The following is a 51230-nucleotide window of genomic DNA, read 5'->3' as shown; positions in this document are numbered from 1 at the left end:
CTTGGCTTTAAGCTGAGGAGAGGCATGGAGGATGTTGCTTGTCCATGGGGATTCTCTGGTGTCTATTAGGAGGTTGTGCTATTGCAACTATTACTACTGGGAAGCTCTCTGTCTGACCTGGGATGATTTTCATTAGATCCCTGGAGCTGAGGGGACGTGGGGCAGATCAGGGGCTGCCCTCCAGCCATTCCCCATCTGTTCTATGGCAGGCAGAGGGGGCAGGCAGTGAAAATGAAAGTGTCAACCGCATTTCAAAGGAAATCCTTTGTGCCCAACACTCCTTTGGCCTGTGCAATCCTTCACCGCAGGATGTCGTGAAGGCCAAGACTCTGGCAATGACTAAAGAGGGATTTCCAGGACCGTGGGACGAACAGGAACATCCAGTGCTTAAGAAAGACTTACTTTGTGTTTTCGGTGTTTCACGGGACACTGCTCAGGAACAATCACCCTCTGGAGCCGCTCGGGAGGTGGATCCAGCTGCGGTGCTTGGTCCTGCCAGCGCCCCAGAGAAGGTCACAGTGTGTCAGGGGGGTGTCCTGCGTGCACTGAGGGTGCCATTGGTGGATCAGCCATTGGTGGCACATTGGAGTGGTCCTGAACCCACACTGGAGTGGACATCCACATGTGCATCATGCCCGGAGCGAGCCACACGCGCTGCTGGGATGCTCCGTGAGTTTTGTCCCAGGAAAAGAGCCGGGGCTGCCGTTTGGGATGGGGAAACCCCTTGGGAGCTCCCCTTCCCGAGGGCAGGACGCTGCGGGGGTCCCCGGGGCTCCCCGCTCCTCCTGGCACGCAGTAACCTCCAGCTTGGCGGCAGTCCCGGCGCTGGCAGCGCCCCGAGCCCGGCACAAGCAGCGCTTGAGGAGAAGTGCGGGGAGAGGGGAACAATATTTAGAGAGGCAGGAGCAGTGGCAAAGCAGCCGCTGCGGGAGGAGCCGGCACCGGCTGAATGCGCGCTCTCAGCGGGCTTTTGTTGGCCCCGGACGTGCCCAGCGGTGCTGCCAGCACGGAGGGGCTATACCGGCGCCAGCGGCTCCCAGCGTGGGGCGGCAGCTTGCCCAGTGCCCTGGCTCAGCACCGTGCCCATCAGCAGGATGCGAAGCCTCCGTCGCGAAGCTCCATCGCCCCGGCCGGGCCGGCCTCCGGGTGGGCAGCGCAGTGGGAGCAGCGACACGCTGGCTGCAGGAATTGCTTCTGACAGATCCATTTGTTCCGCAAGGTTCAGGCTTAATTTTATAATGGTATCGGTAGCTATGGCAACGTGTAAAAATAACGGATCCCCGAGCCCGGCAAATTCCCCATAAACAGCTCCGGTCTCTGGGAACCACAGCATCCCTCCTGCCTGCAGCATCCCTCTGCCCGCAGCATCCCCCCTGCCTACAGCATCCCCCTGCCTGCAGCATCCCCCCTGCCTGCAGCATCCCTCTGCCCGCAGCATCCTCTGCCCGCAGCATCCTCTGCCTGCAGCATCCCTCTGCCCGCAGCATCCTCTGCCTGCAGCATCCCTTTGCCCGCAGCATCCCCTGCCCGCAGCATCCCTTTGCCCCCAACGCTGCCTCGGCCGCTGCCTGCGCCGGGGTTAGTGTTTGGGTGAGGATTCACACAGTGAGTAATTAGCGGTGTTAACTGCTTACGCCTTGGGATGATGATTTCGGCTGCTAATCCTTCGGGCTAGGCAGAGCTCGCAGCGGCTAATTGGGTGGATGTCATTAATGCTGGCGGTCAGGAGCTGCTGTTCAAGAGCCGGAGCATCCCTCATGCGTGTTGCAGGGCAGATGCTTTGCCGGCAGCTCTCCTAGTACCCAAGACCCAGTATGGGGCTGGTGGCCAGGATCCCCCTTCGCACCTACAACCCATCCTGGAGCTGTCGCTGCATGCACAGGCATGCACGTGTGTGCACACATACATGCATGCATGTACATGAACGAATATGCAAACACATGCACAGGCAGAACAAGTTTTCCACATGCGTGAACCCCCCTCAGCAGACATCAGCTGGTGCCAACGTGTGTCTTGGCTCCGAGGTTTCTGGTCACTGCTGCTAATAGATAATCCCAGGCAATATTTTCTAACCCTGTTAGACATCGCACAGACCTTCTAAATCCCTGATCCCATCCGCGGCTCCGGCAGGCTGAGCTCCGGGGCAGGATGGCAGCATTTCACAGCTCTGATTTGCAGCTCCTTATCGGGGCCAGGCCAGACCCTTGGGACTGATGCAGTCACCAGAAGCACGGTGGATCTTGCACAGACAGAACTAATCCTCGTGCTTTGTGTTGCCCTCCAGCTTCAGCACAAAACCACAAAGCAAAGCAGCACAGACCCCTGGCAGAAGCAGTTTCCTCCAGCTCCCAGCAGCAGGACCAGCACGGAGCTGGGAGCGCCGGGTTGTGCCTGGTCTCAATGGGACCAAAGCAAAGGGCCCCAGCTCTGGCACATGGAGGTTGTGAGGCTGCGGTGGGGACGGTGTGGGGACAGCACCCCAGGGACAGCCGGGGTCAGGGCTGGGGTGGCACTGGTGGTGCTGGGGACTGGTCAAGACAGCAACACCCCCATCCAGGGCTGGGTCTGGCTGCTTTGGGGGACAATAAAGGGTGACACGGGGTGGTACTGGGTCTCATACACCCCAGCTCAACCCTCCACTGGGACATCTCCCTTTCCCCAGCACCACCAGTGCCTGTCCAGCCAAGATCCAACAGCACAAATCCCCCCACCAAGCCCTGGCTTCCACATCCCGCACCCACCCTGTGCCTCCAGTGGGAGCTGTGAGGAGCAGGAAGCGATGGACTGAGATGGTTTAACACCATAAATCCCCCCGCGTTAGCATTTTCATTCCCAGCTGCAGCTGCCACAGGGCTCTCTGAGGCGGCGCAGCCTGCAGTGAGCTACGGCAGCGAGCCGGGAGCGCGCCCAGCGCTATCTGCTCCTGCAGCATCGGGTGTGCTTTCATCAGAACAATCTGCAATCAGCAAAGAACTCGGGGAGGATGCACAAAAATGAAAAGGCAAAAGAAAACCAAGACGATGTCGCTCTTCCCTCAGCCACGCTCCTCACCCACACCATGCCAGCAGAGCCATCAAGGGGACACCAAGGTCTTCTCCAGCATCGCTCCATGGGCTATAGGCTCAAAGGCACCCACAGTTCTCATGTGCATCCTGTACCCCATCTACCCACTGCAGCACCCCAGGAGCCCCTCAGGCTGTCCCGCACAGTCCTTGGCCAGCCCTGGGCATGGGCACGGCACTGGCAGCCCCAAGTTAAGAGCAGGGGCAGCTGGAGGAGAATGGGCTGCATCCGACATGGGGAACCATCAGCAGCTCTGGCAGGGATCTGGCCCATTGGTGAGAGCCACAGCTATGGGTGAAGTTAATTTGTCTGGTGTCAGTGTGACAAGGCCTCCCAGGACAAAAACTTGGCTGTGGTTTTGGGGAGCTGTCTGTGCATTGTGGGGATCTGGGTACCGGCATCATGCAGAGCATCCCCCTCTGGAGCGGGGATGGAGGCTTTGGCTCAAACAGCTCCCAAGAGCCTGTCAATGATTAACAACCAGCTCTAAAATGTCCCCTGCAGGGCTGGAGCTCCCTGCCTGCCCTCTCCTCCCCTCCCTGCCACTTCCTCCTCCACTGCCCCACTGCTCCCAGGGCTGAGCATCCCTCCCATGCCCAGCCTGGGCTGGGGAAGAGTCACAGGGCAGGGACCACTCAGCTCCCACCATGGCACCCCACGAGAGCTGGGGTGAGCCCCAGACACCCTCCATAGCCCCCAAGAGGTGCACGAATAGGGGTGCATGATTGGGGCCACCCTGTACCCCACAGTGAGCTGCCCTGGGTGGGAGCTGCCTTGCACCCCGATCCACATCCCTGCACTGGGCATGTGCTGCGGATGCAGGAGGCTGCAGCGTGGGGCTGCTGGGGCTTTGCTCACCCCCTGCACACACAGCAATGAGCAAACCCTCCTCCAGAGCAGGATCCTGCCTGTGAACAAAGGTCACCACGGCCCAAAGAGTGCTTGGGGCAGAGAATGGGCAGCAAACCGGCCCGGCCAGGTCCGTGCTTCCAAACCATCTCTCACAGCCAGGTTTTCCCGGCCCGTCAGCAGTTTCACCCTAAAACCCCTTTGCCCATCGCCTCCAGGTCAGCCAGGGCCACTTCCAGGCCAGGCACAGGATATAAACCACCTTTCCTGCTCTGACACAGGCAGGAGGAATTCCCCCAGTTGGAAGCGAGCAGGGCTGCATTAAGGAAGCCTGGATGAGTTACTGGGTGTGCAGCACCCTGCAGTGGGAGCCACCCGGGAGCATTGCTTGGCACTGGGATGGGCGAGCTGTGGTGCAGACACAGTCCCTGCTGCATCCCTTTTTGCTCAGTGGATGGTGATGAACAGCCAGGTTCTGCTGCAGAAGCCCAGGACGATGGTGCGCCAACACCATGAGGACACTCGGAGCATCATTCCACATCGGTGCAGTGCGGTGCAGGCAGAGCCCGCATCCCTCCCTCGTGATCCCTGAAAGTCAGTTTATGGACCGGGAGGGGACGGGCTGACGCTGGCAGAGCACTCGAGGGCCATAGAACTAAACGGGCTGTGATTGGGGACACGGCTCCCTGCGGAGGCTGCGGTGACAGGCGGTGGAGGCGGCTTCCATGGAAAACCCCCGCGCCGGGGAGCGCCTCCCCAGCACCATCTGCACCGACCGGCGGGGCCGAGGGCTCAGATGAGGACCTGAGATGGCTCAGCTCAACCTTAAATCACACTGTTAAAGCTTGGCTAAAGCAGAGAAGCTGTGGCTGCCCCATCCCTGGCAGTGTTCAAGGCCAGGTTGGACACAGGGGCTTGGAGCTACCTGCTCTAGTGGAAGGTGTCCCTGCCCGTGGCAGGATTGGAACTAAAGGGTCTTTGAGGTCCCTGCTTACTCAGCATCCTGCACAGCCCACCCCTGACTCAGCAATCACAGCCTTAACGAAGCTCCTGCAGCTCATTTCCCCTCCCAGGCCCTCTCCTACATAAGGGGGTGAGCCGAGGACACTCATCTCTTGCTACTCATGGTGGTGGGTGCTGCTGTGGGAGCATGCCATGAGCAGACAGGTATGATACACACTACTGCTTCTTAAATCAGGGTTTGTAAGGCTGAGGTGCGCTTGCTGGAGGTGCTCTTGCTGTGGATGCTGCTGCCTTTGTCCCTTCTCTCTGTGCCGTGGTCTGGGCTGGCTGCTCCTTGCAAACAGGCTGTGGGTCACTTCTTCCCCTCCTCACATTAACATATTGCTTGTTCTAAGTTAACATTGGATAAACTAATTTAAGCTCTTTCTGTACTGGATGTCTTGGATTAAATTGGCATGGTACCTAATGAAGCTGAAGCTCCATTTGTTGTGCTGGAAGCCCTAAATATCAGCAGTGTAATTGGTGCTACCTACTTTAGAAGACATTTGTGGTTTTTTCCCCCAGCCTAAAACCTTGTGAGGGTAATGACTTTGAAGCCTGAGGGATAATGCAGAGAGGTGGGGGCTGTAGGATGTGTCTGCCTGGTTCATAGACTGGGGAGGGTATCTTGAAATCCAGCTTTGGAGCTGGAGGAGGGATGGGATGTGTGTGCTGTGTCCTGTGCCTGGGTTGCTCTCTGGCTATAGGGAAGCTGTGCTGGCTTGTGTGCACTGGAGCAGATCTTGTGCAGGGGCTGGGCTTGGCTCTCTGATGTGGTCACACACCTTGGCTTGTTGTGGTGAGCCATGAAAGCACCATCTCCCAGGGTGCTTGGGCTGGGTTGTGTTTGAGGCTGGGCCAGGATACAACCAGGCAGCTCTGAGCTTCCCTGGAGCAGTGAGTCTCTGCAACCTCAAGTGCCTTGGTGGGGAGTTCCGTGTGTTATTGGGTTTAGTGGGGAGAGCTCCCATGGGTGCTGGCTGCTTGCTGGTGCTTAGGCACAGTTCTGCACCAGCAGCCCCAAAACAGCACTGTGGGATGCTGGTTTTAGGGTGTTTTCTAGGCTGATGTCTGAAGTGTTGGTGGTTTTCCCATGCTTATCTCTAGGCTTTCCCTGCTGGTTTGGGCTTTGAGGCTGAACTGAGCCCACAAGCTCTCAGAGACAATCACTCAGGCCATGGGTAACCTCTTCACTGCACTGTACCATGCTGCTCTGAGGTTAGGGAGTGAGGATCCCAAGGGAGACAGTCCCAGGCAGGGGAATAACTGCAGTTTTCTCCATCAGTAATGAGACACGGCTCATTAATAGACCCAGGTTTGGCACCAGAGGCAGGAGCTGGACCCTGCTCCATCCCCATTGCTATGAGTCTCCCTCCAGCAGAAGCCACTGCTGTCGCCATGGGCTGTCAGTGCTGGGAGGGATGAGACAGGAGCTCATCAGGGGATGAAAGAGCTGTCTGGGCAAAACCAGTGCTGCAAGATCCCAGCTTGTGGCTGAGATCACCCTGGTGAGGCTCTAATTGCCCTGCTGGGTGCTGCTGGGCTCAGACAAGAGGGTCTTGGGCCTCTCCGCAGATGGGTGCTGCTGCCCTGGCCGGGGGTCCCTGTGCAGGGAGAGGTCCCCATCTCCTGGGGAGAAGCCACTCACAGAATGAATCCTGCTGCCCACACAGGGCTGGAAACTGGGAAATGCAGAAGCACATTGGAGCTGTTACAGCTCTGGCTGCAGCCCTCACCCCCAGGATGGGGACCAGAGCCCTGCCTCCCTCCAGCATCCAAACCTGCCAGGGCGAGTGAGCCTGGCCCAGCCTGGCCGGAGCACGTGCATTCCCTGGCAGGGTGTTGGCTGCGTGAGTCAGGCTCCTCACTGTGCCTCAAAGCTGTGAAAATCAACCTATTCTTGAAAAGCTCTCCTCAAACAGCCCTGGCCCCCCCCCCATGCTGGCTGCTCCTGGGGCTGGGGAGACCTGGGTTCCCAAAGCATCCCTGTGGGCTTGAGCTGGAGCATGAGGATGCTGCCGAAGGGAGTGCAGCCTGGCTGCACGCCGGCAGCACAGGAGTCTGGCAGTGCTGCCCGCCCTGCCAAGCAGCCTCCTGCTCGCTGTGGGTGTTTGGTGCAGGAGGAAGCTACTAATGATGGCACTGCACCTCCCGAAATGCTCTGCTCTTGCTCTTCTTGGGCATGGGAAGGAGCTGAGTGCTCTTTTTTCCCCCAGGTTCATTGCTAGAGGGGCAGGGGCTGCCCTTTGGGGTACATCCTCCAAACCCCCCATGTTCAAGCGGGTCTCTGCGATGCCAAGTGGAAGGGCCGTGGGCAGGAGGGGAGGCAGCTGAGCCTGCCCATATGCTTCCTAATGGGGAGCAATAGCAGCTCTTCCCGGGAAGCTCGCGCTGTACCATCTGCTCTGCTGTGGTACCTTCTCTTGCAGAGCTTTTTTAAGCTCTAACTTTCCTTCCCAAGCGCTCTGCGGCGGCTGCTTGCGTATGGGCTGTCTCCACTTTGTAATCGCCTCCAAACAGGTTGTCTGAACCTTCAGCGCTGAGCAGGAGAACAGCCCAGACAGGCTGAAGGCAGCCAGGCCCCCGGGAACTGTGCTTCCAGTTAAAAATAACCAGGGAAGTGGCTGGGAATGGCTGCAGCGTGTCCCCGGCACCTTCCCTCTTGCTGGGTACCCGCTTGCCCTAAAGGTGCCTGCTCCTGGGCTCTGGCTGTGTGGGATGTGCTGCCCCGTTGCAGTGTAGAGTCATTGAATGGTTTGTATTGGAAGGGACCTTAAAGCTCCTCCAGTTCCAACCCCTGCCACGGGCAGGGACACCTTCCACTAGAGCAGGTTGCTCCAAGCCCCTGTGTCCAACCTGGCCTTGAACACTGCCAGGGATGGGGCAGCCACAGCTTCTCTGGGCACCCTGTTCAAGCTGCAAGATTCCCACAAACCACTGCTAATCCCGTGTCCAATCGCTGTGTGAAGCAATTACTTATTTCCATGTCATGCTACATGTGCGAAGGCCAAAAGCCAAACCCAAGGGCTCCTCTGGGTCCCTGCTGCTGGCTCTCGCCCTGGCCAGCTGTGTGAAGGGGAAATAAACACAACGGTTGCGCTGGGCTCCCTGGAGCAGCACCGGCCACAGGGTGCTTTACAGTAGGAGAAGCTGTGGCCTCAGTGCTTGGGGGCAGCTGGGGGGGGGTCCCAGAGGGAAGTGTGGATGCCTGAAGAGGCTGGTCCCGGACTCCCAGCAGCTAAATTAAGGCTGGATGCAACACATGGGCGTAGCTGGGGCCGAGGGGGAGGCTGGTGGGGCTGGGAACGCACAGATTGATGGTGCCAAGTCCCTTCAGATAGCTCTGCTGTTTGTTTGTGCGGGGCTTGAAATAAACTGACAGCCCCAGCGGCTGCTTGGGCAGGAGGAGGGAGCCGGCAGCCGGTCCCACAGCACCCAGTGTGATCTGTGGGGTGTATGGGTGCTACCCGGGGGTGCTGGGAGCCCCCCCTCGGCCCGGGTCTGCAGAGGGCCTGCCCCATCCCTGTGTGGGCAGAGGGAAGTGGGGTGGTTTGGGGACCTGCTGGAGCTGGGGGCTGCCAGCATCGGGTCTGGTCGCAGGTGACTGTGTCTGTGCAGGGGGAGCAAGCTGGACCCTGGTGTTGAAGTTCTCGTGTGTGGTGGGAGAAGCTGCTGCAGGTGCAATGGAGAATGTGTCCTTGCGCCTGCCTGGGAAGGACTTTGTGTCAGAGAGAAGCAGGGTGGTGCAGGGTCTGCATTCCATGGATGCTCACATCCAGATACTTTCCTCTTCCTCAGCCCTGTCTCCCATTGCAGCTGCCTCGTGCTCAGGGTCTTGCCTGCCATGGGCTCCTGCTAATCCTGTCCTGCTGAGGGGACACCATGCTCCCAGCGTGTCTCCAGCACCCTGTGCCCAGAGGGTTGCAGGGGGTGACAAGAAACCTGGAGAGGGGCTTTGGATAAGGGCCTGTAGGGACAGGCCAAGGGGAATGGCTTTAACCTGCCAGAGGGGAGATTGAGATGAGCTCTTAAAGGGCAGAAGCTCTTCCCTGTGAGGGTGCTGAGGCGCTGGCACAGGGTGCCCAGAGAAGCTGTGGCTGCCCCATCCCTGGCAGTGTTCAAGGCCAGGTTGGACACAGGGGTTTGGAGCAACCTGCTCTAGTGGAAGGTGTCCCTGCCCATGGCAGGGAGTTGGAGCTGGAGGAGCTTTAAGGTCCCAGCACAAACCAGTCTGGGATTCCATGATTTCCTCTCCCTCCCCATCCACCCTCCTGCCTGTGCCGCACCAGGTTCCCCTCCTCACTTTGACCCCATCAGGCTGAACTGCCCCATCCATGTGGCACCTCCAAAACGCTGCTTGTGCCTCTGCTGCGGGCAGTGGCACAACCCCCCCCCCCACCCTCCCAGCACGTTCAGGACCCCCAAGGCTGGGTCCCCCAGCACCCCAATTCCAGCGCAGGGATGCTGGGCTGCATGTAGTGGCCGGTGGCTACCGGGGGGGATCCCAGCTCCAGCCCACCTTAAGGCAGCAGCACACCGGCGGGACCTTGCAAAAGCCAAGTGCGCTGCGGGGCGGGCGGTGCTCGGTGCTTCGCCCCCGCCGCTGGGAAGCGACCTTAGACCGGAGAGGGGAGGACGGACGGACAGACACACACCCCCCTGCGAGCCGGTGCCACCCCCTTCTCCCCCCCCGGTGCCACGGTAACGGCGCGGAGCGGGCGGGGAGGCCCCGTGGAGCGGTCGGTGCCGGGGCCCGGCCCGGTGGGTGCCCGCGGGCGGCGGCGGGGGGGCCGGGCTGTGCGTGCGCTCGGAGCCGGGAGGCGGGAGCCCAGCCCTCCTTCCTCATTCGGGGCTGGGGCAGCGGCGCCCGCTCCGGCCGCAATCTGCCTTTTCCCTTTTCTTCTATTATTAAACCCAAAAGCCACGCGCGGAGCTCCGCAGCATCTCCAGCCCTCTCTGCCCCGAGACCACCGGCGATGGAGCCGCTTCCCCGGGGGCCCTGGCCGCTGACCTGCCTGGTGCTGCTCTCCCTGCCAGGTAAGCCACGGCCCTGCAGCTCCCTTGACTCTTCCCTTCTTTTTTCCCTTCCTTTCCCCTCCATCCTCGGCGATTCTCCCCCCCCCCCCCCCCCGCGCACCTCCCGACCGCGACATGATGCTGTTCGGTTTGACCTTTCTCCGCGGTGACCTAGAGCGCGGTGATGGGCTCCCTTCCCGCAGGGGCCTCGCTCCGCGGCTCCTCCAGCAGCAAACTTCAAGGCAGACATTCCCCTTCCCAGCCAGACGAGGGAATTAGGCAGGGACGTGAAGCGGCATGTTGTTTCCACCCATTTGCTAGCACCCCCTGCCAGCTACGTGAGAGGAAAATCTCTGCAAGCAGCCCAAATTCCTGTTCGGAGGTTGCCCGGAGATGGGGAGGATGGTGGAGCAGGCAGGGGGAAGGTTGTGCTGAGGGCTGCCGGCCTCCTCTGCCGTGGACTTTCAGATATGCCCCACCAAGGCCAGGCTGGATGGGGCTTGGAGCAACCTGCTCTAGTGGAAGGTGTCCCTGCCTGTGGCCGGGGGTTGGAACTGGAGGAGCTTTTAGGTCCCTTCCAACCCAAACCATTCCGTGAACTTGTTTTTCTTGTTACCCCCCTGCTTTACCCCCCCAGTGTGCAGTTCTTCCTGCTCTAACCCAACTGTTGAGCACTGAAGTGGTGGGATTGCACCATCCCTCCAGGCACCTTGCGCCACCCAACCCTGCTGTGAGCACCAGCCACAGGTCGCCCCAGGCTCCTGCTACTGCCCCCCGTGTCCCCCAGCCCTCCATGGGACTCCTGCTGCTGGTCTCCAGCATGTCTCAGGGCTCCACCAGTCCCTGGTGCTGCAGCGTGAGGTGATCAGGGTTTGTGCAGCTCTCTGGCTGTTTCCCTTCCCTTACTAGCAGTGGGAAGTTTCTCTCCCCACCAGGAACGAAGCCTTGTGGTGGCTGCTGCTTTCAAGGAGGTTTCCTTTCTAGGATGTTTCGTTTCAGTGCTCTTCATGCTAAGGAATTGCTCTCCTTCCTGCCCGGCGCTGTCTGCTCCTCCAGGGAGGGATGGGGCAATAGCAATGTGCCTTCAGGAGCATCTTGCTGCTGAGCTTTTTGCCTGGTCTGTCCAAAATTGCCACCTTCCAGTGGTTTCCCACTACAGATAACCCACCCAGGCTCCCACGTGTGGGAAGCCCATGTTCTCCCAGGCCCGTCGGAACTATTTACTGTCAAAGCTTTCCTTGGGCAGGGAGTTGAGCGCAAACTTGAGCAGAAAGCAAATGCTTTCAGCACAACACTTCTTGCTTTGAGTTGCCTGATCACAACTGAGAAGTGTTGGCCCCAAGCTGAAAACTCCCAGTTGCTGAAAGCCAAGAAGGCTTTGGCGGCGAGTGGCGTTTCTCAGTGAACCGCTGCGATTTCCTGCCACGGGAGAATGGCTCATGCAACGCGCTTGAGTTTAATTAAACGTGGCCTTGGGACTAAGAGCCCCATTTTCCCAAGCCAGCCATAGGGAAAGAACCATCCTGGGGCGGAAAGCCGTGCTTTGCATCCCTGATTTCTGGTGCGAGCACGCAGATCTTAAGTCTTTACTTCCATATGGTGAAGACCCTGCGGTGAACCCGCCTGGGCCATGGCTCAAGCAAAGCCTGGGCTCCGGGGGAGCTGGCCCAGGCTCCTGCTGCTGCGACAGTGCTTCTGCAGAGGCAAAGGGGAAAGGGAAGGTCCTGCTGGAGCTCTTCCTGTAGGGCAAAGAGAAGCGAGATGGTCAGTAGTTGGATTGCGAAGCCCTGTTGCAAAATCTGTGCTGTGCAGGCGCTTCTCAGAGCCTCCCCTAAAGAGGAAATCTGTTTGCTCGTGGGGCTCTGGCTTTCAAGCTGAATTTCTGCTAAGGCTGTAGGAGGGAAGCTCGCAAATGGTGGCTGTGTGTGATCCGAAGCTTCCTCTGATGTCATGTCTGTAAAATACAGCCTTTACTACAACCTTCCTCGAGCCGCACCGGGATCTGCATGGCTCAGCAGCTTATCCCGGGGTCTCTCTTCTTGGCTTCCCCTGAACTGCAGATTCCAGGCCCTTTTTATAGGCAGCACCTGTTAGTTTCCCCCATGGACAGCCCGGCTGCAGGTGAAATTCCAACAGGATTATTTTGGGGCTTCTCTTGCCCTTCAGCAAGTGCCCGCAGGGCTCTGGATGCTGGTGACCAGCTGCACGTTGCTTCTGGAGCATGCAGCCACCCCGGGGCTGCTCACCCAGCTCCTTTGGAAGGGGAAAAAAGGCTCTATTTTTATCAGGAAGCATCCGAGCAGCCTCTCCTGAATTAAACCCCAGCCTCTCACAATCTGTTCCGTATCAAATACTTCAAAAGGTGGAATACAGGGGGGAGAAAAATGTGTCACCGAGATGGAAAACTTGCACCGCAGCGGGAGGGCTGGGGGTGATTCTGCTCCCAAATTAAACTGAATACCAGGGGGGAGGCTCTGCCAGGCCGGGCGCAGCACGATGCCCGCGCTCGTGCTGCTGCTCCAGGCTGGAAGTGCTCTGGGTCCGCCCTGCGAGTGTGCTCCCGCCTACATGGGAATTGTCAGGCGATGCTTTTCGGGGCTCTAATCCCCTTTGCTAGCTCCGGAGTGTGGGATAGAGCAGATTGCAGGGGCAGAGCACCTGAACTCCACTGGATCTCGGAAGCAAAAGAGTCAGTTTGAAATCTAAGTCTTCAGAAACTCCTGTCGTCGGGTGGCACTGTGAATGTGCAGGTGGGAAGCGGTTTTGTGTTGGAATGGTGAGAGATTGTGGTGTGTTCTACGTGTTTGCAGCACAAGGACCCCCCTGCCTCCCATTTCCAGTGCACAGACACGTTGGGAGCACACATGGTCCTGGCAAATATCTACTGGGAAGGGGCTCACTGGCCCTACCACTGCTCGGGGTGAGCACGCAGAAAGGGGAAGGAGGGAGGCTGCTGGGTGCAAGGAGAAGCTGCCTTCAGGGGGAAAGGAGGGAAGGAGCCGCAGTGGAAACTTTGCATTTTCTAACTTGCATATGCTGGGGTTTTCTGTCAACTTCCCCTTTGTGTGTTCCCATGGGGGGGTGGGGGCATCGCTTTGTGGCCGCTGCTGTGGGAGTTTGGAGGGGGTTTGGTCAGGCTGGTCCTGGTGGGTGCTGGCTGGGCAGATGGCGATGTCGGATGGTCTGATCAGGACTTGTGCTCCTTGGTGGGAGGCACGAGTTGGTCTTGTTAGAGTGACGTGGTGTTAATGTGGTGTATCATGGCTGAAGCTCATGTTTAATAGATCTCCTGCAAACCCTGAGCGCGGTGATCTGAACAGCAGAGCTGTGTGTGAAAGGCTCTAAAGCAGCGAGGTGGCTCACAGCAGAACACATGGGAAAATACCCCAAAGCCACATTTTAGTCCTATCTAAGAGGCTACCGAGAGCCACATGTGCCTTCTGCAGTGACCAAGCAACCAGCACTGCCCGTGCAGCCTCCTGGCAGGCAGCATGGGAGCAATGGGAAGCCCTTTGTTCCCTGCCTGCTCTGGGAGCAGCAGCACTGACAGAGAAGCCCCGTATGGCGACGGCCCCGCTGCAGCAGCACCTCCAGCAGCCTGTCACTGGGCAAGAGCACGGGCCCTGCCTGCAGATCCCTCTGCTGCTGCCTGGCGAGGGGGTGATGTGAGATGCACACATAGACCATCCACAGCCCCGCTCCAAACTCCACTGCCTGCAGAGATAAATCCCTGTGGGCCCAGGAGCCTTGTCTGGGGTTCTGGGGAGCTACAGCACCGGGCACGGTGAGAGGTGGATGACGAGAGGCAGATGATGCTTCTGTGCTTTCAAACTCAGCTCAGTTTAACTGCCTCAAGACCCCATCGCTGCAACCAAGAAACATGCTTCAGGGTTGAGCAGCGCCTCTGTGCTCACCGCAACCCTGCTCCCATGTTGGGGTTTTGCTCCAGGACCCCAGAGCAGGCGCTTCTCCCCACGTTCCCCCCTCCGGCATGACGCGTGGCTCGTGGGGAGATGGGACAGATGGAGAGAGGGAGGATGAAGAGGAAGCGCTTGGCTCGCTGCAGGCTGGGCTGTGCCGCACAGGGCGGTGCTGGCCCCTCTGAGCAGGGGACCCTTGAGGGGATACAGGGGTGTCACCACCCCACACAAGTCACTATTGCACAGGATCGCAGAGGGGAACAGCGAGCGACTGCTGGTGAGTGGAGCGAGCAATTAGCAATGTGGCCACCTTGGGGATGCGAAGGGGCTGGGGGTCCCTGTGCCCACAGCAGCCTGGTCCGTAGTCTGCGTCATGTCCCCATGCTGGTGAGAGGTGAATGATGAGAGGCAGATGATGCTTCTGTGCTTTCAAACTTCCTCTGTGTGTTTCTTAACTCCTTGGGAGAGGTCTGGGGCAGAAGGCAATGGAGAAGCTCAGGCCATGCTGCAGCAGCAGTGTGTGCCCTGTGTCACCGTGTTCTGCACATGGGGCACACAAGCCCCCATGGAGGGCAGGGGCTCTGTGCCCTCAAATTTGGTGTCACCCAAGAAACATGGACTTGCCTTACAGAACCCAGATGCAAGACCAAGGATCAGCCTGAGCAACACAATTCAAACGTGATGCAAACCAGGCTTCTGTTCTTCTGCGCTCGTCTTATGGGACAAACTTGTTTTGGTGTCAAGTGCTGCCACCGTGTTGGCCTTGACGTGGCTGTGAAGGGAAACACCAAGAGCTGAAGGTTTTGTCTGTGGGCATCTGCCTGTGATGTGGATGCAGCAGACTAATGCCCTGGGCAAAAAGCCTTTAATTTGGGGAGTCTGGATGAACTGGTGACTCTGGCTGTTGAGATCAAGTAATTGTGCAGACAGTGAGAACATCTGTGGGTGCATCAAATACCGCTGGAAGTCAGGAGGGATTAACGGCTGCCAAAAATCCTCTCCAGGCTCTGTGGGAGACAGCCATGGCCGGGAAGGGTCAGAGCAGCTTGTCCTACAGCGGCTTCTCCTGGGAGCATCCAGCCAAGGATCTCGTCCCATCCTGGGGACGGCTGCAGGGTACTGAGGAGTCACTGCCTAGGTTTTATCTGGAGAGGGAGATGTGGGGTGCAGGAGTTACCTGTTCAAACACGATGGTCTCTGCATGACCATGACACCGGTTCCATGTGCCGTTTGCCAGGTCCGGGATTGCAGCAGTCAGCAGTGCCTGGCCCCTGTTATCAGCAGGATTTAAGTGGTTCTCCCTTGTTGCTTAAAACTGTTCATTCAAGCAGTGACCTGTATCAAAATCTCATTCAATCTGGTTGTAGTAACTACATTGGCATGGCAGGCACTGCCAAAACCAACCCCTCAAGGAGTCATGTAGGCTACGGGGTGGCTTATTCTGCTGCTGTGGCTGTTCTTAGGGAGCAGGGAGCAGCAGCATCGCTGGTTCATGGAGCTGAGCAGCTCCTGGTTCATCCCTCCTGTGTAGTGGTGGACTTGGAGCCCCATCCATGCCTGCTCTCAGATGGGTCTGGTGCACTTTGTTATGGCATTTGGGGAGGTGCAGTTTGTTATTACCTGGCCACAGGGAGAGCGGAACTCCTGTGGTTTTCCTGGAGACCTCGGGAGTTTCTCCCTGTGTGTGGGAAGGTGTATTGGTACCCATGTGGGGTCACCTGGGACAGCAGCTCTCTGATTGCGTGGGGAGATGCAGTGATGTTGGCTGGATGAGGGATGCTTGGAAGGGGACTGCTCTCCTCTGTTGGCAATGAGCAGGGATGGCGCCAGCCTGACCGGCACCGGCTCCGGCTCATGGCTGTGCTGTGCTGGAAGGAATCAGGGCTTGGAGTCACTGCAGAAGTGGGACACTCTCAGTGCAATACGTGGTGATGCAGCTGCGAGGGGAGCTTGTGTTCTGGAGTGCCTTGGATTCTGCGCCCTTGTTTCCTCCCATGTGACAGAGCCGAGCGGCGATGGGAGGCAGCGCGTGTGCCGGCAGCTGGGATTTGCGTTGTGTTTTAGCTGTTCTGAGCACCACGGGTGTTCACTGGCACAGCTCTGCCTGGCTCAGAGCACAGAGGTGTGCGATGCTGCTGCACCCACAGCCGCTGCCCTGGGCTCCCTGTCCCTGCTACCCAGAGCTGCGTGATCAGCCCGGGCTGGGGATGGGGAGGGAACCTGCTGGGTGCGCGGTACCAGATGAGATTTGTTCTGTTGTTTCCTCCCCAGGTGTGGGTGCCCAGGCAGGTCAGGACTTCAAGCTGCAGCAGCCCCAGGACAAAGTGTCAGTGACAGCGGGGGAGACGCTCACCCTGAACTGCACCACGTCTGGAGACGGTCCCATTGGTCCCGTGAAGTGGCTGAAGGGCTGGGGCAGTGAGAATGAGACCATTTACGACCAGACGGGCACCATCCCTCGTGTGACGAGGGCAGTGACTGAGTCCGACACAGACTTCACCATCCACATCAGGGATGTTCGCCCCAAGGATGCCGGCACCTATTACTGCGTGAAGTTCGGCAAGTCACTGCGTGGTATTTCGGTGTTTCAGCGTGGGAATGGCACCGAGGTGTCCGTGTACGGTGAGTGGGGCTCCCAGAGCAGAAGGAGCTCGTTGCGGGTCCTTTGGGTCACCCCTGGGCATATCCATGTGCGCATGGGAGCCCCGGGGCCGGGCAGGGCTGGCAGAGCCCGGTCTGACGGCCCTGTTGCTTCTCCCGCAGCCAAACCCAGCATCCCGGAGGTGTTTGGGCCAGAGACCAGAGCGGGGCCGGGGCAGTCGGTGCCTTTCACCTGCACGGCCGGAGGGTTCTTCCCCAGAGAAATCACTGTGAAATGGCTCAAGGACGGGGCGCAGATCTCGGCTCAGCAGCCGCAGGTCACCCCTGGGCAGACGAAATCCTCCTACAACGTGTCCAGCACCGTGTCGGTGACGCTGCAGGAGGGCGACGTCCGCTCGCAGCTCGTGTGCGAGGTGCATCACCCCACGCTGCCGGCCCCGCTGCGGGGCAGCTTCCAGCTCAGCCGAGCCCTGCGAGGTGAGGGCTGGGGGGGCCACGCTGGGGCGTGCGGCTCCCGCGGGGCCGGGGGTGCCGGGGGGCACGGGGCACGCTGCGGGCAGCAGGGCCGGGGACGCCGCGCACCAGGCGCTGCCTCTCTCCCCAGTTCCCCCCAGCGTGCAGGTGGTGGCCGACCCGCCGAGCCCCGTCGAGGTGAACAAGACGGTGAACTTCACGTGCCACGTGAAGGGCTTTTACCCGGGAGACGTGGCCGTCGCCTGGCTGGAGAACGGGATGGAGATGAGCGTGGGGAGCACCCCCCCCGCCATCGGAGACCCCCCGGGGCTTGTTTGAGCTGCGGAGCCTGGTGGAGGTGCAAGCGACGGAGGAGAAGAACGGGTCTGTGTTCACCTGCCGCGTGGTGCACGACGCCCAGGACCCCGTCAGCGGGACGGGCACCCTGCGGATCGCTGCTCCGGCCAGGGATGGGCTGAGCGGCCGCTCCCAGAGCGATAACGGTGCGTGAGAGCTGCAGGGATGCTGTAAGATGTTCCCCCCTGAGAAAGCTTGGAAATCCCACCAGAATCTGGTTCAAGGACCCAAAATCTCCCTATTGGGGGGCTGGGGGTGCTGGCAGGTACAGACCTGTTGTCCTCAGTGCTTCAGGTGTCACCCAGCTGTGAGGCTGCAAGGACTGGGTCAGTACCAGCATCTTCAGGCCCATAATGACCTTTTTCGTTCATGTTTCAGATAATTTGGTCCTCATCTACATCGTGGTGGGGGTGGTCTGCACTGTGCTGGCGCTGCTGGTAGCTGCAGTTCTTTACCTCATCAGAGCAAAGCAGAGCAAGGGTAAGGAAACCAAGTGCATGTCAGGGGAGAAGCTGCTCCTGACCCCCTTTTCCCTCATCTTCAGCATCTGGGGATGCTGAATTCCCAGCTCTGCTCCTGCCCAAGGGGGAGAACAAAGCAGAGCTGACTGGTTGGTTGCAGGCTGCAGAGAAGGCTCTGCCTGGTTGCTATTGTGTGGCAACATCTGCCAGAGTCCAACCTGTTTGTTGTTCTTTGTACTTAAAATACCTGACCCCCCCCTGCAGCTTCTGCCCTCTGCCAGGAGCAGTCCTGCAGTAAATGAAGTGAAACTCCAGGAAACTTCAGGCATTTGGCTCTGGGAAAAGATGTGTATCTGCTCTTGCAGCAGTCTCTGCATGTGGGCTGGCATTCCATGGGGAAGGACGGGGTCATGTCGTTTCCTCAACTGTTTCTTTCCTAAACCATTTCTCTTCCAGCAGGTAAAAGCTCACCATCAGCTAGGTAAGTGCAAACCTCTAGTCACTGATTAACCTATGGGCACTTTGAGCTGGACAACCCAGCCTGCAAATGGGGCCCCTTGGGATGGGGATGGAGCTGGATCCCCAAAAGCTCGTTGTGAAAGGGAAGGCAGGAGCACAGGCGCTGCCTGTCTCCCTGGTGGCGGTTCTGCCCCTGCAATGATCTTGTACCCAAACACTTGGCTCTTGGTGGGGCTGGACCAGTGGGTGGGAGGTGGGATTCCAGCCTGCAGAGATGCAGCTGGACCAGCATGTGAGCAAACACTCATCGGTGAGCACTCATCCTGCTGGGTGCTGCTGCAAGGAGCTTGTTCTGCATCCGAACCCCCCAGCTGCTCCGTCGCAAGGGAGGAGACAACAGGGCACCCGCTTGATGCGACTTTTGTTCTCTCTTTCAGGTTACATGAGCCGGAGAAAAGCAGCGAGGCCAATACCCAGGTGATGCACTGAACCCGGGGAGGGCGCGCAGTGGGGAGGCACCAGAGGCAGGAGGAGGGTGGTTCCCGCATGAAACATCTCTGTCTCTCCAGTGGAGGGTGGTGGTTCCCCTGTGAAACATCTCAGAGTCTCCACACAGTGGCTGGAGAGGGAAGAAACGCCGCCCTAGCAATGGGGTAGCCACTTCCCAGCATCTTTTCTGCCTTCGCCCTCTCCTCCTCCTCCTCCTCCTCCTGGAAGTCTGGGTTTGTGGTGCCTGAGAGCCAGCTGTGCGATAGCCAGCCCGGCTATTTGTGGAGTTGTTTTGCATTTGGTGACGCAGTAACAAGCAAAGTCGTGATCAGCAGCAATCTGTCCATCCCACCCAGCCTCTGCCAGCTCCGGCGTGGGCATCGCTGGGCAGCCTGGCCCCTGCTCAGCCCTGCACTCGGAGTACGCCTGCATCCAGGGTGATGGGGTGGCTCTTGAGTCATGGTGGTGGCTCTGAAGCTTGTCAGTGATAGTTGGTGATTCGAAGATGTAACATGGGGTAAAGCATTGCTGCGGGGTTGTCCCAGCCAGCTGCTGACATCGGAGTTTGTGTTGGAAGGGACCTTAAAGCTCATCCAGTTCCAACCCCTGCCACGGGCAGGGACACCTTCCACTAGAGCAGGTTGCTCCAAGCCCCTGTGTCCAACCTGGCCTTGAACACTGCCAGGGATGGGGCAGCCACAGCTTCTCTGGGCACCCTGTGCCAGCGCCTCAGCACCCTCACAGGGAAGAGCTTCTGCCTCAGAGCTCATCTCAATCTCTCCTCTGGCAGGTTAAAGCCATTCCCCTTGTCCTGTCCCTACAGGCCGTTGTACAAGGTACCCCATGTACAAGCAACAACTGAACTGCAGTGGGATTGACTTCAGTGCAGGGTTTGGGTTGGTGCATGGGTGGTCATGGGAAGGCTGCTTGCTCATCCTTCCAAAGGAAGAACTCTTGGTGTCCCCCACAGGAATCTGACCCCAACAACCTGACCTATGCGGACCTGAACTTCGACAAAGAGAGGAAAACGGTCCGTCGGATGGTGGAGGTGAGCCAGCAGTCGGAGTACGCCTGCATCCAGAGCAGCCGGGCGCCCAATGGCGACGACAACCTCACCTACGCCGACCTGGACATGGTGCACCTCAGCAAGGCGCCCCGGCGGCCGGCTCCGCGCCCCGAGGAGGCCGGCTCTGAGTACGCCAGCGTCCAGATCCTGAGGAAGTGAGCAGGGCTGCAGCGGGACCCCTGTGTCATGGGGAGCCACCCTGCTCCTTCCCGGGAGGATTTTCTTGGAAGCACCGAGAGCGATGTGAAGATGCGCTGCGGTACCCATGTTTTGGGATGGAAATGGAGCCCACAACACTGTAGGGGTTGGCTCCCATCCGCGGAGACCTGATTTTGGGGGGCAGCTTGGTCCCGGGGCTGCTGGCTCCATCCCTTCGGGATCCCCCCATAGTCATGAGGACCACTCAGCCTCGGAGTGCTGGGATTGCCCGTGAGTGGGTTAATCCAGTGGAGCAGCGACAGTGCCTCCATGCCAGCTCCCATGGGAATGCCACTGCTGCCCTGACCCCGCAGGGATGGGCTGGAGCCCCTGCGCTGCCTTCTGGGGCTCTGCTGCCTGGAAACCAAACTGGCTTTAAAGGAAGGACCGGAGCATCCGCATCTCTCTTCCCAAGTGTCCCTTCTGCGGGACCTCGGTCTCGCCCCAAGGCCAATGATGCTGGGAAGGCCGGCGAGCTGAGCCCCCCACTGCAGGCTTCTGCCCATCATGCTGCCCAGGGAGGCTCCAGGTATGGCCCCCCGGCACCGAGCATCCTCTTCATCCTCCTCTTCATCTCCCTCTGCACAGCCTTGCCCTGCCCCGGCACCCACCAGCGCTGCCCCAGGCTTGTACAACGCGTGCAGCTCATCCCCGGCCGGGCTGCGGGTGCCCCCCCCAGCCTGGCTCCCCCCGGGAGCTCCCCGCAGGTACCGTGTAACATGTTTTGACTGTTTGACATGTAACTGTTAATTTTTAGAGCTAAACCCCAATGTTTCGTGTTGTACGTGGGTGTTCTGCTGTGTACTTAACACTAGAATTAAGATGTGCAAAACGAAGACCGAGGCCTCAGTAAAGACCCCTAAACCCCACAGAGTTTTAAAGAGACTTACACAACCCCTCCCCGGCTCTGAACGGGGGCCAGGCAGGCTCCCCCCAGCCCATCCGTGAGGACCAGTGTCTTCCATGTGCCCTTTCCCTAGGCCAATACACACAGCCACCAACCCTGCGTTGGCTCCCACAGCACCCGGGTGGCCTTGCAGCATGGGGCTGGCCCCCTATGGTTGCTGGTGGGGTGGCTGGAGGGGCTGGTGATGCTTTGAGAACGGTGTGACTGCTTGTACAGACTTTTTTGGTTTCCTCTTTTTGCTTGCGAGATATTTTTATAATAAAAGTGAAAAGTCCTGTGCTGCTCCCCCCCATCAGCGTGTCCCCGTGCACTGGGGTCTGCATGTCCTACAGCAAGGAGGGGGGAACCTCATCCTGGACAGGGAGGAGGAGGAAGAGCAGCAGGAGGTTGAGGTTGGGTTGGGGGCTATGGGACTGGTCCCCCGGGCAGCTGTCCCCGTGCAGCCCTGCTGCATCCTTAGGTGTTGCAGGAGCAGCAGTGATGGTGTGTGGGGTCCTGCATCCCCCTCAGCACCCATGGCACAGGGAGGGTACCACCACATGCTGCCTGATGGTCTCAGCTGGCACCCGTGGCACCCCCCCAGCCCACTCCCAAGGTCCCAGGTTGGGGTGCACAGTCCCCTCATGCTGAGGACTTGGTCTGGTGCATGGAGGATGCTCAGCACAGCTTTGGCTTTGTTGGCATCTGCCTTTTATTGGCTGGGGGGGGGAGAAGGGGCATGGGTCTGATGCTCCAGCTCATCCTTCCCGGTGCTCAGAGGCTGTTGCCCTCTGCATCAGCCGTGATGGTTCCCAGACCCTGTTGTGCTCTGCAGCTGTGGGAGGGTGGAGGATACGTGTCCCCCACACCTTGATTTGCCCCCAGGAGCCCTGGGGGTGGACCCACAGCTGCACCACCAGCAGCAAGAGGGGTAGCACTGTCCCCTTGATACATGGGGTCCCTAAGGGATGGGCAGGTGAACCAGGGAGGGATAACTGGGGATGGAGACCCATGGTCCCCTGGGCGGATGAGGCAGGGATGATGCTGACCACGCTGGGCGGGGAAAGGGATGGGGCCAGGGGTGATGGCACAGTCCAGGCTGGCAGCGTGGGGACCGTGGTGCCGGGCTCTATAGGTCCAAGACCTCCCCTGAGTAGGCGCTGGGGTCCTCGTCCGACCGCGTGTTCACCTTGAACTGCCGGCGCAGGAAGCCCCCGTAGCGCTTCTGATTGTCCCACTTGAGCTTGGGCCGGATGCGGCGCATGAAGCCGCCGTAGCGCTTGTGCAGCTCTGCCAGCTCCTGCCCCTCGGCCCCGGCGCCCGTGGGCTCCTCCTCGCCCCCAGCCCCTGCCAGCCCCGGGTAGTCCTCGGGGGCCTCCCGCTCCCCCGGCTTGCGGCCGAAGCCCCCGAACTTCTTGCTGAGGCCGCCCTTGCTGTGTGCGTTCTCGCGCAGCAGGGACAGCAGCTTCCCCTTGGATATCTTCTTCATGAAGCCCCCGTAGCGCTTGGCTGGTGCCAGCGGCAGCTCCCCGGGACCCGGCTCCTGCTCCGGCTCTGCCTCATCCTCCTCCACCTCTCGAGGGGACGGGTCTGTCCCTTCAGCCAGAGCCACCAGTGGGGCCAGGAGCGCCAGCGCCTTCCTGCACGTGTCCCACTCAGGGCCGGGTGGTGAGGAGCCCTGGCATTCCCACAGGCACATCTGCAAGAGAGTGGCCCCGGAACCCCCACTGGCATCACCCTGATGCTCTGGGTGATCCCTTATCCTTCATCCCACCCTGCTTCTGAGTTCCCACAACCCAAGCCCAGGAGCCCATGCCCATCACCCTGGGGTACCCACGCCGCCACCCCAGCAGCACCCAGCCCTGGTGACCATGCAGCAGCACCCATGATGCCCCCGCCGCTGTGACTTACCAGGGGCCGGACGCTGGTCTCGGTGCCGTGGGTCTGTGCCGCGCAGAGGGAGCACTGGGTCACGCAGTCAGCCGATGCCGCCGCGGCCAGGGAGAGGCAGAGCAGCAGCGCCAGCGCCCGCCGCGCCATCGCACCCCACAGCCGCTGCCTGCGGGGGAGAGACAGCACAGAGCACGTCACGCTCCCTGTGCTGGCTCCATCACCGCCCCATCGGCACCCTTAGTGCAGGGCACCTTCCATCTGCGCCTGTGGGACTGCTCCTGGGACACCATGCCCGTGTAACTCACCTCCGGGTGCTGCACCTGGATCCAGGCAGGCAGAGAAAGGGACAGGAGTGACTGCGGGGATGCTGTGGGATGTGATCCCTCACCCTGGCTGCAGCCTGGTCCTTGGCACAAGCCCGGAGCCACTCCAGGGCCCCAGGGCCACCGAGGCCATCCCATCCCATTCCATCCCATCCCATCCCATCCCATCCCATCCCATCCCATCCCATCCCATCCCATCCCATCCCATTCCTCTCTCCTTCCACACCCCTAGAAAGAAAAGCCCCTTTCTGTCTTCACAGTTGAGTTTCTCTGCAATATTGCAATCACCACATTAGCATGGAGGAGATTAATCACGGGCTCTCCCCCTTGGCTTTGGGGAAGAAAAGCACCACGATGGAGCCACCAGCAGAAAGGGGACAAGGTGATGCCATCACCCGGTACGGACTCACCCTACACCAGCACAGCCCTGGTTCCTTTCCCTCCCGCCACTGCTTCTGCTGGGCTGGTGCAGCAGGAGGAAGGGGGAAAAAGCTGGATTTCAAGTTCAAGCCTACCTGCAAGCCAGGATCACCATCCCTCAGCCCGTCCGGAGCCGAGCCAGAGCCTCTCACCTCCATGGATGAGGCCAGGGAGGGCTGAACTCACCGTGCAATGGCTGGGAAAGGGGCTGTGCTGCTCCAGAACCCCTCAGCAAGGCTGGAGGGGACAGTGCCAGCCACAGGACCGCGGTGCCACCAGGACCGTGACAGCCCTGGGTGCAAGAGCCAACCCCAACGGGGCGTGCTGGCAGCAAGCCCCTGCCTACCTCCTTGACTGCTTTCATCTAGGGTGGAAAGGCATGACCCAGAGGGATCTGTTACACATTAATGACGCGTATCAGAGACTATTGTATTCTCCAGCAGTATCTGCTAATGTTCTGTAATTGGTTCTGATGAAGAAGTGTTAATGCCACAGTATTAATTCATGCTTGATTAAAATTTAATTTGAATTATCCGCACCGCCGTGTGTCGCGCTGTCTGCAGTGGGCAGTGGGCACGGATGGGACCTCAGCCAGCACTGGCCACGGACACAGCAACGGGCCCTTCATACCACACCAAGACAGCACTGATGAGTGAGGACCCACTCAGGTAGGTGCTGGCTGCAGCACTGAGGGGAATGAAGCTCCTAAGAAGAACCACCCGCTGCTTCCAGCAGCTCCCCCGGGAACGTTTTCCCTTCTTTTCCCACCCGTTTCCCTTCCCTTGCCCGTGCCGTGTGCGGGTGCTGCCGGAGCAGTGTGCAGGGAGTTCACCACCAGTGTTCACCCCATGCTGCAGGCATAACCAGTACCACACTGCTCAGTCCCCTGGCATTTCGGACATGGTGTGTCCCAACCCTGTCATCCTGCTCCATCCGGAGCACTTCATGGCACACAGGGGAGTTGCAGCATGGCCAAGGACCCCTCGTGCCCGGGGAACACCCTGTTCCAAACGTACCTTGTCCATCTCCCTGCTCCAGCAGCCAGGGGAGTGACTGGGAAAACGGGGGCAGGAAAAGGGAAGGAAAGCAAAGGTCTTTGGATAAAAGCAAAAAGAAGCAGCACACAAAGGGAGGAAGAAGAAAAGCAGAGTTAAAGCTTGATCCTGCATTACCTGGAGGAGCACCGAGGCTCCGGAGCCGTCCCTCCTGCAGGAACACCTCGGTGGGATCATGGCAAAGCCAGTGGTGGGTCCCAGCACGTCCTACCTGTGCCAGGCATCTGCCGGGATCCGCTGCTCCCCGTCCTGCTTCCACTCGAGTGTTCAGAGCCCAGGTTTGCTTGTGTGTGGAAAAGCTCCGAGGTGCATCCGTGCACCCAAGGGCCAGTTACAGACCCAAGGAGGGATGGGAAGCAGGACGGTGTGTGTCAGGAAGCACCGGGACTGACCCCCCCTCCTGATTAACCTGTGCTTATCTCTATGGGATGTGAACAGCTCTCCCAGATCTCTCCTCCCACACAGGTCTAACCCAGGCAGGTTGGGACCCTGCAGGTATTGCTGGTGAAGAAGAAGAATCCCCTTCCAGCAGTTCCTTTCCTCACCTTTCAAAATGATCTGGAAGCACCTTTGGGACAAGGCTCCTCAAAAAAAGACGATGACTTTTGGGACAGAATCACAGCAAAACCCATCACTGCGGCCACCGACGCTGCTTGAGCCAAATGGGAGGAGACAGAAGCCTCCTTCCATCCTCTCCCTCCACTCCCTTTGCCCCTCCAAGCCCTGGGTGACCTATTGCCAGACATGGCATTGGCATCAAAACGAACCCCAGCAGCTCCTGGGCTATGAGCCCACTTGAGGGACGAGGAGCACATCGTGACAAGCCCCCTCACGACTCGCTCTTGGCACCACGGTTCAGGGGCTGGTTTCAGAGTCACCCTTTGGTGGGTGACACCGCACGCGATGGGAGCGGGACGGTGACCCCGGCAGCCCTACCTGTGCTGTGCCCTCGACGAGCCGGGTCAGGACGGGTGGTGGGTTCCCTCCGCCGGCGTCAGGCTGAGCCGCTCATGGGCGGTGCTGGCAGGGCCGCGGTGCCGCCGGACTCGCCACCCGCCGGCTCTCACCCCGCTTTTATGGCCACGGAGTCTCCTCCTGCGGCGGGGCCCGGCTGCGCTCGGCGCCGCGGAGCCAATCGGGGCGAGGGAGGCTGTGAATAATCAGCCCCGCAGCATCCTCAGCACCTCCCGAGCAGGTTCTCCCGCTGTGCCGGGGGGTCCCCGCAGCCCCCCGGCTGCCCCGGGGACCGGGGTGCACGTCCCATCACTGCACTGCCACCGGCTGCATCCCTCGGGGACCCCCGTCGGGGCCAGCCTCGTCCATCAGGGCTGAAACGTGTGCCCCAAACACAGGAGGTGGCGGGCTGGGGTCCATTTGCCCCCCTGGTTGTGTGCTGCAAGGGTTTTCTTCCTGGGGGTGTGAATCCCCCTTGGACACCACATTCAAATCCTGCCCAAGATAAGCTGAATGAAGCCCTGACCCCCCCAGCACCCCATTCCCCAGGCTGGGGAGATGCTGGGGAGAGGACTGAGCCTGTCTGAAGTGACCAAGATGGGCAAAAGAGGGTCTTGATGCCCCGGGAAATGCTGGTGCCCCCCCTAACCCACCCAGCCTGGCTGCAGTTGGGCAGCAAAGCCATTGCACAGAACCCCCCCTATGTCCGCACCGTCGGGGCTTGGACTCACCAGACTGCCCCTCCGTTCCTCCTCCTCCTGAGGACAAGCCCACAGAGCTGAGCCAGAGGGGCAGAGGGAGCAGGGTGGGAGGATGGAGACCCCCTCACCATCCCTGCTCAGCCCCAATTCCTGTCCACGCATTTCCGAGCCTGATTTGGGGGCAAAGGAGGGCAGCACCGGGCAATACCAGACCCCCAGCTCATGCACCACTGTCCCCTTGCACCATGTCATGATATAGGTGCGGGGCTGGGGGTCCAGGGCACAGACCCCATGGGTCCAGGCCACCCGGTCCTGTCCCTGCGCCGCCGGCAGCGCAGCCCCGTCCTCTCGCCTTGAAGATGGAGCTATTTTTATCGGAGCTCAAGAGGAATGTTTCCCAGCAACCTGCCTTTCTCCCCGGCTCCAGCAGCAGCTGCTGGACCCGGTGCCCCCCCTGCTCACCCTCCCGGTGCTGGTGGGGGGGGACAGGGGGGACCGGCACGGCCGGGAGCCTCCACCGGGCACCCAGCAGCCACGGCTGGATGGGCAGAGCAGCCTGTGCCAGCTGCCCGTGGTACCCTATCCCCATGGCTGGTGCCACCTCCACTAGCACCCATGTTTAGGTGCCAGGCTCTGCTCCCTAGAAAGCACATGGGACACCACAGCTTTTGCTTGGAGGTGGATTTTAGCTCGCCTGGGGCTGTACCAGCTCTGAGGGACCAAAGGAGGAGAGCAAGGCAAGGGCAGAGCATCCTGCATCTCCCCAGGGCTGATGGAGGAGATATCCCCTGCGGGACCTATCTGGGGGCAGAGGGCATCCATGGCCCCCCTCATTGTAGTAAGCTGGGCTGTGCAGGCACAGAACAAAGCAGAGAAGAACAAAATGCAGCTGCAAACGACCCTCAGCCAGGGGCTGTGGGCATCCCCCTGGCAGGTTTAACCCTTGCTGCTGGCAATAGTGGTCCTGTGGGCACCACAGACACTGTGAGGAGGAGCATTTCTTGCACCAAACCCATCATCTCTATCAAATAGCCCTCCCAAACCCTTGAATCCACCCCTAAAGCCCGGTCTCCCCGGGTCAACCTGCCATCATGCAGGCAAACAGCTCCGTGCAGGGGCTGCACCTCCAGGTGAGAGCAACAACATCACCCCAAAGGCCAGTGCCTGCCCGGGGACCACGGAGCCCAAAAGCAGAGCTGCTTCCTGCACCCCCTAAACCCAACAGCCCGGCGTGCACCCACCTCCCATGCAGGGTAATTGCACCAGAGGGAGATGCGCTTCTGATGATGGAGCAAACCCCACAGGCATGAGAGAGAACTCATTTGTGATAAGGTTTCTTCCTCCTCGAGGCTGATTCCCTTTGCTCCAGGAGGGAGGTTGAGTTACTCCTGTCCCCGGAGCAGAGTTGGTTTATTTTCTATATATGTGTGCCACAGATGTACTGGGCTGGGCGAAAGGGTCCTCACTGGGGCTGGTTGGGGTCTGGGCAGGCGTGGGGGGGTAACAGGGTCCTTTGGGAATGGAGCTGGGAGCGAGCCCACCCACCAGCAAGTTTAATTAATATTCATCTGTCGCTTCCTAATGGGAAAGTGTCTGTGAGTCACACTGACATTTCCCTGGGACAATGGGAATTAAGCACCTGGGTAAGAGAAATGAGCACTAATAGGAAAGTTAAGTTTTCACAAGTACATGAGTGAGGAGCGGGTTCGGCGAGGAGGGGGACGAGCTGCGCACCGAGAGCAAGTGGGAGGTAATGGCACCAACGTCACACAGTGCTGCCACTCTGCCCGACACCCCCAGCACACACAGGGCCCCTCCAGAGAGCCCCATTCCCATCCTGGGATGAGGAAAACCATCCCTGCAGGCGGGATGAGCTCTGCTGGGCGCTGTGACTGTCCCTGAGCAGCAACAGGGACCGTGACCCTGCGCTGCCAGAGGGAGCGTTTGAAGGCGGCCGCTCTGCTGTGGTTCCTATTGAGCTGTATCCTATTTAGTGGGACTTTCCAGAAGCTCCTAAAACGTTCATTCTCCCTCCAGGCCTTAAATCAAGGCCAGGCTGCTGCGGGCAGGGCAGGGAGGTGGCTGTTTTGCAGGCAGGGCAGGGAAGCAGCCGTTTTGCAGGCAGATGCAGGCAAGAGCTGCCTGCGGCTGCTGCCGCACAAAGGATGCACTGGATGCATTTTATGGGCTGTGAGAGACCCCAATAGCTCCATGGGGAGAACTGTGGGGTGGGCTGAGCCCGGGGGATGCTCCCAACCTCCCTTTGGAGCCATGAAATCCGACTTATCACAGCAGCCCTGGATGAACCTGACCTGGAGGCAGATGCCGGGTGAGCAGTGTGGGGCAGGGGGAGTTCACCGCTGCAGTGTGGGGACCAGGACCCGCTCCAGCCCCTGCCTGCGTCACACCGCAGTGGCTTGAGGTCACTGAGCAGCCCAGGCGGGCACATGGTGACCTCCCTGCATGGGCAAAGAGGCACAAGTGGCCACTCGACGCCGGTACAAAGAGCGGAGCCCACATAACACAGCGAGCCACGCCGCTGCCATCATCCCCATCGGGAGCGCTGGGCTGCGGCACGACCCCCGCATCCCTCCAGCCATGAGGTGAAGTGGCTCCATTTAAAAACAAATTGAGTTCAAAGCACTTGCGGGAGCTGCAGCCTGAGCCGCAGAGGGTCAGCTCTGCCATGGAGCCATCGCCTGCCCTGCACACCAGTGCTGTGGCTCTGAGGGGCTCCATTCTCCCCTGAGAGGGACCAGTGTGATGCAGCCTGGAGCTGATGCGTGATGGCAGCGGCACATGCCTCAGGAGTGAGTCAAACTCCAGGTGATTTTGAGAGCTCCTCCGTAAACCGGCTCCGCAGATGCTCTCCTTGACCATCCCTGCCTGCTGCTAACGTCACCCGTGCCGGGGGCTGGGAAACACGGGGAGAAGCGGCTGGAAAATGACCTGCTGTAGGGTTTAATGCCTGTTTCACCCCTAAATCCATCTGCCTGCCCCAGCAGCACCAGGCCCGGCAGCCCGGTACTGGGATTAGACCCACATGAGCTGCCTGCGGTGGACGGATGCTTATGAGGTCCCCGGACACGGGGCTCACCCTGCTCTGCAGAGCAGTTTGGGGACAGTGTGTGGGACTGAGACCCCTGTGTAAGGACTGGGCCACCCCACACCGCCTGCCCAAGGGATCAATGGGGGCAAACCGGCCCCACGAGAGCCGGGATGCAGGTCAGGTGTGGGGGGGCACAGTTATCCAGGGGAGGGCACATGCTGCAGCGCCGGTGCTCCCACCCACGTGGCAGCTGCCGTGCCCCGGTTTTGGCCACCGACGTGTGTGCCCCATCCCGTGGGCAGCCGGGAATCAGCCGGAACCCCGGCGGGGAGCCCCGGGAGCGGGCTCGGGGCGGGGGGAGGTCTCAAACCGCTGCCAAGCCCCTCGCCCGCCCTGCCCGGTGCAGCCGCACAGCCCCGGAGCATCGAGCCCCCCGCACCGCGCGGCTCCGGTGTCCCGCTCACGGCCCGCGGGCATCACCCGCCATTCCCAGTGCACCGGGAAGCGGGGAGGGCCGGGTCACCCCCGCCGTTACATAAGGGGTTACGTCAGGGCACCCCGCCCCGCCCGGTCACGCCCCGCCCGGTCACACGCCGCCCGGCCCGGAGCCCGCCGCCGCGGCCCAGGTGAGCGCCGTGGGCTGGGCCCGCGCCGCCTGTGGCGGGTCCGGCGGGGCGGGACTGGGGCGGGGACACCGGGGCCGGGCCCGGGGCGGCGGCAGCGGGCGCCCGCCCCGATGAGCGGCCTGTTTACACCGGGGCGGCGCGTACCACAGCGGCGGGGGGGTAAGGTGGCGGGCCGCCGCTCTGAGCCCCCGCCGCGCTGAGCCGCCCTGGCAGCGCGGCGCCCCGGTTACCGGGCACGGGGTTGGGGATACTGGGTCCCCACCACCGAAGCCCATCCCGCTGCCGGTTGGGTTCCGGTTCCTGGCTCCGTGCCCGCTCTCCCCCCCTCGCCGCCGCGATGGTACGTCCCGCGCCGCCGCGATTGGCCGAGCGCTTAAAGGGGCAGGCAGCGCGCGCTTTTCCGCCCTCGCCGGCGCGGCGCATCCCGGTGCGCGGGGCGGGGGGGGCGGCTGCGGCGGGCGCGGGGCCCCCCCGCGGCGGCGCCATGGAGGCGGCGGATGGCGGCCGCCGCGGGACACAAAGGGCGGCGCGGCGGCGGCGGCGGGCGACTCAGCGGGGCCCTATGGCGGCGGCGGCAGCGCCGGGGCCCGGCCCGGTTGGCGGTGGCGGCGGAGCTCCGCGGTACAGCCTGTTGGCCGAGATCGGCCGCGGGGCCTACGGCGTGGTGTACGAGGCGGTGTCGGGCCGCAGCGGCGCCCGGTTGGCGGTGAAACGGATCCGTTGTGACGCGCCCGAGAACGTGGAGCTGGCGCTGGCCGAGTTCTGGGCCCTGACGAGCCTCCGGCGGCAGCACCCCAACGTGGTGCGCTTCGAGGAGTGCGTCCTGCAGCGGCACGGCCTGGGGCAGCGCATGAGCCACGGCAACAAGCGCAGCCAGCTCTACCTGCGCCTCGTCGAGACCTCCCTCAAAGGTACCCGACCCCCCCCCCCGGGCCTCCTGCCCACCCCCGTGTCACCCCCCCAGCCCCGGTTACCCGCACCCGGGTCTGTCCCTGCAGCTGGTAACCGGTGGGGCACCCCCAGCCTTGCTCCTCAACACCACCCCCATTACTCGGGCCCCTCCTTGGGGTCCCCCGAGGACCCCCCAACACCCTCCCTTCCATCTGAACTCACTGTTTCTCCAGTATAACCCCCCCGTGGCTCCTCTGTCCTGCTCCTCACCAGCCCTGCGGTCCCTCTGGGCAGCCATGCTCCCATTACCCACCTCTGTTCTGTCCCCGCAGGGTCCCTCTCCTCCCCCAGCATCCCCTGTTTGCTGCCACCCACCCCAGGGACCCTTGTGGGCCCCCACGCAGCATCCCCTGTGCTGGGCCCTGCTCCGTACTGTTCCTTTGGGCTCTGCCTGTGTGTCCTCTCCCCTTTCTCCCCTTCCTTTATGTGCTGCTCCCAGGGACACCCCTCCTGTGCCCTCCCCATGGGGTCCCTCCTTGTGCCCTGCACCTCTGCAGCACCCCAGCCCTGTCCCCCTCCTCCCGAGGGACCCTGTTGTCACCTCCAGGCTTGGACCCAGCCCTGGGGAGCATCCCTGTGTGCTGCCCTCAGCCCTTCCCTGCACTCTCTGCCAGCACTTGCCTCCCTCTCCCTTGCACCCCTTCTCCTGAGGCTCTGCGCCACAGACACACAGACCCTGACCTGCGCCACAGCACACGCACGTCCCTCGGGGACCTTCACTGATCTCTGCCCTGGTCACACCAGGGGACTTATGCTTGTCACGCAACCCTGCCTGCTCTGAGCCCCCCAAGGCTGCAGCCCGTTACGGTGCCTTGCCTGCTCCCTCGAGCTCTTACACCTTTGGAACCATTCTTTGTGTTCTCCTGTCCCTGCTTCCCCCAGTGCTGGCTCCATGGGGACAGCCATGGAAGCACCAGTGCCCGTAGCCTGGCCTGACACCCCCATCTTCCCCTGGGGTCCCTCAGCAGCATCATGGGGCTGTCAGGGGTCACCTTCTCCTGTCACAGCCGACAACTGTGATGGTGGCATCTCTGAAATGTTCCCTCCCTTTCTCTGCTCCCTTGGCTGTTTGTCAGACCCAGCTCTGCCAATGTAGTAAAGATGTGGAAAAGTACAGGACCCCTGTCTCCTCAATGCCCCTGTGCCCCCCAGCCTCCAGAGCCAGCTCACCCCACACCCTCCATCCCCAAACTTGTGTGCCAGGACTCCCGCATGCTCCTTGGGGAGCTTGGTATCCCCATGCCCCCCATAGGCCAAACCCTGTGCCAGGCACAGACTTCACACAGGGCTGCCAAGACCCATCCTCTGAGCAACCCTCAGGGTCTCAGGCTGCCCCTACCTCTCCTGTCCCCTCTGCACGCCTGGGGGGGACATGTCTGGACCTGCCTGGCTCTCCCTCATGCAGACCTCGTCCTGCTCTCCCTGCACATTCCACACACAACCACCCACGGGAGCCTCCCCAAGGGCAGTGTCCTGGTTTCTGCATGGCCTGGGTGCTTCCTTTATGTGCTCTCACAGGCACAGCTCCCTAGAGAGGAGCCAGCTCTTCCCTTTGGCTGTGTGTCCAGCTGTAGCAAGTCAAGCTCTTCCTGCAAATACAGGGTTTCTGGCTCCCTTTGTCCTGTTGCACACCATATGAAGAGGCTTGGGGAAAGCTCTTGGGTACTTATAGGTCCCCAATCTCTAGGTAGGGAGAGAACCCCCTGACTTCCCTTGCCATGGGGAGGGCTTTGCTGCCCTGGTTCTGCTGCAGCCCTCTGAAGAGGGGAGCAGAGCTGGGCTCTCCATCGCAAGGCTGGAGAGCAGCAGTTCCCTTCCCCAAACCAGAATGTGTCCTCCCCTCCATCTGCCTTCCTCCTTCGTGACCTGTGGGCTGTGTTGTGCTGGCCCTGGGCTCAGGCAGAGGCTGTGCTCGCTGCCCTCCCAGGCTTTGGGTCTGATGCCGCACTGATGAGTACTTTCAGAGCAAAAGCTGGGGCCAGAGGAGCCTCCAGGTCTGGTGTGTCCCTCCCCGTGTGCAGCAGCAGGGCTGTGCTGTGCTGCCGTGCTGCTCGGCACGACCGCAGCGGGGCTATTTACGGGCCAGCACAGATGCTGTGCCAACGTGCTGGGGCTCAGGGCACGGCAGGGATTAATCAGCCTTGCTGCATCAGGAGCACCACTGCTGGGTACCAGGCACTGTTGGGGCTCAGCTACAGCAGAGCCCGAACCCTCATCGTTTTGATGAGATGTGGAATGATGAATTTCAGGGCAGAGTGCAGAGAGGAAGCTGGAAGCCTGGAATGAGCCTGAGGAGAGGCACATCCTTGAGCAACGTGCGTGGTGCCATGATACACGTGCACCTTCAGGGCTGTGCGTGGCTGTGTGGCTGCCCCATCCCTGGCAGTGTTCAAGGCCAGGCTGGACACAGGGGCTTGGAGCAACCTGCTCTAGTGGAAGGTGTCCCTGCCCGTGGCAGGGGGTTGGAACTGGAGGAGCTTTAAGGTCCCTTCAGCCCAAACCAGTCTGGGATTCTATGTGCTCCTCTTGTTGTTCCTAACCCATAACTCCCAGGCTTTGTGCTGCCAGCTCCCATCTCTCTGGTGCAGCCTTTTTGCACAGAGGGAGTCAGAGGTTACATGTGGGGAGTGGGATGCTGGGTCTGCTGTCATTACATTATTTTCTATCTGTGGTACTAAGCAAATTAGAAGCTGTTAATAAGCTCCCAGGGTAGGTGGTGGGAGGGCTGCTGTGAGGATGGAGAGGTTGGTGTGTGCTGTTCTGTTTGGGTAGGGGATGCTCTCTTTGTGATGGAGAACAGCTCTGGCCTGTCTGCATCTCTTCAGCTCTTGGCTGCTTGACATCAGTTTGCAAACATCTCATCTTTAGGAAGCGCCTTGCCAGCTCTTTATGTTTAAAGCTGTTTGTTTTGAAGGTAGGAAGATGATTTAACAACTAAAATACTTTCTGATTATAGAAAGAAAATGAGGAAATATTACTCTTGGCTGAAGGCTCTCTTAGCAGCACTCCACCCAAAGCGAAGTGCACGGTGCTTGCAGCTTCTGCTGGGTCAGCGGCGTGCTCCCTCTGCTTGCTGAGGTTCAGGGGCCAAGTTTCACATCAGAGCCTTTGTTAGGATTAAAACAAACGTTGGCTTGTCCAAGCCAGGTCCTGGCTGCTGGTGAGCTGGTGTTTGAGCCATGTGAATGCTCTCAACGTCCCACTTACATGCCCTGGCTGTGTGTGATGGGCATGGGGCTTGCTGTGCTCATCATGATGTGGTTCCTGGCTGAGAAGACCCAAACCCTCCTGCTCCTCATGGTGGGGCTCTGTGGATGCTGAGAGGAGCAGGAAAGCAAAGCCCTGTGCCCTCCTGTGTTGTTGCTGGGGTTTAGTAAACCTGGGTGGTGTGAGCTGGGGCCGTCCTGGCTGTGTGGGACGGGCAGCCTCTGCTTCAGTTTCCGTGCTGTCACGCTGGTCTTGCCAAAGGGTGGCTCACACCAGAGGAGCTGCTTTTCCTGGTCAGTGTTTTGGTCTCCAGAGCCAAGCTGTCCTGTGCTGCTCCCACTCGGCCCTTGGGTTTATGTGCTGAGCCCCCTTCCAGCACTTTAGGGGTCTCATTTAGCGCACCCAGCGCTTTGTATTTCCAGCCTGTTCATGCTCCCTCCCAACATCCAGACCTAGAAGATTGCTGAGGGCAGGGAGGTTCAGCCAAACCCTGCTGTTGTCCGGACTTCCATTTCCATAGCAGTAGCCATGGATACAGACTGTTTGTGCAAATAACCAATATTCCCACCCACACCAATCGCTGACCATGGCAGGGCAGCCCAGGGCTTGGTGTCCCGCATAGCCCTTGGCTTTACCTGCTCCTGGAACTTTCTGCGTTTCCCAGATACTCTCCAGGGCTTTGCTAAAACAAAACCCAACGTTGTCAAATGGGTGGAGTTAATAACTGCTTTCAAAACACTCGGGTTCCTCTGCGTGACTTGAACTGTGGCAGAGGCGAGTGGTGTCCTCCAGCTTCTCTCCCTTATAGTGCTTGAGGGTGGAAAAAACCTAGTTCCTAGAGCAAAATCATGCCCTGGTTGTGTGTGTAGGCTCTGCCTGTCATCTCGGTGCTCTGTGCAGGTAAACTGGGGTCTGAAAGTGGGGTTTGGATCCTGGCATCAACTAATGGGGCTGGTCTGCCAGACCAGCCCCATTAGCTGATGTGATGCTGTTGCATTTCTCCCTGTGTCTAGTTATGTGCAAGAGTGAGTTTTGCCTTGGCAGGGGGCTTGTGGAGTAAAGTGAATTGGACCTGAGATGCTCTGAGCTTGAAGAGCTCAATGAGATGTCTGGTGAAGGAAGAAGCTGCTTGGGGTGTAATATTGAGCTCAGCAAGTTGTATTCATAAGTGTGGCTGAGATTGCACCCAGCAAACCCTGGTTGCCGCTTGGGCCTCCAGTTTCCTCTCTTTAAAGACTTGTTGGCACTATAAGAGCTGTATGAAGTGTCCCTGAGCACAAACACAATGCTTAAACACACAAGTTTAGTGTGAGAAGAGCCAGCTTTGACACTGGAGTGACTGTTCTTAGCTAAGCTGGACTGGCACAGCGTTAAGGCATGTGATTTACTCACAGTTATACTAGGAAGGTATAAGCCAGCTTTGCCTCCTGTAGCAGAGCTAAGGTGGGAGAGCTTCTGTTCGCATAGAACTGATATTTTTCCTATAGCCTTGCTGCTATTTGTGCCTTTGGCCTCTGCTGCTTTGGCTATAAGAGCCCAGGGAGAATTTCCTGATGGTAGGACAGGAAAATAACCCTCTGCTTCAAGTTCCCTGCAAGCACCTGAGAAGATGCATGCTTGATCTCACTCATGCGTGTGCATTGCCGGGAACAGGTCCCTGATGCAATGGGCTCAGATAAAGGTCATGCTGGTGCATGGCACTCCATGGGATCCTAAAGCACTTGAAGCCACAGCAGTGCCACCATCACTGCTGGTACCTGCAAGTGTGGTAGATCCCAGTCATGTTCCTAAAGCCTTTTCTATCCACATAAACTAGACCCGTTCCTTGGCCATGCTGAGTTAGTGTGGACATTGTGTAGTGCCTGATAAACTCACTCTTGCTCTTCTTGTCCCTTTTTAGGTGAGAGGATCCTGGGCTATGCAGAGGAACCTTGCTACCTGTGGTTCGTCATGGAGTTCTGCGAAGGAGGAGACCTCAACCAGTACGTGCTCTCACGAAGACCTGACCCAGCGACAAACAAGAGCTTCATGCTGCAGCTGACCAGTGCCATTGCCTTCCTGCACAAGAACCACATTGTCCACCGGGACCTGAAGCCAGACAACATCCTGATAACCGAGAAGTCTGGCACCCCTGTCCTCAAGGTGGCTGACTTCGGGCTGAGCAAGGTCTGCGCTGGCCTGACTGCTCGGGGCAAGGAGGGTGGGCATGAGAACAGAAATGTGAATGTGAACAAGTACTGGCTGTCCTCGGCTTGTGGCTCGGATTTCTACATGGCCCCCGAGGTCTGGGAGGGACACTACACTGCCAAGGCTGACATCTTCGCCCTGGGCATCATCATCTGGGCCATGATTGAGAGGATCACCTTCATTGATGCGGAGACCAAGAAGGAGCTGCTGGGAACCTACATCAAGCAGGGGACTGAGATTGTGCCCGTTGGGGAAGCGCTGCTAGAAAACCCAAAGATGGAGCTGCACATCCCTCAGAAACGCAGGACTTCCATGTCTGAGGGGATCAAGCAGCTCTTGAAAGACATGTTGGCTGCTAACCCACAGGATCGACCTGATGCCTTTGAGCTTGAAACCAGAATGGACCAGGTTACATGTGCTGCTTAAATTCAGGGCAGGGCACCGCTGTGCTTTGCAGCTGGGTAAGTGATCCTCAGTTTTTGTGCTCTTCTGTCCCCTGTACCAGCCCGATAACGCACTTTGTAGTGACACAAAGGAGGCTTTTATGTTCCCAGAGCTATTTCTTTAGTGACTCATCAGAGCACTGCTGCTGAGGTTTTTTTTGCACCTATTCTACTGCAAAAATAAAGTAGAGGTGGGAAACAGAATTAGTAGCTGCATGTCCCACTGCTGCCCGAAGGCCCAGCAGAGCAGGCAGGGCTGGGCAGGCATCCTGCTCCTCTGAGGTCCTGGCTGGTGCGTGGCAGAGACCTGTGAGCACCTTCTGATCCCAGCTTTGGGTACTTCCATCTCATCCAGGGGCAGGGAAGGAGCTGCCAGTTCTGCCTCCTCTGCTATGTGGAGTGTATCATCTCATTTGTAGACCTGTGTCTGCTTACAAAACAGTTGTGCTCAGCCTGAGCTCAGCACTGTTCGAGCAGAGTTCCCTCCCTTCTTCCCCCAGCTTGGTTTCTGAATAGTCCCAAGCTCAGAGGTCCTGGTTCTGAGGTCTGGATGGTCACACATGGTCTGGAAGGCACTCCAGGGATATGGAGTAGTTGGCAGTGTCATTAAGCAGTGATACTGAAGGGCTGGGAGGTGTTGCCTGCATGGCAAAGCAGTGTGTAAACAGGAGCTGTTACTAGGGATTGTCCTGGCCAAACACTTCAATTGAAGTGAAAAATGACAGATTACAAGGGGTGAGGCTGATGTCTTCCCAGCATGGTTCTTTCTCAAGCTGCTGCAGAGCTGCCCGAGCATTGCTGGTCACAGGAGACCTCTGAAAGCCTGCCCATGTCATGTGCTGGTGCTGCAGCTTGGGCTCCCAGCCCTGCCCTCACCCCAAAACCACCCAGAGCCTGCTGGACCAGAGCAGACCACAGGTACAGGAGAGCAGAGAGGGACGAGGTGGCTGTGTGCCTTGCCCGTGTCCAAGAGTGAGCCTCTGGCAGCAGGAATGTGGGGGCATTTTGGCAGGTTTTGCTAAAAAGCCTCATTGCTGCCCACCTGAATGTTCCTGAGCTTATGTAAAGCAATGTCCTGCCCGTCCCCTCTGTGTGTGTGTGTGCCCAGATAAGCTTTGTGCTGTATGCAGAGGAATAGGAATATGGAAATGGAAAGGCCCATTGGGTGGGTCTGGTTCTGTCACTGCTGCTTTGTCCAAACCGGCCCACAGACCATCCCCTCCATGTTATAAAATATTTCATTACAAAATGGAATATTTAAGGCCCCGAAGATCTCCAGCACAAGGAATTGATGCGACTGCTTCTTGCCTGGGGCTGGTCCCAGTGCAAGTGTGGGCTGGGGATTAGGGTGGGGAGTGAATGTGTGGATGTGATGGGTGTGAAGAAGCCCTGGGGCAGAAGCAGGACACCCCACCTTGTGCACCAGGGCCAGGCGTGGGTCTCCTGTGCCTGCTGGGAGCAGCTCTGCTGCGGGTCTGATGCTGTGCCCATGTGCAGTGGCTCTGTGCTGACTCGGTGCTGCTCAGTTATGCAACCAGCCCCTGCCCTGCTGGGAAGCTCCATCCTGCAGAATAGTACATGCAGGGATGACAAACACCGAGGGACAGTCCTACCCTGGGGCTGTTTGCTTAAAACCCAGCTGCCTTCTGCACCCCCCCCCATCCGCAGCCAGAGCCAGCCCTGACTCTGCACTGATCACACAGTCCATGACGCAGCTGCAGCAGGGATGGATGCACTTGCATAACAGTGTGCCCAGATAGGAGCTCAGCACCAGCCATCTGCTCACTGCACACCCAGAACGTTCCTCTGCCTTCTTTATGGGGTGGCAGAACAGTCGGTGTGCTTCCCGTAGGGTTTTTTCTAATGCATTGTGTAGCTGTGCATTCGAATCAGCCGACCTCTGGTTGTTATTAAAGGCAGATCTTAAATTGGAAACCTGCTTGAGAAGCTTAAAATGGGATTTAGAGCAGGGCCTGAATTCTGCTCCCAGGTAATTGAACTTGGCCAAGAAACTCATGTAACCTCTTATTGTGGCACTGGTGCATAGCTTATGATGCTGCTGGGTCGTGCAGTGAGTCATGTTCTTCCCCAGGACAGCTTCAGCCCCTGCTCAGCCTTGGTTTATGTCGTAACCTGGAAAGCTGTCACCCTCCCTGAGCCAGGCAATCAGGATTTTGCTTGTTCTTTGGTATGCCGCCGACTTCTTCCAATTTTGCTTCATGTCCCAGCAGCTTTGCCTTTAGTTCTGCTATGGATGCTGCACACAAGCCAGTCATCAGGGTTTGTGCTCTGGTACCCTTCCAAAATGCAGGTGTGGGGTGTCAGTTCTCAGCCAGGAGCGTTTCTGGCTTGGTTTCTGCTGGAGATGAGCCTGTTATCTCCTGTTACCTCCTTGTTTCCCTCCCCAGCTCTGGTCCAGCAGAGGTGAGCAGCATTTTCTTGGGCAAAACAAAGTTCTCTTCATTTGCACACTGTGCTGAAGGCTGTTCCCCAAGGCGTGCCTTTTGGGCAGAAAGGACAAAGCCTTTCTAATACAATAAGGGAGTGGCTGGATTGGGCTAATACCTGCTAATGGTCGGTTGATGGCTGTGTGATGGCCCAGCTTTGTGACTGCTCCCCACCCTAAGGAGTATTTGACCCCTTCTTGTGGTTTGGGGAAGGTTGGGGCTGTTTTCTTCTCTCCTTTCCTGCAACGTGAGCATCTTTGTGTGTCTTTTTTGGTAGCTGCCTTCTTGAGTTGCCCAGGATAGATTGGGCCCTCCCATGGATGCTGCTTCAGTGGGACCCTCTAACGCTGTGGGGTTGTGCAGTGTGGATTGAACAAGCCTCAGACGTGAAGGTGCTGGGTTGCCTCTCCCTCCCCTGCGCTGAGCCCTCTGCTTCTACGCAGACCTCACTGCCACCTCCCATCACTGCCATGCCCCACGCATTGCTGTCATCCTCCTGGGGTGCTGGATGAGGACCCCACGGGCTGCTGCTTCATATCCTGCTGATGCTGAATGAACATTCGAGCTGATTAAAAACTCTAAGTGGCATCAGTGGAGGGATTAAAAGCTCTCGAGCCAGCCCCTGAAACAACGTGCGTCAGTGGGGTGAGCTGTCCTGCCTCAGAGCTGCGAGCTCGGGGCTGCTCCAGGGTGTGCTGCCCCTCAAAACGCTCCCACTCCCGGGAAGCACAAGTGGAAGCGCTGCCCATGAAGCTGCATCGCTGGAGAAATCTTCCAGCAGATTCCTCTGGATTGGCCCTGGCCTGGTGTCGTGGTGCCTCTCCCAACCCTGCCTTCTCAGAGAGGCTTCTTCCTGACTGCAGCCTGCAAAGGCAGCATCTCCTGGTTACCCTCTGCTGAACAGCAGCGTGCCCGTGGCCCTGGCCTCTGCTCTGCGCAGGGGCAGCCTCTTCCTTTAGAAACGTGTTCCTCAGGCCTGGATTCCTTTAAGGAGATTTCCGAGGGCAAAGGGATCTGAGCAGTTTGCTGGGCGGTGACGGTTCTTCAGCAGGTCTCTCCTGCTGCTCTGTTGCTGCTGTTTGGTATCTCTGCAGAGCCCTTTGCTCATTCCTGGTGGGAGAGGACTTGCTCCTGCTAAAGAGGGGGCTACATCCAGCCCTTATATTACTTTTTTTTCCATGTAACCGAGCTCAGAGCTTAGCTTTAGGGAAAAATGGAACTGCTGTTAACTCTGGGGCTCTCTCCATTAAGTGGGTCCCAGCTTTCATCAAACCACCCCTGGTGCTTCCCCTGGCCTCAGCTCTGCTGGTCCATCCTGAAGGTTGTGACACCCTGAATGATGCATTTCCAACACAGGAGTGACATTTGGGCACGTGTTCCTCTGCTGGGTCCAGCCCTGCTGCTGGATGGGATGTCACAGGGAATTTGCTGGGCTGCAGACAAAGCAGGTGGAAAATGCTGGTGGGTTATGTGCAGAGTTGGGGTATTTCTGCACCCCTGAGTTGGGAGGACAGGAGGGTGCAGTGCTAGAGCTATAGGTGAATCGATGCAGCACCCTCGGTGCTATAGGGCTAGGGGGATGCTGTGCGCTGGGGCTTTGACCAGAGCAAAGCCCTGCCTGTTCTTCCCTAAAATCCCTGGCTCTGAGCATCCTCTTGGGCTGTTACAGCCCATCCTGCTCCTCTTTCCATTGCACAGAAATGGATTTTCACCTCCTCTTGGAGAGCCTCTTGAGCAGCCCGAGCTGCTGCTGACGCACGGTGTGAGCAGTGCAGGGTGTCCCCGGTGTCACAGCTTGTTCCTCCTCGCAGGTGAAGGACCAGGAGCTGGTGCTGGCATCACGTGGACCCTCAAGGCTGTAACACTCATCCTTGCTCCAGCAGGGCTGTCACTGCAGTGAATCCCATGGGATGGGGCTGACTCCAGCACCAATCCGGTTATCTTTGCACCTTCCACCCGGTGCAGTTGGTGTGGGCATCGCTGTTTGGGGCTGTGTAATGAGAAGCTGTGCACTCACCTCGAGTCCTCCCAGCCCCTCTGGATGCTTTGGTTAAGGCTCGGGAATGAAAGGAGAGGTGCAGGGAGCACATGGAATGAGCAATCCTGCTTGCAGTCGAGGTTGGTGGTAGCAGGAGGGCTGGCAGGACATTGTCACAGTGCAGTAACTGGCACAAACCCACTGACATACCTGACCCCTCTTTCTCCTCTCTCGTTTTTCTTACAGGTTTATTTACCAGGGACCCATAATCTCCATTATTTACGTGCAAGGAGGGAAGTTGAAGATAAGGGAAGATGATGATGATGATACAGAAGGTCCCTGGTGTGCAGGATCTCTGGCAATGTGAAATCTTTGGGTGTTACTTTTTGTTGGGATGGGGTGTTCTGGGGGTGCGGGAGCGGGCTGCAGGGGCCTGTGGAAGAGCAGCAGTCGTGCTCATGAGACTTAAACCCAATCCAGAGAGCAGAGCTGCCCTTGCCCAGCCCTCCCCTGTCTCCTGTGCTGCCATTTGACTCAGTAGATGTTTCTAGACAGGATTTGGTTCCATAAGGAGGTGGGAATCAGCTGCCAGGCACCAGCTCTGGGTCTGGCCGGGCACAACGTTGGGTTTGAAGCTATTGCTTTTGCGGAGGGGAAATAGGAGCAAAGTGATTGCCAGGTTTGTACCAGCAGTGCAGTGCTTTAGAAACAGACTCTCTCAGATTATGTGTTACAAATAGCTAAATAATTTCGTAGCCAGGCAGCTTCTAACCAGGGGGATGCTGCCCTGGCAGGGAGCAGTTGATCGATGCTAGGATAGAGCAGCATAACCAAGCTGGGAAGGCATTCAGCAGGGCAGGTCTGCTGCTGTGACAGGCAGACCTTTGTTCTCCCCAAGCTGGATTTCACTGGTGATGTTCTGTACCCCACAGATGGTGATGGGGAGCCCATAAGCGTGCTTTCACTGGACAGAAGAAACAAAGCAGTCCACTGCTCTGATCCATTGAATGCCAAACTTCAGCTGTTAGGACCTTGGGAGAGGAGGAGGTTTGGCCTAAATGGCTCTGGGGCTGGGTTCTAGCCTCCCATAAAACACTCTTCCCCACTAGCTAACCATCTCCAGGAAGCAAATGCTGCTGTTTAGGTTTGGTTACGTACAGTACAGCTCAGGTAAGGAGATTGCAATCTCAGGCTGAGCACTTAATACTCGATTTCCTTGCCTATATTTAGAGCAACACTAATATTCCAGGACTGACCCCGTGTTGATGGTCTTTAGACTTTGCTCCCTGTAAATGCCGTGTAAAGCAGCACCTCTTCACCACCCCGTGGGTTCTGAACCAACTAAAGCCATTCCTCATCAGGCTAAATCACCAGGTTGGTCTGACCTGGGTGCTCAGCCAGGGCCATGGGCAGAAGAGGGTCCCTGTGACCCCTCATTCCTGGCTGTGGGAACTGCTCCTTGCCCGTGTGCAGGCTGCAGCTTTCCTGTGCCATCACTGGATCACCGAACTGGCAGCACCTCCTTGTATCTACTCAGTGTTACCTTGCTGACCTCATGGGAATGAATGGGAATGGAGGAAATTCAGGTGGCCTAAGGCAGAGCTAAAGCAGGGAAAGGAGGGAAGGGTTTCTGTTTCTGTCTTCCATCTATTCCAGGACACAGAGCTAAGGCTGTCACTGCAGGAAGGCCAGGTCCCTCTTAGGAGGATGATGCCGGGAGGCCCCAGACCATCTGTCTGTGACTTGTAAAGGTTTGGACAGCACAAACTCAGCACCAAGCCCCTGTTCCCACGCTGCTCTTCTGTTGTTCCTCGGGATGTTCCTGTGGGCTGTGGCCAGCCCATGGCTGTACCCATGACCAGGCTGGTCTCTGGGGTGTGAGCAGTGTGGGGCTGGGCAGCAGGCGCTGAGGAGCACTCGCTCCTCATTTCCTCTCTAATGAGCAGCAGATCCCTGCAGTGGCCATGCCAAGCTCCAGAGCCCTGCATCCCACACGAGGGCTGGACCCACAAGCACAGTGTTAGTGCCCTGATCACTGGAGCATCCCTCCTCCACCTGACAGAGCCTTTGCTCCTGACTGTTACAACTGTTAGAACTTAACCTTGGCTTGAAACGGGTGCAGCAAAAGGGCTTCTTTACCCTCCCAGCCCTGCTCATGTGGCTGTCCCCGCTGGACATGTAATGGCATTACATCCCAGTAGAAGGGAGCTTCCTAGCAGGAGGTTTCCATGTGTGGAAACCAAGCCTGAAATGCAGGATATGGAAACTGGTGAATGTGTTGCTCACTACCCTGTACCCGGCACCCTGCAGGCAGCTCCTATTTGGAAGCAGGCAGGAAGCATCCAGGCAGACCCTGGGAGGGTCAACCCTCTTGGTCCACCCCTTTTTTTCAGGCCATCTTCAAACCACACGTCTCCACCTCAGCTTTTGCATTGCAGATGTGTTTTTAAAGCAGCTTGATGTTAGTGAGCTAGACCGTAGTGCCTTACTTAGGATTTAGCAAACACTTCCAAGGATGATTCCTAGGGCTGCTAGCCTCTCCAACGTGGATGTTCCCCTCATTAGTTTGTCCTTCGAAGAGCATTTCTTCCTGATTATTTTGCTGCTGTTTGTGCTCGACTCCACAGACCGTACAGGAACCTGCCTTGTGTTTACAGCTCCCAGCATCTCTCCTCCCAGTTACATTGACCCAGGCCAGCACTCCCTCTAGAACAAGGTGGGAACAGCTCAAATCTGCATGTGCTGTGGGATGGAGGATGTTTAGGCTTCTCTTTCCAGGTGGGTCTATCGGGCATCTCCTGCCCAGCTCCTCCAGGCTGAACTTCTCCCTCTGCTGTGGATGTTTGACATTAGGATGCGCCGCTGGGAAAACTCAAGGCAGCAGCACTGAGCCTGAAGCTCATTGCTCAGCCCAGGGCCAGGCTGTCTCCATCTCTTCCTGGCCGCTGAAGCTGAGCATCCAGGTCAGTGTTGGGGGACCCTCTCGTGAGCCCCAGCCGGTGCCTGCGCCGAGGGAGTGATTGTATGAAACTGTTTACTTCTGACTATGCTGTTTACAAGAGGGATGTGGGGTGGGTGGGGGGAACAAGCCAAGCCTCAGGAGGATTGGGAAACGTGTTATCTGCACCAGCCTGCAGCAAGGCTGATGCCATTGGCATCATGCAGGCATTGCGAGGATCTTCCAGCCAGCTTTGGTCCATGGGGAGGAGAGAACAGAGGTGGCTCTGGCCTAGAGGGGTTAGATTAGCTCCCCCTTCACCCCTTGCTGCTGTGTTTGAGGTTCAGCAGTGCTAGTGACAGATAAGAGTTACCCCTATGGTCTTCCTTTACTCCTCAGGACCCAGCTCCTTCACATATCAGAGGCTCCCAGAGCCTTTCTGGAGCAATAAGACTGAAATCAAGCATTACCATCGTTGTGGAAATCCTCCGTTGTGTGCATTGTCTGTCTCCTCCGTATGCAGTACTGAGTCTGGGTTTAAGCCTGCCAAGAGCCATGGGGCAGCTGCTTCAGGGCACAAACTGGGATATGTTTCCCTGTACTTTGTGCAGGTCATGAGAGCAGGGAAACATGTTGCTGCTTCCCTTTATCACCCCAGGCCTGTGCTGCCCAAGCATCACGCTGCAGCTGCCTGGGGCGAGGGGGTTCCTGGTCCCCTTTTGGTGATGCTGCTGGAGGATGGGTGTGCTGATGGGATGGGATGGGAGCGTGTTACCTGTTATCCTTGCAGCCTCCCATCCCATTGGCCAGGCTCTGCAGAGGGGCAGCATCTGGGCAGTGGAGCCCCTGCTCCTGTGCTGCTGGTTCCATCACCAAGGGAGCTCTTGCTGGTGGTGGGAGAGCAGCACCCGCAGCTCCTGCTACTCAGCTGGTCACCAGGCACATCCCACCGTGTGGCCCTTCATGTCCCAAAGCATTCCACACCTCGGAGCAGGGCACTGGGCACTGCTGGAAGGGAAGCACAGGAGCTGCTCTGTTCCAGCTGCGACATGACAAGTCCTGTTTCCCTGCAGTCTGCCCAAGTGCTTTTAGCTCCGAGGGTGATGCCCAGGCTGCTGGAAGAGCGCACGGGAGCGCTTGATGTCCCCATTCTGCTTGTCCCCTCCAGCAGCTGCCTTCAGCTTGTTCATCCGGAAAACAGCAGCTTTGCAGTTGAGCTGCTTCCCTATGGAGAGAGGTGCTGGAATCCCAGAGTGAGCCCTGGGATGGGGATGCCCTGACCCTGCTCCGGGCTCTCCCCATTCCAGCAGCCTCTGGGCCAAGCTAGTGGGAGCAGAAGGCTTAAACCCAGACTCCAACCTAAAGATAATGATCTTAGTAAATGGATCTGTATTTTTCTTTCTTTTTGTTTTGCACAGAAGCTGGTGATTTAGGACCTATGTGTGAACAACTTTATATAAATATTTTTTGTACTTGGTTTACTTGGATTGGTATGAGACGTTCTATTTAAGTTCTTTGAACACTGTGGATACCCTGATGTGTATGAGTGGCAGAGGCTTTGTAAATTAAAGAGACGTTTGTGTGAATAAAAGCTATTTGATGGGGTTGAAAAGCCACACACAACTTGAACACCAGATTTGTGAGTTTATTCTTCAACCAGCACCACATTTGTGAGGAAAGGGAGTCCCTGAGCAGCAGCTGGCACACCAGGGCTCTAAACTGGTACCAGCTCCATGCTGGTAAGCTAAGCATGGGTCTGGTTAAGCCTGGCCTGAGCTATCCAGCCTGACCCCAGGGGCGCTTAGGGCACTAAACCAAGGCATGGTGGCCGGTGCCAACCAGAACATGGCTCCCTGGCACACAGCTCCACGGCTGTTTGTCCTCACTGGGATTAGGATTAGCCCTGTTCTCACTGCAGACACCAAGTAGGCCACAGCGATTAGCAGCAAAGGCAAGCTGAGCCTCTGCCTGCACCCTGCCCGTGGGAACACCTCCGTGTCCTGCCCCTTCCCCAGCAGCCCTGTGGATTGGGAGCCAAAGGGATGAGCAGCATCTTGCTCACCCGCTCCAGAGGCGGCTGCAAACGCAGCAGGGAAAATGCCCTGCAGAACCGCTGCTTTAGGAGCCACAAATACTCCCTTTGCACAGGTCTCAGGTGCACAGACCAAAACCAAGCCGGTCACAGCAGCTGGGAGCTCCCATAGCCCTGTTTCCAGCCAGAAACCCCAGTGCCATCCATGATGGGAAGTGCACAGTGAGGCTGAGCCGCATCCTGCGTCAATGAGTTTCCCTTTGCGCAGGGAGCAGCAGCCAGCGCTGTGCTGGGTGTCGAGCACACTGAGCTGACGTGGGACACGGGATGTCCCAGCACACGGGGCCGTGCCCTGTGCTCTCCAGTCCTTGTGTAACAGCCCTGTGCGACCCGGGACAGCCCCAGTGCCTGCACCAGGACGTGCTCAGCGGCCAGTCCCCTCCTGCTGCCCCCCCGGCAGCCCCAGCACCGCCGCCGCAGGCTCCCCCCACACCGCATCAGCATTGTGCTCCCTAATCGCTGCTGACAGGCAACTGAAACGGATGGTTTCAGCACAGTGGGGCCGTGCTGGGGCTGGTTGGCCCCAGCTGGAGCAATGCTGAGGGGCCGGAGCTGCCCTGTTCACCCGCAGGCAGCAAATGGGGGGCAAACTGCGTTTCCAACGGCCCCCCCCAGCTTCCAGCTGAGTTATCGCAGGGCTGAGGGGCATTGACTACATGGCGCCCACTGCGAGGGCAACGCTGGGTGCTCAAACATCTCTGATCCTGCAGGCAGGGCTCCAGTTGCATTGAGATAAGCCCTGAGGTTGTCCTTATGACAAGTGCAGCTGCAGAGTGGCTGTGCCACGCTGCTGTCCCCCCCCCACATACAGTCACCTCCAAACTCCTGGCAGAAATGCTGCTGCACCTCCAAGAAGGCTCCTTTTGCTCTCGTGACTTCTCTGGTTTAAGCTACACCAGCGATAAGGATCATTTTGCCACCTTCCAGGTTCATATCGATCACTTCCCCGTGGCCGGACACGTAACGTGCTCCCCGAGCTCCCACAGCCCCCGCTAATGTGGTGAAGCCGAAATCCAGCAGGAACTCGGGTGGGAGCTGGCTCATGTCCCACGTGTGCTGCAGCCGCTCAGGGCAGGTGACCGCACAGCACCTGAAAAGCTTTTATCATCATCATTAGCAGAGAGAGGTTGGTGTCAGTCAGCAGGAGGAACGTTTCACTCCAGATTCGCTCCCTGGAGACCTGGTATTTCCTATGCAAAGAGGTTCTCTGAACTCCACAAAGATGCTGCCAGTACTTGATAGCTGACGGAAGTACCCCAGCACCAGCCCTGTGCTCCGCGGGGACTGGGAGAGGGCACGTGCGGGGTAGAGCTGCACGTGGCTTTGCCACAGGCAGGCAGAGCATGGGACAGGCAGCAAAACCCAACCATGAGGCCAGTGTTGTCCCGAATACCAACTGGGCAAGGACCAACCTCACCCATCGGGAAGCAGAGGTGAGTGCTGCAACCATCTCCTTCGCTCTCCCTCTCCCTCCTTTCACAGATGGTAGGAACATTTTCAAGAGCCTCCTCTCCACAGAGCTCTGCCTTTGCATTTCACAGCTAAAGCACTAAGTCATCCGGTGCAAAACGTAAGGCCATATTTCTTGTAAGATCTCTTGAGCTCCTCAAGCAGCAGCCACTTAAGCAGCCCTCGCTGGGGCACAGCGAGACGCCAGCTACTCGAGCTGGTAGGAGGAGAGCAAGGCCTGGTTTATCGGGACAGGACATTCATCTGCCTCATCGCCGTGCTGATGAATAGCTTTGTTTTACCCGTGTCAGGCTCCAGCAAAGCAGAGGATGAACAGCTAAAGCTGCGCTTGAGCCCACACACTCCATTTAGCCGGGAGATGACTCAGATGAGGCTCTTTGTGCGGGTGGAGGTGACGATGAAGCACGAGGGTACGGAAGCGAGTGGGGGCTTTGCTCTCCCCACCGGCCACCGGGGAGGATGGACCCTCCTCACTCTCTGTCACCCTGTTCTGCTGCAGGACAGTCCCGGGGAGTCCTCATACAATGCGTAAGGCCGTGGATGGCATCAAGCCGTCACTTATTAAATACCTTTTATCCCATTGCACATCACATCCCAAGCCAGACAGCAGCAGCGCAGCCACAATGTGTGTGCAGGATGGCCATGACCACCCTATCCTTCCTCCTGCAGAAACCACAGGGATGCAGAAGCAGGAATACAGCCCCAGGGATGCATCTCCAGGGATTCAGATCCAAGGATGCAGCCCCAGATACGCAGCTCCAGGAATGCAGACCCAAGGAATCATCCCTTCCTGGCATTCCAGAGCTGTAGCAGGACGAGCAACATCTCCCAAACCATCTCCCAACTCCAACCAAGGCTTCAGGAAAGAAAGACGCCCAAGTCAGAAAGCCCAGCACATGTTCTGCCTGCTATCTGCCCTGAGTGCCCGCTATGGAGCTGCGCAGGGCGCCCACCCCACACACACTGCCCCTGCCTCTCCCCACAGCAGCACCACACGTGGCAGGGGCAGCAGCTTCCCCCAGAGCCACCCAGGGCAGCCTCAGCTCCGTGAACAAAAGCCATTTCTCGTCTCCAGCTCGTTTCCTGGCAGAGTTAATGGCCTGAGCTCCTCTGGGGCCGCAGCGCTTGTGAAGCCGAGCTGGGAGGCGAGCAGCGGGAGGGAATGGAGCCCTTATTTCCTCTGCAGAGATCAGCTCTTTAAACAAGCCGAGAACTTTAATTCTATTTCTCTTTTTTTCACAGGTTTTGCAAGGGTATCTTGTTCTCCAGAATTGCATCCGCCTCCAGCCCCACTTAGAGCTGCCAAAGCTTGTGCTTCCCCCGGGACCAGCCTGCGAGTGGCGGAGATGGATGAGCTGACATGGGCATGACTTCACCCCTGCTGTCCTGCTGCAGGAGCCGGGGGCTGCCGGCGTTCCCAGAGCCACCCCCTTGTGCTGGCAGCCCCACCGGCCCCCTTGGATCAGCCACATGGAGCACTGCCCTAGGGAGCTGCAGCCCCATGCCCCAGCGGCAGGGCTGGATGTGATCCTTGGGTTGAGCATCCCTGGGAGCAGCCGTAAAGCCTGGAGCAGTGGCACATGGCTCCAAGCTCTAACTCTGCTCCCTCTGCATGGATCCAGCCCCACGATCACTCCTGTTTTAACCCATGAAGGGCCAGTATCCAGGGTCTTGTGAAAGATGCTCATTCCCCCTCTGGAAAGTGTTCTGGAAATCAGTGAGAGGTGCTAAACTGTCCATGCAGGGTTCACCTCCCCTCATCCACACATCTAAGCAGGTCATTACCTTACCGTGAGCCTCAATTCCTCCTGTAAAACAGTATTTGCCTCTGACCCTGTGCTGGGGGAACACAGACAAATGTTCCCAAAACCACCATAGCCTTCAATGGCAAGAAATCAGTGCCCCTGCCTCGCTCATGCCCTGGGGTTTGCAGCCCCCCCCTTGCTTGGATGCTGCTGTGGGAACTAATGCTTTGGGCTGATTTATCCTGCACATTGGCATTGCAGATTAGCACAAGGGATGGAAGGGAGCAGGAGCCAGGCAATAAATCACAGTACATGGCTCCAGCCCTGCTGTGGGCTCTGCCCACTGGTACTAAAGGTGCTGCTGGTCACCGTGGTCCCGGTGGGATGAACGCTGGAGGCTTGGAGCTGCTTTCACATCCGAGGCTCCAGGGAGGATGGACAGGGAGCTCCTGGCATCATCCCGACTGTGCTCCCGGCCAGCCCTGAGCAGGTGACAATAGGGGACAAGGACTCAGGCTCAGCAGGTTTCCCACTTCCCATCTTCGCTCTGTCCCACATCCCAGCCAACGTGAATCCCTGCCAGCGAGGGCTGTCTTGTGGCATGTGGGACACGACAGCTTGAACTCAAGGATGTCTGCCTTGCAAAGCACAGCACAAAGACATCTGAATGGGCTTTTGATGAGCTCCCAGCAGGATAAAGGAGCTTCCATGACCCCACTCCAGCTCCCGAGCTGGCTCATCAGTAAACCAGCTGCTGCTGCAGCCTGCGGCTCTCACCTCGCACGTCCCCCACACGTGTCAGGCACTTAATGTCACCGCTGGAGAAAGGAGGGTCTGTGCCCCTGAGACTCCTTTTGGTGTCCAACCATCAACACTCCGCAGGGGAGGAAAGCAGAGCTAACAGATGAAGCCTCAGCCCTGCAGTAGCATCTCTCAAGGACAGGCACACACCAGGGAGGATTCTTGCCCCAAACCCACAAACTTCTTGTTCCGCCCCAAACTGCAGCAGGTCCTGGCTGTGGGGCTGCCTCCCAGGGTGTCATTAGTAGGGGTAATGAGCTGGGAATAATTGCTGCCTCTGGGACACAATTAACTCCTTCCTGCCCTGGCCCAGCTGGGGCTTGTGCATCCCAGGAGAGCAGTTCCCCCATCCCGGGTTCCTTAGAAAACGTACATCCCTCTTCCTTCCCAATGTGAGCCTTCTGAATCACAGCCTGACGAGCAAAGCACCGGTGTGTGGCGATGATTTAGATTTGGGATATATCTGGAACGCAGGATTTATTTCAGGTATATGAGGCACTAAATGAAGCCGGGAGCAATCAGTGAGTAAATCAGTCACACTTGGTGATAATGGGGCTTGAAGCAGGTCGGTGCAGCTGGCTGGTGGGCAGCCCTGAAAGCCCCACTCCCATGGGACCAGGCAAGCACAAGGAGTTACTGGTGCCATTCAGGGATGCAGGGACACAGCCGTGGAGGAGGTGGTGACACTGGGACACTGCCAGCAATGGCCGTGGTGGCACAACCACCAGCAGAAAGGTCTGTGTCGAACAACAGGACAGGGATCCCCTTGAACCCAGCACTGCCCAAAGAGCTGCTCCAAACCCATGCACAAGGTCCCATCCAGAAGCAGCAGAACCAGGCACAGAGTCCATCCTCCTCCCCATCCCTGTGGTTGTTTCCTCTGCATCAAATGAGTGTTTCAGAGATGCAGTAGATGTGAAATATGAAGACAGAAATTGCCAGAGACTTTTAATTTGGGTTCTGCCAATTTCTCTGTTCCAGCTATTGATTATCCATAAAGATGAGTCCCCGCTCCCGCCTCTCACTGACAGGCACTATCTGGGTGTTTTGCTTACCCCAGGAGTGGAAATATATGTTTTATTAAGTGTCAGATCTCACTAATGAGAAGAGGGAGGAAAATCAATTGTCAG

At 58.4% G+C, this 51230-nt stretch overlaps 3 protein-coding genes across 6 annotated transcripts; 2 read left to right on the top strand and 1 right to left on the bottom strand.

The window, feature by feature from the left end:
• The first annotated feature begins 9466 nt into the window (after positions 1 to 9466).
• LOC115615193 (tyrosine-protein phosphatase non-receptor type substrate 1-like) lies at positions 9467 to 21133 on the top strand. The gene is given in 10 exon segments (XM_030503089.1): positions 9467 to 9615; positions 9836 to 9951; positions 16122 to 16472; positions 16614 to 16928; positions 17056 to 17207; positions 17209 to 17407; positions 17640 to 17741; positions 18179 to 18203; positions 18619 to 18658; positions 19641 to 21133. Coding segments are annotated over 9 exon segments (1500 nt in total). The 5' UTR covers positions 9467 to 9615; positions 9836 to 9890; the 3' UTR covers positions 19896 to 21133.
• Positions 21130 to 25563, bottom strand: PDYN (prodynorphin). 2 transcript variants are annotated; one of them, XM_030503126.1, is made up of 3 exons: positions 25448 to 25563; positions 22732 to 22879; positions 21130 to 22519 (listed from the first exon to the last, which is right to left on the bottom strand). In XM_030503126.1, the coding sequence occupies exons 2-3, from the start codon at positions 22858 to 22860 to the stop codon at positions 21950 to 21952; spliced, it is 699 nt and encodes a 232-aa protein (XP_030358986.1). In that variant the 5' UTR covers positions 22861 to 22879; positions 25448 to 25563; the 3' UTR covers positions 21130 to 21949. The 2 variants fall into 2 exon arrangements, with proteins under 2 accessions (XP_030358986.1, XP_030358987.1); XM_030503127.1 differs by lacking the exon at positions 25448 to 25563 and adding an exon at positions 23019 to 23159.
• A 4420-nt stretch (positions 25564 to 29983) lies between these two features.
• STK35 (serine/threonine kinase 35) lies at positions 29984 to 45621 on the top strand. 3 transcript variants are annotated; one of them, XR_003993978.1, is made up of 4 exons: positions 29984 to 30752; positions 35900 to 36647; positions 41301 to 44017; positions 44392 to 45621. XR_003993978.1 is itself a non-coding variant. In XM_030503095.1 (2 exons), the coding sequence occupies exons 1-2, from the start codon at positions 30179 to 30181 to the stop codon at positions 36610 to 36612; spliced, it is 1287 nt and encodes a 428-aa protein (XP_030358955.1). In that variant the 5' UTR covers positions 29984 to 30178; the 3' UTR covers positions 36613 to 36833. The 3 variants fall into 3 exon arrangements, 1 of the variants encoding a protein (XP_030358955.1); XR_003993979.1 differs by lacking the exon at positions 44392 to 45621 and adding an exon at positions 39520 to 39721 and having other exon boundaries at positions 41301 to 42953; XM_030503095.1 differs by lacking the exons at positions 41301 to 44017; positions 44392 to 45621 and having other exon boundaries at positions 35900 to 36833.
• The last annotated feature ends 5609 nt before the right edge of the window (positions 45622 to 51230 follow it).

Source organism: Strigops habroptila, chromosome 13 (genome assembly GCF_004027225.2).
Source record: "Strigops habroptila isolate Jane chromosome 13, bStrHab1.2.pri, whole genome shotgun sequence".
NCBI lineage: Eukaryota > Metazoa > Chordata > Aves > Psittaciformes > Psittacidae > Strigops > Strigops habroptila.
This window is presented reverse-complemented; position numbering and strand designations above follow the sequence as displayed.

Coding starts and splice junctions, on each gene's coding strand:
- PDYN (XM_030503126.1), bottom strand. CDS start 22,860: ATGGCGCGGCGGGCGCTGGCGCTGCTGCTCTGCCTCTCCCTGGCCGCG. Junction 22,520..22,731: donor AGACCAGCGTCCGGCCCCTG/GTAAGTCACAGC, acceptor ACTCTCTTGCAG/ATGTGCCTGTGGGAATGCCA.
- STK35 (XM_030503095.1), top strand. CDS start 30,179: ATGGTACGTCCCGCGCCGCCGCGATTGGCCGAGCGCTTAAAGGGGCAG. Junction 30,753..35,899: donor CGTCGAGACCTCCCTCAAAG/GTACCCGACCCC, acceptor GTCCCTTTTTAG/GTGAGAGGATCCTGGGCTAT.